This window comes from Carettochelys insculpta, chromosome 4 (assembly GCF_033958435.1).
Source record: "Carettochelys insculpta isolate YL-2023 chromosome 4, ASM3395843v1, whole genome shotgun sequence".
Taxonomy (NCBI): domain Eukaryota; kingdom Metazoa; phylum Chordata; order Testudines; family Carettochelyidae; genus Carettochelys; species Carettochelys insculpta.
The window spans coordinates 106868175-106940263 of NC_134140.1; the positions used below are offsets into that span (position 1 = coordinate 106868175).

Sequence of the window (72089 nt, forward strand, 5' to 3'; positions counted from 1 at the left end):
CCCCTTCCAGTGTGATGGTGTCGTTGGACTGGTTGATCCTCATTGTTTTGGTCTTTCCCTTGTTAATGCTCAGTCCAATCTTGAGGCAGTTTTGTCTAGTGTTGCAAACGTTTCTTCCATGCTTTCATGTTGGTGTGAGAGGAAGGGAGACAGTTAGCAAAATCATCCCCCTCTGGTTGTTTGAACAGTGCCCACTGAAGGCCCTGTTGATAGTCATTTATTGTCCTGATCACAATCCAGTCTACTGTGATCAAGAACAGGAAAGGTGACAGTAGGCACCCCTGTCGCACTCCCGAGAGTATGCTGAAGGATTCTGTCAAGACATCATTGTGAACAACTTGGCAAGTCGAGGATTTAGGAAGACATCTTGAGAGACATACTCTGTAATGATAATGCCACACTTGGCATTTATGCCGAACCTGACAGTGCTCTTGGAGGTTGTTTTGCCATTTCCATAAGGAAACAGTGAAGTCTTGCTGCTCTATGCAGTTTAGAACAAGGCTAAAAACCTCTCAGAATGGGATGTCTCTAATGTGGAATACCCACTGACATTTTGAGCAGCTGAAATGTGGATCACTAATTGGTAGGAGTCTCTCACACACAACTGGCAGGATTTGAGCCACAGGAAAGAGGCGTGGCTCTGGTCCCAGCCCTAAGAATCCAATATGGCTCAAAACATAACACTAATTATACACTAGCTAATTAACAATTAAAGGTGAAACTGATTAAACAAAAAGTGAGGGACAAACTTATGATACCAAGACTGGAAGTACTCCAACAGCTGTCACTTGCAGCAAGAGGATCTAAGGGGGTTGGGGACAGGTGTCATGATGGCGCCGTTCTCTAATACCAGCATACAGTGACACATGGCAACAAAAAGTGCTCAAGCTCTCCTGACAGGTACTGCTGAGGGAAAAAGTTTTCCGATACCTATACACATGGGAATGTGCAATCACAAAAACAGAAGTGTTCAGAATGCTCCAACAAGGGTCCAAAAGTAGCAGAGAAATAATTAAGTAGGTTACACCCATATAATCCTGGCAAGTCAGGTGCACCCAAGTTACAGAGTAAGGCAAAAAAACCCAACCCACCCTGTGGTCACTACCTATCTGAGCTGGGGGAAATCCTTTCCTAATCCCACATATAATGATCAATTAACTCTTGAGCTTGTGAACAAGAACCAGCCAGACAAGAATTACTTTTTCAATGTAAGTGCAACCCAGGATCTACCCAAACACCTTAGTCCTGTCTCCATTTCTGCCCCTCCTCTGCTCGCTCCATTCCCCCTCCCCCATCATCAATCATTTTCACCAGGCAGGGATGGGGGTGGGATAAGGTGCAGGCTCTGGTCTTAGGCCAAGAGGTATGGAGTGTGGAAGGGGCTGGGAGGGAGTATGGGTCCAGGAGGGCTCAGGGCTGGGGTTCAGGATGCAGGCTCTGCCTGGGCACTGCTTACCTCAAGCGGCTTCTGGGCATTGGCACAATGGGACTAAGGAAGGCTCATGCTTGCCCTGGCCCTGTGCCACTCCCCAGAGTATTCAGCATGTTCAGCAGCAGCTCCTACGTAGGGGTGGGGAGGGAAGCGGTAGGTGGCTTTGCATTGGGCACCCAGTCTGCAGGCTCTGCCTTCACACCTACCAGTGGCCATGCAGGTCCAACCTTAGTGCAAGGCAAGCAAGGCAGTTGCCTTAGGCTTTGCACCATCAGGGTTCCCTGTGCCAATAGCCTATAGGATTCACTGCCCACAATCTGGGCTCCGCTCAATATGCCACCTGGGGTCCTGCTCACCATCCAGGCCCCACTGGGCTGGCTCTATGGCCATGGTTCCTTGTTCCTGCAGCATGTGGAGGGAATAAATTTATCATCTTCATCAATATTGAGGTAATTTATATATGTGCACCATCAGTAGAAATAAAACATATTTAAAAAAAATTATCATAGGGATAATTACTCTGGCCATGAGAGGTTAGGCATTTTAGAATTCACTAATCAAAGAATTAAATTTAAGCACGAGAGAAAGAAAACTTATGAAACGCAGAGACCAGTCAAAAACCTAAAACAACACTTTGAAGGATGGAACAAGAAATATGCATTGGGTTATTAGACTGTGGCCTTGTCTATCTAATTTAAACAACTTCAGCTACTGGAATAACGTAGCTGAAGTTGTCATATTTAGGTCTACTTATGTGGTAGCTTCACTGCAGTAAACGGACTCGCTCCCCATCAACTTCACCTACAATTCTCATTCTGGTGGTGTAACGAGTCAATGGGAGACCATCCAGCCGTCAGTTTTTCACTTCTATGCTCGACATGATAAATCAGCTTGTGCGGGATCAATGGCTGCCTGTTGATTGAGCAGGTAGCGAAGACATGCCCAGAAAGACAAACTGTGTTTGTGTGAGTGATGGAGATTCGCATTGCCTCTCTAAATATGCTGAGCATATGCCAGCAAGCTCCTCCCATTCTGAGTGTGGTCATGTCTCCTCATGGAGATGGGGTACATTGGTTGGGGAACACCCTGAAATCAGAGAACCATCTTTCCCCTACATCCTGCACAGCAAGCAGGAGGCTCCTGGGTGTGGGGAGAAGCTACCTTGGCAGGAGAAGAATGGCAGTGAGTGGAGGGGCAGCTGAAGTGCCAGGACTTGATAGCTTCCCAGTGGCTCCAAGATCTAACAGTAGATCCTGATCTAACGGTTGGCGACCACTGGTGAAATCCAAATTCAGGTAGAACCTCTATGGTTTGGCAACATTTGTGGTTCAGTAAGATCATGAATGTTGTTAGACCAGAGAGCCTTTCTGTCTGGGACTGGGGGCCGTCCAGGAGTCAGGTGATTGGGGGACTGTGGCCTAGAAGTGGAGCCATGCTGAGAGGTTGGCAGATCAGGCCAGCAGTGTGGTTGAGAATATGGAAACCTGCCCTCCCTACCCCCAGGTCCATGGATGCTGGACCAAGGAGGTCTGACCTGCACAAACTTTCATGGAGAGCAGAAGTTCTCAAACCCGTTCTCACAACATTCAGTTTCCCACCATGACTTTCCTGTTATTTCCGACTTAAAACAACTTATCACCCACTTCCAGAATACACTGGGGGAGGGGAGGACTTCCTTCCTCATTTCTGCCAGGGCTGGCTGACACCCTGAAGCAAGAGCATTTAGAACAAGACAAACTAGGAATCAGCTTCAGAACTATTGTGCCCTGGTCCCTACCATTACAAACAACCCTTTTGCAAAATTGCACTCAAAAATTGGCCCAGCTCCTGCTTAAAACTAATTGTCCTGTTCCCCGCCCCACCCCACAACTACTATTATGAGGCTCTTTCACAACTTCACTCAACCCTTCAAAGGCCTGGATTTGTGTTCATCTTGCACTCTTTGTAGTACCTGGCTCAGGCAGCCAGTGATTCAACCACTGGACTAAATTCACTTATGAAGCCTCAAGTGCCCCCTGAATCAGATTGTACATAAGAACCCTCATCTCTGTCAGATAGTTTGCTAATTTCCAGTCTGAATTTATTTCCATGCCAACATTGTCCTTTTAAACTGCTATTCACTTTTCCTGGTATTTTACACGCTCACACCATGTTTTCAGAGTGATTATGCCCTTCTTTGATAGGCTAAACAACCCAAGCTCCTCCTGTCTCCTCTTAGAAGATAGGATGACTAGAGGACTGGAAGGCTTAGTAGTTCTCTGTACTACTACTTTAAACTCATGTTCCTCATCTGTAAAGAATGTAATTACCTCATTTACCTCACAGGAATCTTGTGAAGATAAATGCTTTAAAGATTGTGGCACAGTCACAGAAGTGCCTCAACTAAGATTAAGGACTTCTTTCTAGTAAAACCAGGGCCTAAAGCAAGAAAAGATGTTGAGACCACAAAAGCACCTATGTAACAAGATCAACACTTTTTTGTTCTCAAGGATCTCTGCAATCTTTTGTCCTGGGAGAATGTGGCTGTTTTAAAGATACTTTGTTTTTTGAAAAAACCACACACACTATCCTCCCACCACACCCCCAACCCAGAGCAAAATAGTGGAAGCAAAATAGTCACAATGTCCATTACAAAAACTTTGTTAGAGCTCTGAAAGACTAATGCAACTTCCCCTTTCCTTGCCTCTGAGGACTGCCAGGAACTCCTTGAAAGAAAACTTTGCCCTTTTTTGGGCTTAATTATGCAGACACATACAGGTCTTATGTGACAGTTTCCTAAAGTGTATCTTGATTTGGCCACACTAATGTTTGGCAACGAAGGGTTGCTCTACAGATCCAGACTAACACGGCTACCCCTCTGATACTAATGTTTGGAACACTAAGAATGCCAATATTCCAACACTCGAGTGCTAGCAGCCTTTTTACATCAAAACAAACAACTTTGCTCATACAAATTCTAGTTGATCGTGCTGAATATGTCCAGCCTACATAATCAGCAGTTTAATGGAAGTTGTGGGATTTTTTTAAGCCCCTAATACAAATCTTTAAGATGGAAAGTTTGTTTTACTGGTAGAGGTGCTTGAATCAGGTAGTGGAGCTACTTGACCACAAAGTGACATAACTGACTCAGTCATGAGGAGGCTGCCTGGATAGTGCTACAGATGAAAAAAAGAAAAAAGCTACCACTGCTAAACTACAGCTTAAAATTATCCTCAAAACCCGTGATGGTGGTGATCATCTACAAACCCCTGCCCTTTAGGAACATACTGATACAAAACTCCTCTGCCTAGAGCACTCATCTCTGAACAAAGTCTTTCAGGCAGCCACCCAAGTCAGTGAATTTGACATCCTACTGAGAGAAGACAATGGCAATGTGACATTTCCATCTTGAGATCAGAATTATGCACTCATTTTGGACACTGGTAATCCCCTGTAATAGCAGAGGACAGCTGCTGGCAGAATTTAGACCAAACATATGGTAATGGGTCAACAGTAAATTTTAGCAATTATGAGACATGGTTTAACATCAGCTGGAAGGCACATTGCAAGCTAAGACTGGGCATGTTCCCCTACTGCTCTACTACTGCATCTTAGACTTTCCTTTCAGAAACAGATCTCTCACTCTAACTGCCGTCCAGTAGGTACATAAGGAAACAGCAAATCAAGGTGACTCTAACTCATCATTGTGCTACTGCTGTGAAATTTTGGACCACACAATTGAGTGTCTTTGCTTTTTTAATCTGTAGAGTTGATTTACCTACAATGCCTATAAGTACATCTTGAAGACTAGTTCAAATTTGACTCCATGTTGAGAATTTCTATTAGAAATGTTCCCATTACAATAAACAGTCATGGGCAATTTAAAAACAGGGTGGGGTGGGGGACAAACATTCATTGTAACCTTAAAATTACAATTGGCTGATCTTTCAGTTGTACAGTAACCAGCATGAATTGCCTTAAAATAACCCATAAAAAATGTTGAAAAAAACTAATTTTCATTTTCTATACTAAGTGCAGGCTGCCCAACCCCCCTGTTTTTTTTTTGTTTTTTTTTTAAACAAAAGACCACATAATAAAGGCTACTGTAAACTTACTTGAACAAAAAGAAGACTTCTCTAAAAGAGCAGAAATATATCACCTCATCAGTTTCTTTCAGCAAACAGACAAAAAGAGGAAGAGGGTAGCAGAGCATAATGTAGCCCACAGGTCAGCAACCTTTCTAAGGCGGTGTGCCAAAATTTGTCCTTTTGAACTCTATGTATAGTCCGAGTGCTGGAGATACTTTTAAGTCCTACTTACAACAGCTTCATTAATAAATTTAGGTAGAGAGCTTTGCTGTTTAGGTGGTGATTGGTAGCGTTAGCTGGTCTTTTGTTAAGCCACAGGTGGCATGGCTGTGAGCAAGCTTCCAGCTGCATGGGGGAGGAGGGGAGCTGAGCTCCCACAGTGTGCTGATGAAAATCAGCTCATGCAACACTCTTGGCACCTGTTCTGGTGGTTGCTGACCTACAATGTACCTCTTGAAGTAAAGATATTTCCATCCTTCAAAAGTCATTTTACTTGTGTACATTTATACAGTTTCCAAAGGTGTGCGCATATATAGTGCGGAGCTGTTCCCATGGCTGTTTAGCTTAAAAGACGTTTGTCCCATTTAGCAATTTTTCCCTACTTGTTCTTTTAAGAAAAATATAGACTAGGCATTTAAGTCAAAATGATGAATCATCATCATCATCATCAATAACCGTGAGCTCAGCGCCCGTTGGTGTCTGATGCCTCTCTCACTATTTCCTTCCATCTTTCCCTGTCTAGTGCGGAGTGGCTTAGTTTCTGTAGACTAGCTCCGCACCAATCTACTACATCATCTATCCATACTCTGTGGGGTCTGCCTACCCTATTCGAACCATCCATCATGCTGAATACCAGGGTCTTGATTTTTCATTCGTTGTGCATTCTGCAAATATGCCCAAAGAGTTGTAGCTTCTGCTTTATAGCCTTCTGCGGCAGGTTCTCTTTTGGCTGTATCTTTCTATATAATTCCTCAATGGTGACCTTTTGCATCCATCCTATTCTCAGAATCTTTCTATAACAACTCCTTTTGAACGCCAATATTCTTCTTTTCGAATCTTTCATTATCACCCATGTCTCACATCCGTACAACATGCTGCTGAATACACACATTTTCAAGATGCTCAGCTTCATTCCTAGGCTAATTGCGTTGCTTTTCCAGATCCTATCCATTGCCTTCAAACTCGCTCTTGCTTTCGCTATTCTAGTTGCTATTTCCTTCTTACAGTCTAGATCATACATTATGTTGCTCCCCAGGTATGTGAACTTCTCTACATTTTCTAGTTCAATACCATCTACAATGATCTTCCTTCCTATTTTCTTATCTCCAAATACCATTGTTTTTGTTTTATTGATGTTCATAATCAGTCTATACCACTTCCCTTCTTTGTTTAGTATCTGCACTATTCTCACTAACTTCTCCTCATCTTCCTCAATGATAACATCTGTGAACCTCAAGTTGTTAATTCTTTTCCCGTGCACAGATATCCCTTCTACCTCTTCCTTGATCTTGTCCATTGCTCTCTCCAGATGTTCAATGAAAATACTTGGCAATATTGGATCTCCTTGTCTCGTACCTCTATTTGTTTTAAACCAACTTCCCAACTCCCCGCATGTTCTCACCGCTGCCTCTGCATTGTCATTGATATCCTTCAACAACTGTATCAGTCTGCTATCCACTCTGTAGGACTCCAACACCACCCAAGTCACTTTCTGATCTATATTGTCAAATGCCTTTTGAAAATCAACAAAGCAAGTGTACATGTTCTTTCATCAAGCTTTCTCTGCTATCAGTCTCAGTGCCAATATCTGCTGTATGGTAATTCTATCTTTTCTGAACCCCGCTTGCTTGTCTGCTATATGTTCTTCTATCTGTAATCTTAGTCCCTCCGTCAGTATCATCATCAGCAGCCTGCCTAGATGACTCATTAGGGCAATCCTTTCGTAGTTTTTGCACTCCAATGTACTTCCTGTCTTCTGTATTGTCACTATCATGGATCTTGTCCATTCCATAGGTGCCTTCCCTTCTTTCTGCACTATATTACATAGTTGGTGAATTTCCTGAATCGTGCTTTCTCCACTGTATTTGATCATCTCTCCTGTGATCTTAGTTCTAGGGCTCTTGTTGCTTTTTGGTTGTTTCACTGCTTTTTCTATTGCCTCCTTCGAAATATTGCTCTCGCTCTCGATGCTCAGTGGAGATATCTCTTTCAGTTCTTCAATCAGTCTCTCTGAGACGCTCGGGTCCAACTCTGCTTTGTATAGACTGGTGCAATATCTTGTCCGTTGCTGCACAATCTTCTCCCTGTTCATGAGCACTTCTTTGATTGCCATTTGCTTCTGTTGCCATTTCCTATTAATATTCCTAATAGTCTTATACACCTCCCTGGTCTTACATTTGCCGTAATACCTCTCTATATCTTCACATTGCTCCTCTAACCATTTCTCCTTATCGTTTCTGGCTGCTTTCCTTACCTCATTGCATTTCACCCAATACTGCTGTTCTGCCATCTCAGAAACATCTCTTCTGATCGTCAACGCTCTCTTCTCTTGAACCAACTTTAGTGTCTCCTGAGTAATCCACTTCTTATTGATCTTTTCTTCTGGAACAGTCTGCTCAATTGCCTCTTCTACAGCGGTGGCTATCCCTGCGACTCTCTTACCTAGGTCTTTCTCTGTGACGATTTTCTTCATCTTCTCTTTGAGCACTGCTCTGTATGCATTCCCTGTTTCTTCCTTACGTAGCCTCGCCACATCTCTTCTTTTTCACTGTGCCTTACATTTTCTTTTGAGTTTTTATCTTAATGTTTGCAATCACTAGACTGTGGTCTGAGTCTATATCCACTCCTTGGAAAGTTCGGCACTGCCGTACTGATGTTATCATCTTCTTATCAAATCATATCTATCATGTTCTTGGACTTCCCGTCATTCGATTGCCATGTCCACTTCTTACAGTCCTTTTATTGGAATCTCGTGTTGCAGATCACCGTCTCGTGCTCTGTAGCAAACTCTAGTAGTTTCTTGCCCCATTTGGTTCTTTCTCCATATCCAAACCTTCCCATGACTCTCTGCTACCTTCGTTCTCTGTTCCAACCTTTGCATTCCAATCCCCTCTGATTATCAAAACATCTTTCTTCGGTATCTTCTCTTCCATCTTTGTCAAATTTTTATAGAATAGCCCAATGTCTTCCTCCTTACTGTCTGACGTGGGTGCATACACCTGAATGACTGAGATGTTGAATGGTTTTGCTTTAAATCTTGCTATCATCATTCTTGCACTCACTGGTTTGTATCCTAATAATGCTCTTCTAGCTGTTTCACTAAGAAGCAATCTGACTCACGGGAGCCTGGAAACTGATCAGTGCTGCTGTTTCCCCAGAGCTGGGTTCCCAGCTCCTGTTGGGGTGGCAGCCTGACTCTTGGCTGCTGCCACTGACAGAAGCAGGGAAATTACCAGATTCATGCTTCGTTTAGTTTCCTGACCAAATGGCTTTGCAACTGCATCGCTCTCCTGATGCCGTCCAACACATCTCTGCCAGTCCAAGTATATCACACCATTATCTCTCCATCTCCTTCTGAAGCAGCTCTAATTTTCCAGGTGCCCACAGTGTTTGGACATTCCATGTTTCAATAGATAGCTATGTGTTAGTTGTAATTTTCTTTCGGTAGCTAACTTATTGACCCAACCCCGATCGCTCGATTGGTATCGAGGACCTTGTTTATCCGGGCAACATCCAAGCCGGCATCTTTTATCATTTAATCGTGCTGGCATCAAATTTCATTTGTATTGTTGTTTGATGGTCAGTGCATCGACACTCATCTGACCAATCCTCCTCCTTCATCCAGGGTTGGGACTGGCATGGAGCTTGTAGAGGCTTCATGGCGGAGTTTCAAAATGATAGGATTCATTTAACTGTGAATGTGGAATACTTCTAATAACCATGATTAAATGTGTGTCACTATCTATGACCCAAATTTACAGTAAAGTCTCTTAACGAGTGGAGTTGAACCCTGAGATACATACACTGAAGTTGCATGTAAAGCAACTGTGAGTGGTGGGGAGCTGGCACCTGGCTCTGGGCTGCCTGTGACGCAGGGGAGCCCGGAAACTGACCAGTGCTGCTGTTTCCCCGGAGCTGGGTTCCCAGCTCCCCTTGGGGTGGCAGCCTGACTCTTGGCTGCTGCCACTGACAGAAGCAGGGAAATTACCAGCGCAGCAGTGCTGGTCAGTTTCCTCTCTACTGTGAGTGAGGGCAGCCCAGAGCCAAGCTCCAGGCTGCCTGCCACTCACAGGAGACAGGAAACTGACCAGCTGTACTGTGCTGGTCAGTTTCCTAGCTCCCCCAAGTTACACTAAATTTCACTTACATGTGGTTGTGCAAGAATGCTACCTCTGCACAAGTCAGGAGTCTTCTGCAGTCAATTGACGTGTACTCTCCGATAACCCGCACTGCAACCAGGCTACTCCTGGCACCTGGGTTTCCTCTTTTCAGGGAGTTGTGCCACTCACAGGTGATGAAGGGAATCCTGTCCAGCTGTGCACCAGCCCTGTCCCCGCAGCAGCCTGGGACCTGAACCACTGGGAGCTGCTGAACCCTTGGAAGAGGGCAGCAAGACAGGTGGCCAGAGCACAGGGACCCAGCCCCACCCCCAACAGCAGCACAGTGCCAGGCTGTTGAGGGCTTCAGGGAGAGGAGTGCTGCTGTAGTGCAGACCCCAGCCCATAGCATAAGGCCCTTAAAGCAGGGTCTTGAGAGGGCTGACCTGTGCAAGGCTGAGGGGGTACACAGGCACCCAACCCCTCTTCACCCATGACCAAGTGGGGTTGATGGTGAAACCCGCTGCCAGAAACTCTGGTGTGACAAGCGCAATTCTTGCAGGGCCAGAGGCACTGCTCTTGTTGAGCAGCAGAGGCCTGGAGCTCATTGAGAGATGCCGCCGCATTCTGGAAGGTTCTGCTGTTGCCTGGCAACAGCATATAAACAGAAGGGATGTGGTGGGGAGCCTGCCTGGATTTCTCTGTGCCCATGGCCAGCAGAAAGTGGGTTTGCCACAGCCCTGCCTGTAACTGTGCCCAGCAGCAGCCCCCCAGACTGGGAAAGAGAAAAATTGGACAAGCTGATAGGAGCCTTACACCACTTGGGCCTGGCCCCGGAGTGCTAGTCGGTAATAGCAAAGGGATCCTCTCAGTTATCTGTAATATTTTAACATCCAGCAATAGTCCTGAGGCTGCTGGATATGGAAGAGTTTACTGTCTATCTTCCCCTTTGATTTCTGCTTGCTTAACATAAGAGACCCTTTGTCATCAACAGTTGTGCACCATGTGACCATGGTTCTCAGAACAATTACTCATTTATTAAGCAGGTAAAAAAAGCAAGGTTGTGCAGGTTAGATTTTTTTTTAAAAACGTTTATTTACAGCTTGAGAAAGTTGCCTCTCGTTAAGAGTTTAGCATATGAATATATGTCAAGAAAAAATTACACGGTAGTTCTTACACCAAAACAAAAAAAAATATATATACATTTGATGTGTACAAACTTTTTAAAAATCTTGTTACAGGCATTGCAAATGTAGATATGATACCGAGATATTTCCAACAACATAGCTACAACTTAAAGTAAGAAATGGAATGTTAAGTACATTAAAAGATTTTGCAGTTTCTTAATGTGTCATTGTATGTACATATTTAGTCAGTGTCTGGTACAGTATTTTTAGACAAAAGGCATGAAGAAAATTAAACTACCCTGACTCTGCCATAGTATAGGGGCCCAGATGTCTAAATGCATTACACAATTTATATAATATGTACTTGTTATTTCTGATGTAGCTTTTTTTAAACTTTGAGGAACTGCATTGCCTTTATTCTAAAAATAAAGAGCCACACAAAACTCCTTATTCAGAAAGACGCTGTAGAGCAGAGGTTCCCAACCTTTTCGACATGGGGACCCATTTTGACAATTCAGGAAGACCTTATGACCCAAGGCAATTCAAAACTGGAGGGGGCAGAGTAGGTTCTCCCCTTGGAAAAATGCACCCCTCCGCCTCTCAGTATAAACCCCTCTCAGCCCCAAAATGCCCCCAACCTCCCAGCTGAAACCCCTCTCTGCTATAGTTGCCAGATTTTTGGAACACTTATGTGGGACAGGCAGCCCCACCCGTGGGATCCCCAGTCAGGGCTGTCTGTTCTGCGTAAGATTTCCCAAAAACTGGGGCAGGGACTCTGGCAGCCCTGCAGTTGGGAGCCAGCTGGGGCACTGAGCCCTGACTGGCAGCGCCAGCCGTGGGATCCCTGGCCGGGGTGGGGGGAACCCCTGCAGCCCCATGTCTTGAAGTCAGCTGGGGCACAGAGCCCTGGATGGCAGTGCCAGCCGAAGGATCCCTGCCTGGGGTGCAGGTGATCCCACAGCAGCACAGTGAGAGTGGGCTGGGGTGTAGAGCCCTGACCAGCTTTCAGCCCCCTTTGCCACCCCCACAATCCACAGACCTAAACCTATCTTAGCCACCCCAGCCTCCCACCTCTCTCACAGGGGAGTTCCAAGCTGCTGATGCTGACCCTCACCTTCTTCTCTACCCAGGTCCCCCCAGCCCTGATAATCCCTTGCCCCACCTGTAGCAGGTCAGTTGCCTGCCCTGCAGGCTTAAATGGGACTCAGTTTAATTGGTTTCAGGGCAGGATCCTTCCCGCCACTGTTAAACCAATTCAACTGAGTTCCATTTCAGCACTGCAGACCAGGGACAGGGAGCCAAGGAGGAGTCAAGAGGCTGCAAATGGCTCCTTAAGAGCCCAGCCAGCGACCCTTAGAAAATGTAATGGCGACCCATATTTGGTTCCCAACCTGTAGGCTGGGAATCACTGCTATAGAGGAAGATAATTTACATTAGGAGAGCACAGCTTTAACGCAAGTTCAAGAAAAACACATACAGCAGTGTTTTACAGTCCCGCCAGAGTTATTGTTTTATATAATTCAATCAAAATGTAAGAAGAAAATAGGCATCAGATTTCAAAATGTCACTGCTAACTGAAGACCTGCTTAAGTTTCAGCTCACATCAGTGGTGGTAAGTATCCAGTTACAAAGCATAAGAAAGTTCGAAAAGTTCAATGTACTGTTTCATAACTGAAAAAGATGAATATTCCTGTTTGTGTTACCATACATTCTGTGGCTTTCTTCCAAACTACCAAGAAGTAATTTTGTTCTATATATTGTAAGACTCTTCACAATGCTGCATTTAAGAATGATTCATACAAATATCATTCATACAAAGTATAAGTATTCCACAAGTGAAAAGTTTCCAAAGACTTTTGTTCTAGCAGCACTTGAGTTTTAAGTGAAAAAACTGAACCTTTGGTCCTTTGAACTTCCCTTTGAGTAACTTTCAAATTTCCTGACCTACAGAAAGGCAAACATAAACATAAAACATAAAACAAAACCCTTTATATAGTGTACTTTATATAGCATACTTTCAGTAAACATACAACACCTCATTTTAAATGACAAATCTTGTCTTTTTTTTCTATTGGATATGATACTGAATCATTATGCTTGGCACAAGAAAATAATTCATTCAACCAAAGGGAGTAAGAAATAAGGTAGGGATAATAACCCAATTGTAAATAGACAATTTCACATGTGATAAACTGCTGACTGCACCTCCCCATGTTAAACAAATCAGAAAGTAGATTATGAAAAAAGGCAATTTATAAAAGTAACCTCTCTATGCTTTCACATTCTTACACTTAAGAACAGAAGGGATCATCATGATCGTCTAGTCTGATCTCCTACACATTGCAGGCCACAGACCTTTACCCGCTACTTAATACATTCAAGTATTAAGGTAATTTAGGTTATTTATTTTCAAGATAAATATTAGGCCAATGATAATATATAAAAACAAATCAGTAGAAATACATCAAAACAAAGCAGCTAGTTAAATTATAGATATGTCAAGCTGTGACTCTTCTATTAGTGCAGATAATTTTATCTGAATCCCACATTTCAAGAAATATACAAGCTAAAACCACCCCTTATTTTCACAAACATTTATCAGGTAGATGATAAAATTGCACTTAATCCTAAAGCAACTCAGAAAACAAATCATTCCCATTCCTTGCTAATGAGCATCGATATGATTTCCCTCTTTTTCTGATGCAAAGGACTCAAATTTCTGTACATTCCATTTAACTTTAATTATTTTGTCACTGCCAGTCACAACTTCACTATCTGTCTTGCTGATCAGCATCAGATTTATTTATATCTGAAACAGACAGATCTATTACAGGATTCACAAATCCAGCATATTCTGAATTGCCATTATCATCCATCTCAGCACTAACAAAATCATTTTCCCATTCCAAACCATTTGAGTCATCAGAGGCTGAGGTTGGATTACTTCCTGTTTTCCTGTTGTTAAATTTCAGTGCTGCCCGGAGTATATCTTCTTCTGTTTTAGAGCGCTCTCTCATTGGAATCATTCTGTTCATGCCTGCAATTTAAGAGAACATTTTAAAAGCCACAGAAAACTTTGTGGGCACAAGGGACACCATAGGAAGGGGAGAATGTCACCACATTTTTGCTAAAATATTAAATGCTAACAAAAACACATTTACAGACAGATTTCTATTTTTGCTCTAGTTGACTAGTACCTCACTCTTCAAGCGCCTTGCTCATATCAAAGCAAGCAAGTGCATTAATACCTTCTTTAGTCATTAACAGGCCAAGGAAATTGGATTAGCTATTTGAGAATGAAACTATTTTATGGCATTCTTTTTTGAAAGGCAAGCAGGCTAAACAGGATCCGGTTTGGATGATCATCTATTCCACCTAATCAATCTGCTACCCTTTCTAAAGGATAGGCATGTATTTATTCTGAACACCTATAGAAATAGAAACACTTTCTGGTTCCATGAGAGCTACTAACTCCTGTTAAAAATACTCTTATGATCTGTAGTAATACATCTCTTCAGACTCTTGATGATTTCTGAAGTCATCCTCACAAAGTGAAACAGATTCAAAAATTCAGAAATTGTTTCCCTAAACATGCTATGTTCTGTTGCACAAAGGGCATTCAAGATAGACACAAAATAAACCAAGGTGATCATAATTTTGTATAGAGATTTTTTTCAAAAGAAAGGGTTGTTAGCAATACTCCTAATACTGCATCATGTCCAGAGATGTGTAAACTGTCTCCTTTGTCAATGAAGAAAAATGAAAAATTGCAGAGGCAAAGATTTACTGTGCGTTTAATCTCACTGGCTACATGTACACTAGCCCCAAACTTTGAAATGGCCATTTCGAAGTTTACTAATGAAGAGTTGAAATACATATTCAGCACCTCATTAAAATGCCAGCAGCCGCGGCACTTTGAAATTGAGCCGGCTCACTGCTGCACGGCTCGTCCAGATGGGGCTCCTTTTCGAAAGGACCCCGGCAACTTCGAAATCCCCTTATTCCTATCTGCTCATAGGAATAAGGGGATTTTGAAGTTGGTGGGGTCCTTTAGAAAAGAAGCCCCGTCTGGACGAACCGCACGCAGCAAGCCGCATCAATTTCAAAGTGCCACGGCTGCCGGCATTCTAATGAGGCGCTGAATATGTATTTCAGTGCCTCATTAGTAAACTTCGAAATGGCCATTTGCATGGCCATTTTGAAGTTTTGGGCTAGTGCAGACAGCCATTATGGGCAGGTTTCTTCTACTCTCCTAAGTAGATTTCTCTCAGTTTACACTTGGATTACTGCAATGATTCTGCTTCACTTGCAATATGCTGTCTATTTAGTTAACCTCCTTTATCACTTGACAGGAAAAGCTTACATCCATTTTATTGAACTTGTGAAGTGCGGCAGTACTGTGTTCCCTCAGCTGGGAGGGACAGCACCAGTGCATGGAGTTGCTTTCTGTGTCCTGCCCCAATGTGCCAGATCCAGGGCACAGGGCCAAGGGCTGGCCTCTTCTCCTTCCCACCCCTCCCCTGCAGTGCAAATGCTGGGCAACAACTTTTCAGGGGGAAGGCTGCCGCAGCGTTAGAGGGAGCACCCCAAGCCTAGGACTGCAGTTTGAGAACTAGTGTCTTACACCCTTTTCTGCTAGACTGAACATGCCATTATTAAAGCTGTTCCCTATTTAGGTACTAAAAGACTAGTCAAGTCACCCCTCAGTCTTGCCTTCTGTTAAGCCAAATATATTGAGCTCCTTGAATCTATCCCTATAAAGGCATGTTTTTATATCCATCATTTTCACAGGGTTTCTCTGAACCCGCTCCAATTTACCAACATTCTTCTTCAATTATGGACTCCAGAACTGGGCACAGTATTTCAGCGGAACCAAATACAGAGGTTATTTTATGTCTATGTCCCTACCTGAGATTTCTCCATTTATGGATCTCAGGACTGCGTTAGCTCTTTTGCCAAAGCGTCACACTGGAAAATTATCCTCAGCTGAGCACCCACCAAACCTTTTCCAAAGCTCTTGCTTCCCAGAATAGAGTCCCCCATCCTGTAAGCATGGACTACATTCTTTGTTCCCAGATGTATACATTAACATGTATCCCTATCAAAAATGCATAGTATTTCCTTGGTAAACTGGCCTCCAGCAATCTAGATCACTCCTAATCAGTGACGTCACTTCTTCATTATTTATCATTCTTGCAATTTGTGTCATCTGCAAACTTTACTAGTGATGATTTCTATGTCTTCTTCCAGGTCACTGATGAAGGATGTCAAGACCCAATCCCTGGAGGAGCCATCTGAACATATAAATGATGAGCACCGCCATTTGTACGCTTACATTTTGAGACTTATCATTTAGCCAGTTTGCAATCATTTAATATGTGACAGGTTAAATTTAAATAATTCCAGGTTTTTTCAAGCTAAAAAGGGGTACTAAGTAAAATGCCTTGAAGAAGTCTAAGTATATTACATCAACATTACTGTAAGGTCGCCACATTGCCAAATTTAATATTTGCAAAATCAATTATTTGTGAGCCGCCGCCCCTTCCCTGAGGCTGCAAGTGCCGGCGGCTGCCACTTGCCCAGGCCTCCTAGAAAGGAGTGCCAGTGGCTGCTTGCCTCGGGCTCTGAGATCTAGCCAGGGGCATGGCACGGCCATTGACTGGTTCCCCAGGCCCCAACACTGCCTCCCCCGATGCTGCCCAAAGCTGCCCAGGAGCACAGCCAGGGCAAAATGATATTCGCAAAACGATATTGACAATATTCACCATTTGCGAGGGTTCTCAATACCGAATGTCGTGAATGTTGCGCCCCCTACTGTATTATCTTTATCAAAGACACTGTGTAATAACCTCAAAAACGAAAAAAAAAAAAAGTTTTAGATTATCTTGAGAAAGTCTGTTTCTCATAAACTTAAGCTGATTTGGATTAATTACACTATCATCCTTTAGGTTTTTATTTACAGAGTCCTGTATCAACTACTCTAACTCACCTGGAACTGATGACAGACTTATGGGCCTATGAATACATAGGTCATCCTGTTTACCCTTTTACAAATGAGGGATTTCCAGAGCTTGCCCAGTGTTCCACAACTCACTGAAAATCAACACTAACAACCTAGTGAGCACCTCAGCATGCTCTTTTAGAGCTCTTGGATGCAAGTTATCTAGTCCCACTGATCTTAAAATGTCCAACTTTGGTATCTTCTGTTTAACTACTTCCAGAGTTACCAGTAAACTGGAAATGCTCTCATCATCATACACACCTGTGAGAATTCTAAGTCACGGCATACATACAAAATTCATGTGCCCTGTGGACTTTTAATTCCTATAGAGAAAATAAATCCCACTGGAGAGGCAGCACATCAGGGGCTACTACAACACCAAAATAGAGGGCAGCTGGCACACTGCTCAAAGCAGCCAGAAGTGGATAAGGAGGCAGAAAAGCTGTGTTCCTCAGAATGCCATGTCTTTGAGGCTAGATGAGGAGGCATGGGATGGGAGTGGGGAACATCGGGCTGCTGGGGCATTACAGAGTGAGGTTCAGACAGGTAGTGAAGACCGGCTGGGTTGGGGCTGAATGGAAGAGTGAGGTAGCAGCACATGGGGAAGGGGATGGCAAACGGGGGATCCAGGGACAAATGGGGACAAAGGCATATGTGCCTGACTGAATGGCAGACATGAGGGGTCAGCCAGGGTCTGGAGAGGGGAGGATGGTAAGTCCCTAACATCCCCCCCACAACCTCTAAAACCCAGAGCTTTCATGAAGTCTTAGTTCAGAGCTCCTTAACACGTCAACTTCTTTGGGTCAAGCCAAATTAATTCCTTCACAAGATTTATTCTAATTAGGTGGCCACTAGGCAGACAATTGTTTAAAAATTGGCATACTTTTGGTCTACAATCTTCTGTTCATTTGCAGCAAATAATCAGATCATATACAAGAATTTCAGCATGCACCTTTTCCCCATATCCTCCCTTCTGGCATTTTGTGGCAATGAAATCTAGCCTCTCATTTACACAATTTTTGATATTCCATATCAACACACTATCTAAACCAGGGATGCCCAACCTTTTCTCATCGGGACCCACATGGCAATTTTTTCCACGTTCTGGGGGCCAAATTCAAAATAGCTCCAAACCGCCTGCTCTCCCACCCCCAGGCTTAACTCGCTCTCAACCCAAAACTGCACCCCTCCTTCCCACCCCCAGCCCCAAATGTTGTCCCACACCCAAGATTAAAACCCTCCCAGCCCCATCTCACACAGGAGCTCTGTGTGCTCCCAGCTGGATTCCACTGCTCCCACAACTGATCTCCCTCCTAGCAGCAGCAGAGAAGAGACCAGTGCTGCAGGCTCCACTCCATGGTGGGTGGTGCTGCTCCCAGGGACTGCCAGAGGCAGCAGAAGGACTTCAGATGAGCAGCTGCTGGGGGGCGGGGTTAGTGCCAAAGGCGGTAGAAGGACTTCAGATGGTTGGCTGCTGGGGGGCAGGGTCAGTGCCAGAGCCCAAGCGGCCATGGGGAGCTGTCAGCACAGAGAGCGGGGCCGCAGCTTGGCCCATCTTGCAGGCACTGTAAGGGGGGCATAGAAGTGCCACTCTGGGTGCCTGAGTGCCCCAGGGCAGCCAGCGTGGGGCTGGCTTCCAAAATGGCATCTCACCCCGCTCCATGGGCTGGATGAAAAGGATTTGTGGGCTGGCCCGCAGGCGACATGTTGAACGCCACTGATCTAAACTGTCTCTGTTGATTATTCAGACATTCACTGGTGTTCTACACTGCCTTATGGGGGTTAACAACAGATATCTGGCAAGGGCGAATTCATCTCCTTCACACAGTCCTACTCATCCTTGCCAGAACAGTGAAGAGTGTATCTTCACTACATAATTTCTCAAGGATTCAGCTTGCCACTTTTTCTGTGCAAGATTTAAAGTGATGGGAGATCAAGTGATGATATGTATTTTGGTGTCAGCCATGAAAACAATTTCAAATGTATACTCCCCCTTCATATGGCCCAGATACCACCATTGGCAGGATCATTCAGTGATGGACAGAAAGTGGTATCTCAGATTAGAACAAACTTGAATACTTGTTTCAGACAATAGCAATTTTCCCCCTCACCTGTGGCTGGTGAGGATTGCATCTCTCCTTCAGATGTAGCTTACTTTGTTCATCTATGCTTTTGTAATTACTTTATTGCACTACAGCAGTGGGCTTTACCAAAGACTGAGAAAGGAACACAGACACTTAAGAAAGTGCCAAATGCAATTTTCTCCTGCCTTCTCTGTGGGGCAAACCACCAATAAGAACACAAAACTCACTCTCTGCACTGGCTACTAATTCATTAGTAGATAAAGTTCAAGGTACTTAACTCTCTACAAAAAAAAAGATCACTATCTAGGCTCAAATTATTTTAGCAGGAATTCACCCCCTACAGACATTTGCTCAAATGTGAACCTGGACACTTTCTAAAAAGTGTTAAAAGAAAATTCTGCTTTCAAAGGTGAATTTTTCAAGACCAAGATGTAGATCTTCTCCATATTGCTTCACTTTTCAGTCATGTGGGAAAAATGGAAACCCACATGTAAACCGTAAGGAAAATATTTCTCTTAAATTAATCTGTGTATACTCATTAAATTGTTGGTACATCCTAGGCTATATTGTGCAACAAAAGCAAGCAAAAGTTATCGGTTCCTTATGCTACTTGCTCACAAGGGGGCAGTATTTGTTTACGGTTATATTTTGTTGCAGGTTTACGACCAGTGAGGTTACAATCCAATGTTAAAACCTGATGCATATTTGCTAAAGGCTCTAAGGAGCTTGGTTTTCATTGTTCAAACAGATGAAAATATTAGTTATTCTGACAAATTTGTTTAGTCTTCCAGTGACAAAGTAATCATAATCTTCAACAGCGTAATCTTAAAAGAGAAAGAAGCACACATTTAAAAAAGCATGTTCAGTGTTTTAAGCCATTTTCCTCTTTAGAAGAAACAGCATTTTTGAGAGAGCGTCAAGCTACATACAATGAATAAACCATTGAAATGGTTAATATATTTGATGCATACAAGGCTTATATGCCAAACAGTATTATATGACAGAATAAGTACCTTCTTCATCTTCCCACTCGAGATCTAGTGAAGTGCTATCATCATTTCCACTTGTTGATTTTGTTTTGGTCATTAAGTCACAGCTGCTCTCTGTGTTTGGCGTCAGAATGGTAGCATCAGAAGAAAGTCCTACATCAAGAAGGTATTTTTAATTCATACGCATGTTAAAAGTTCAAGATTTACTGGCCAAAACTATCACATACCTACAGCACCTTTTTCACAGAATCCAAGCACCTTATAAACTAACTAAAGCCTCAGCATCACTATTGGATGAATCACCAATTTAATTAAATGTATTGTCTGTTGGGAGAGCATACATCAGCTTTTTAACAATTCATAACATTAAACAATTAAGGTAGGACAGTGAAGCATATTGTACCCAATTAAAACTACACAGGGATTTAGACATAAAATGCAATTATTCAGGTTGGAATCTGGCCAGGCTTAACACAAGAGTCCTACATAATCCTTAATTACAAGATACCAGATATTCTTTTTACACTTCAGAGACTGCTTCCAACAATGCAGAGCTCATTAATAAGATAATAGGGTGCTGGGTCAGAACTAATTTGAGGGTCAGTATATACAGCAGTAGCTTTCAACGTTTTTTTTTTAGTTTGCGGATCCCTCAAAAACCATAAAAATAAACTTAGAATGGAGGTGTAGAGGTACTGACCCCTTTGGAAGCCATTCTATGGGCCAGCCCAGAACCTATGGGCCACAGGTTAAAAGCCACTGATATACAATATCTTCTCATGTAATACCTAGGTATTTCCTGGATGCGTCTGTGGGACACTGCCACTTCAGTTGCTGGGAAACCCTAGAAAACCAGTTGGGGAGCTCAGTTTGGGTGCTAGCTTAAAATTAATTTGTCTTAAGGTGAAACAACTTTGAGTGCTGTGTACAGTACAGGTTCCTGTCTGAAGGATACATGATATACATCTCCAGATGTCTCACGGTTCACAAATACCAGAGGAACAGAAATTCTTACTTTGTCTTATAAAGAAGTAGAGAATCAAACAGGGAAACTAAGGAGATTTTTCTTTGGTGAATGACATTAAACACATTTTGCTCTGCAGCTATTTACAGACCATCTAATTTTAAAATGTATTTTGAAAAAAATCACTTACTGCTACTTCGAAAAGCTTCATATTGGAGCTTTGTATTTCTCAAGTAAGAATCAAAATCCTCCTCTGCCACGGCGCTGTAAAATATTTTGCTTATTACACCCAGAAGAATTAATGATAAAGCTCAGCATTTTCCGGTTTATTTTAAGCATATTTATAAGTTCACAATTTTAAAATGTCTGAATGAATTCTCTTTCCCTTTTCCTGGGGACCTCACAGAGCACTGTACAAGGCACTACTTGTTCAACTTGCTTACAGTTTCAGTTACTATGTTTATGCAGATGACTTGCTTGATGAAAAGGAATGGAAATATAATTTACATCTCTGCTTTCCAGTATCACCTTTGATAACTTACAAGGGAACTTAGTATGGATAAAACTGGACTCCTTTAACCTTAGTCCCAAATCCACTTCTCTTCCCTCATTCTCTGTCAACACTGACACCCTATCCTTCATCTCTGTCACTCAGACCCATAACCTGGGAGTTTATCTTTGACTTCTCCCTCCTTCATTTACATTAAGCATCCATTATCCAAAACCTCATTTCCTTCCCCCATGCTATTTCCAAAATGTCTCTGACAACCCCGCACGCACACAGCTAAAAGTAGCGAAGATTCCCTTCATCTCCCATTGCAATTACTTCTTTCTGGTCTCCCTAACAAGTACGTAATCCCCCTCTGATACATTCAAAATGTGGCTGCCTGGCTCACTCTCTTTCCTGTTTGCTCCACTTACTTATCTATGATTCCCTCCACTGACATGTATCCCTATATTAGCATTAATAGAATTCATGAGTTTAGTTTCACAAACAAAATGTTTTGTGACAGAGCACAAATCTTTGATGACATTCTACTGAACAGCTGATTAACTTACTTATAATGTAGATTTCAAACTTGAATCATGAAAGACAGCACATGAAAGGGTAACTCAGGTAATTCTGGATTGGAATTGCATTTTATATGCATTATTCCTGTAATTCCTGAGGAATACAATCTATCCTGGTCATATGCTACTTTATAGTAGAGAGGGGAAAACGGAATGTTGCAAATAAAAAAATATTCTTTACTTGAAACACTCTGACATCTTGAAGTTGGAAGAGTGCAAACAACATGTCTGAAACACTAGAAAGAGAACACACCTTCAGATGCCCAATATCACTCTCAACTGAGCACTAATAAAAAACCATAATACTTAGTTTCACATCTTACCTTTGATGTTCTCCATTATTAGGCTCTTGTGCTCGCTGCATAGTCCTCTGTAGTCTATGTGGCTACCAAACAAAGTGTAAGTTGTCATACATCGGGAAGTTTAAGATCAGTCAGTAGAAACAGACAATATACTTTCTATCATAGCTCAAACTACTAAGCAAGCTTCAACCTTCACGAGGTCAATCAACTCCCTGTTGTGAAGCCTAAAAATGTTATCTCAGCTATCCCAATTCAGAGCTAGTACAATTTCAGCTGGAAAAGAGACAGGACTTTGATTCTACTAATATAGCTCCTTAAGCAGGTGAAGTGTTCGTCAGATATTAATTTTTTCTTCCTAATCTCAGAGGATTAGGTCCAGGAATGTTGTAAATATATGTTCTCAGGTATATAAAGAAGAGAAAAAGGACTAAAGAAAAGTACAGGTTGAACCTCTCTCATCTGGCACCCTTGGGACCTGACCGGTGCCATATGAGAGAATTTGCTGGATGACAGGAAGTCGATAATTTCTATCGTAGTCTTCCTCTGCTTACTGGGCTCTGAGAAGACACTTAAGTGTAAATTACAGCTAAACAACAGCACAGAACTCAGAGCCAGGACTGGTGGCTGTAAGCAACTTTATGGGACCATGGACAACTTGGCCAGACCCATGATAAATGGTCATCTGGCTAATGAAAATCACGCCGTATTACAGAGTTTTCTGGATGAGAGAGGTCCAACCTGTTGGAGTAAAATGAAAGCTTAATTCAAGCATTGTAACATGGCTGTAATAGAGGTCCTGCTGGAGGCCTCAACAGGTCTAGTGAAATTTTTAATTGAATGTTATACTCTAAGAATCCAGTTGTACAAATACATTATGTGGCAAGTACTCCACAAAGGGAAAATGTTTTTGTGCCAAGAAAAGGCATTGTCATCTTAATGTAGCGAGGAACTGGAAAGTTACAGAGAAAGCAGAATGCATTTCTTACTGACACTTGGCTGATAAGTGAAGCTGGTTAGGAGGAAGGAAAAATATGTCTACCAACACCACATAAAAGCAAAGATGGGTATTTGGATTCTGCTGCATTAAGCAGATCCATCTTTAAACATACTCAAATTAGAGACCAGTTCCAGTAAATGCAAGTATTTCAGAATTACAGTTTTGCTTATGCACAACTTAATTTTGTCATCTCACTCACATACAGTACCTCTGACTTTATTTCTACTGGAAATAAATGAATGATACAAGATTTACTGAACAGAAGCAACACCGGTCAAATCAAGTTTGTATGTTTCCATATGTCCAATGATTCACTTGCGGCTTGTTGAATTAACAGGCTGATATCTGATACAAATATGGTGTTTCATGTGGATAGAGAACTGGGTTTTGAGTTTTATATAATGAATTCTAGTTTATCTGGACCATGTCAGAAGTGGAGGTCCTATCCTTGAAATGTACTTTAAAGATGATTACAACAGGATTAGAGCTGTACTGTTTTCTTTTAACTGTAGTCAAGCGATAACATATTTTACTAAAACCCAAGATTTTAGTCTCTTTTGGAAGAATATCCGATTGCTCCCTGTTGATTAATATCACTACCTCTTTTTCTACAAGGTAGTCTGCTTAAAAACCAAAAAGGTGTATTTTGTATGTCCTAAGACCTAGTTAAAAAAAAGATTAGTTTCAAAAACAGGACATTTGATAGGGTTTTTCCAAGAGAACTTTTACAGTGCTGTGCATAAAACCTATTACTGATAATGACACCCTAAAAGAGACAAATGAAAAAAGCAGAAAGGGAGATAAAGCCATTGAAAAAAAGAATTGAGAACACAGTAATAAGAAAGCAATGAGAAATACAGACTGGAAAGACATCTTGAAACTAATTGGGAACACCGGATTCTGGAAGAAAATAATCTTGTCTTTGCCTTGTCCCTTGTACTGTGAGCTGGCCACGATGGTCATATCAGACCTTCAAGTAAGGCAGAATACATTAGTCCTAATTGCTCTTACCTGCTACGGAAAAGTTAATACCGACGGTCAAGTTCTATTTTCTTCAGTAACTCTACCCATATGTTTTAAAACTGTCTGTAATGAACACGTACACTATATCGGAAGTTTTATTCTGTTGGGCATATTGTAACCGCTGCCACAAATGGCATTTAAATGGATGATGGAAAGAGGCAGGCATACAGTTCTATGTTTTTATACTTACGGACACTTCATAAAATAAGAAAATCTATAGTTGTTATCTTCTAGCTAATTAAATGAGATGACAAATAAGCACTTCCAGTGTTGGATTAATATGCCCTATGATTTTTTTTTTCCATACAATCACATTTGCATGAAAAAAATCAAAGTGGTAAGTACCATAGAAGACAGACCAGCAACTGTCTACTGGATAAATAGAAAACAAAAAGCCCATTTTTTAATGATAGAGGCTAAATGTTATCTGTTGACACCAATATCAACAGCAGCATGCACTAGGCATTTAACACTGCTACTATTCATAAGCGCAGATGTTTTTATGCAACACATGCTACTCTACTATAAAAATAGTTGACTTGGGGGATTGTGGATGAAAATAGATACTGCTACAAGGTAAACTGCATCTCAGAAATTAATTCTGAGAAAATAAATTAAACTATGATATAGTCTGTGCACGCAAAATAAATAAAATAAACAGCAGCTCTGATACGTATTGGGGTCTTTTTCCCCTCACCTCCAAGAGCTTTTTCTGCTTTGCTGCCCTGGCTGCTTCACGCTGTGCAGCATATAAAGCCTCTTCTTCTATTCTTAACTCCTCCTCTTGTAAGGCTAACTGCATATGAACAAAATAATAAGGGTTAACAAAAGCAGAACCTATCTATCTTCCTATTAACAAAAATATAAGTTTACTAAAATAAAAGAAAAAAGTTACTCATAAAAAGACAAACAAAAAGCCAACTACTATAGAACATACAATCAGAAACCATTTTCTTGATCATGCTATGCAAAGTATTTCAAGTTTGCTAGCTTCTTCTTTCAAAGAACCAATAACATTGAGTCAGCTATTATCCTGTTAATAATGGCTGTTAATGGGAAAGTAGTGAACTATTTTAAATACTATGGACCATATAAATTATAAAACTAGTTTTAAACATGAGCTGTATTTTCGTTACATTAAAAGATTTGTTTACCTGGAAGTAATCACAAATTTCCATCTCACAATACATTAACTGTCAATGGCATATGATATTAAAAGTAGTCTAAGAAGTCAGGTGCTTTCAAAAAAAAAAAAAAAAAGTTTTTGTCCTTCCCAACTAAGTCAAATACACAGGACATTTCTCCTTGCCTAAGGAAAACAGCTAATGTAGTTTGAATTTAATAGCTCTCTACGGAGTGCTGTCTGCCTCATTATATTTGCCCTTAAATTAAGCTATAAAAGAATTAAGTGGTCACTTTGGATACAAAGATAATTGCACAGCTACAGAACCTGGCCAACTAAAAATCCTGTTAACTGATAAATGCATGAATAATGATTCAGTTCTTGCCACAACTTAGAACTTGTTTTGTGTGAATTTTAGTAGGCTATAAATAAAATCTAGTAATCATAGAACTATCAAATCATACAAACCATCACAACTATCTACCTCTGACTGAAGTTTCATATCAACTGCTCTCTGCTTTTCAGCAATAGAATCATAATGCCTTTCCCTCAGATCAGCAATTTCTTCCTCTGTGAGAGGTCTGAAGGAGGAGAGAAAACAATGGCACTCTTTAGTAAATTATTAGAGATTTAGAACGAGTAAGACAAGCCAGCTAAATGGTAGTAAACTGAAGAGGTTCTGGAAGCAGTTAAGTTGTAACACTGAGTTGTTCAGCCAGCCTTCTGAAGTTCTAATTTGATTGGTCTTCTGCACAGGAAATCCACTTAATATAAGCATGCCATGCACTGTCATGTGGACCCTGGTACTGTGCATTAAAAGTACACTACAAAAATGGGAGTAAATCAAAGTACACCAAGAATGTGAGCTACATAGTTAATGAACAATAAGGTGGATTTACACCCAGATTGTTGTGCATTACCTGTTGACTTACAATAAGCCACCAGGGCACTGAAGACAAACCATTCATTTCCCTTTTCTCCCACCCCTGTGTGGGCCTTACTATTTATCTTTACATACACAGGTATATTACACATAAAAACATTTTGTTAAAGGCAGTATTAAACTTTATTTAAATAAAATGCCATTCTCCCCCCCAAAACTGAACTCATACTTTATAAAAACCCACCTCCCTTTTTTAAAAAACTTACAAACCTTGAAATTCGATTCCAGCTAATTACTCAGTGCTGTACAGCATTTCACTCAGTACTATGCCATCCTATTTAACTGTGTTCCCTTTATATAATCTCTAATAGAAGTAGGACATATTTATGACAGCTTATTATTAAATAAGCAGTAAAAATTTCAAAATACTCACTCAGAACAAAGCATCAGAGGAGCAGAACAAGGATTTTATTAAGAGAACAAGAAAGGAGGATCTGCTTCATGTTATCGAGTGTTGATTATATCATGTCCTAACATTATGTAACTATATCTGCATCTTGTATTTTCTAGCAACTATACAATATACATTGTTTCACATGTGCAAGGCCCTGGTCTTGAAGACAAGTTGCTGTGCCAACTCAAAGCCCACTGATGTTGCAGAATCAAAGATTAATGTATTAATGATATATGGCACAGGAAAATTTTATAATTTTAGTAATTTTAACTTTTGCATATATTTTTGCAAATTTTAGTGGACCAATTTAAGACTGAGTGGCAGAAGCCTGTGGAATTACACAGCAGCGGAAAATTGACTGGAATCTTGTCCATGTCCAGGTTTCCCTCCCAAAACTGATGCCAAGAAACTTTTGTGGGATGTTAGTAGGGAAGGCGTTTTTAAAAAAAAAAAACCCGAACCCACAATACAAAAAACAAGCCATAGATTTAAGAAGGCTAGCTGTTTAAGAAAGCCACAAATACAAAATGCATAAAAAGCTTCTGCATCATTTTCTTTCTATGCATAAATACATGCCACTTGTTTTAAACTTCACAACAGTAGCTTAAATAAAATAAATGTTGAGCAGGCTCAAACATCAGCAATTTTGATGTATATTATACAGATCCACCTTCAGTTAATTTACTAACATTCAGTTAAATTTAAAAATGCATTTATGCATCATAACTGAAATACACTTACATAACATCTACATTGTGAAGAAAACTGAAAACTTGTGAGGGAAAAATGTCAAGTGCCACAAACTTTTAAAGAACCTGAAACTTATAGTTTGGAATATACATCAAGAGATTTACTATTTTTCTGTTGTGGACTACTGAAAAAAATGTTGCTTTATTCTGATTTATTTAAATCTATTGACTCAGATGCCAACCTTATTCTGAATTTTTTTCATAGATGTCCCTAAAAATCTAAGAGTTTGTTTGGATCAGGCACCAATACCAAAGCTGCAAAGCTAAGTACAAGTAGGGGGTTAAGAGAAACATTCTGAATGCTTGTGGTGAATTTTACACACACTCCTATTTAGGTTAAGAGTAACAGCAACCTCCCACTACCAAAACCTATGACCTTTCCCTCTGTTCCCAGCTCTTCTCGAAACCAGTCCAAGACTTCTCTCCAACCTTCCTGACTCCCACCCTCAAGTATGGAAAAGGGGAGGATTAGCCCTGGGAAAGCTGCCTTAATTTCCTTCTCCAGATATGGTCTCTGGCCTTCTTCCTTTGATGATTCTTCCTTCATTGCATAACCTCTCTGTCCTCCTCTGTCACTGTGCCTCTGACTTTTCTGCCCCCACAGGCTGTGCGGCAAGGATTGGATAACAAGCAAGCTCTTCTCAGTGTCTCTGGAGTCTGGGCTGCTAGATTTAGCACCCAAGTAATACTACACATGAATAAAACCCCATGGCATAGTTGTGGATAACTCAGGTCAACTGATTTAGGCTTGAGGATTGGGGGGGGGGGGGGGGAAGAAGTATAATTGTTTTGTTAGTCTTTAAAGTGCTACTTGACTGCTTTTTTATTGTTTGAGCTGGAGTTGAAGCCCGAACTCTGGGCCCCTTCACCCTCACACATTCAAAATATTGCTTTCAATAGCCTCACTTCATAGTCTATGTATGGAGGAGGGCTGTCATTACTATTGCCGAAACTTCATTAAAAAGTATTTTAAACTACATTAAAATAAATCTGTGCTACACATACTGAAGTCTTGTAAGTGCACAGTTACCCACTGTAGTTGGATGACTGTCTACTGCTAGAATTCTCAGGCATCGGTTAAGTGAGAAGTCAGCATTGAGTTCTTCTGGTCACATGCTGAACATGATGGACACTCACTGCTAAAAAGTTCTTGAAACAGAATATCTTACCTCTGACTGCTTCCTGGGCTCTCTCCCTGTAAAATATAAAATCAGCATGATTGAGATAATCCATTATATACTTTTAAAAATACAAACTATGAACTTACATTTATTAAAAAGCTCTACACTTTCACACACAACTTAAGCTCAAAATACCCACATTTAATTACAATGAAGAGTCCTGTAGTATCTTAAAGAGTAACATTTATTTGGGTAGAAGCTTTCATGGGAGCTTTTGTATAAATAAAATCTGTTAGTTTTTAAGGTGCCACAGGACTCCTCATTGTTTTTGCAAATACAAACTCATGTGGCTCTGTCTCTGAGGTACAAGTAACCCCTAGTGGGAATGAGGTACAAGTATCCCCTTTTTCCATCTCCTCCTTTCTAAGTAAAAGGGAGCTAGGCTCAGCCTGTCAGTTCTGTGAAAAAACTGTGATACCTTGAGAAAGGAGGGTTTTTCGTATACAGCTAGATCATACAGTAGATCCTCTGCTAAGCACCCCAGCTTGTTTTGGCCCTGAAATAGCCTCTGAGATTAGGGTTTTATCCCCAACCCTCTCCTCCCTTTCTGCATATCACTGGCTATCAGACACAGCTATATGGGACTTATAGAACAGGCTGTTAGGCTACACATTGAATAGCCTAACTTGTTGCCATTATCATCTTGTTATCAACTTATTGTCATTATTTAGCAGTAGAACCTGGGCAACTGTGGTAGTGTCCACGGATGAAGAAAGCTCCACGGTTGGTGCCTGAAAAACTGCAGATTCTGGAAGACTTCACGGCAAAGTCTCCACACTTCCTAGTTTGTCCACTTAGCTAGTTTTCCCTTACAGCATGCTTCTCCCAGATGTGACTTGCTGGAATTTTCACATGGGCTGAAAAAAATACACCTCTGGTTGTGAGGGACAGAGAAAAGTGCGGGACTGCAAAAGAATATGCTGGATTATTATTATGGCGGGAATTATGAAAAACAGTGAATCAGGTGTAAATCAGCAGGGGTAGCCTATGTAACTAAAAAGAGTATAAATCCTTGGTTAGCTAGAATTTTTTTTTGGTAAAGCACAAATGCTGCTTGTAACAGTGAGTGTTGGAAGCCCAGCATGTTTTTATACAGAGAACCTGAACTATTGAAAGCTCTAACTTGAATTGACAGAAGCTCTGGACTTAGTGTCCTTAGTCTCATCTAGGAATTGCGTGGGTAGGAGTTACTCTGATAATGTATCCACTAAATTTCTGAAGCCTAGCATAGGGAGGGGGAGTTCACTAATGGTACAGAGAGTTGTTTTAGTCCATCATGTACCGCAATTTAGAATTTTTGAAGAAAAGTAGTAAATGGGATTTCTGTATCAATAAGCCTCTTTTCCCTACTATCTGGCAACTGATTTTCCCCACCCACCCACAAAATAAATGCCATTCATGAGGTACACTTTATAAAACTTCAGCGACCGGAAGGAAATTGGACTTTGTCCATGTGACCCATAATGCATTCAAAGACACACAGTAACCTGGCATAACAGTAAAATTACTGCCTATATGCTGTACATACTAGACTTGCTCTGTCAGTATTTTGCTATCTAAGATGAACTTGTTTAAATTTTGGTACCACAAAATTGATCTATGTTACACCTTCAATAAACGGGATTGGCGTCCCTTGTAATTCAAATGTTTGAACCTGAGCAGTAATCTACGAAGTGTGGGTTTATGATGGATACTAACACAGTTCAAGCATACACTAGGTAAAAAGTAGCATTTTCAACCACTTGTGACGTGGGACTAGTTCTGTGACTGCTGTGGAGAAGTGTCCTTGTACAACAGTTTTAAATAAGCTTATACAGTCTGTTCACAACATTGGTAGCACACATCAGTCACTGGCTTCTCTTGAATAGCCCACCAGTTTTCTCAAATGGAACACGGACTGTTTCTGGCATAGCTTAGTCTTTTCTCTTGTCAAGTTTACAAAAAAAAAAGACCCTTTAAAATTAACCTAGTAAGTTTTTGAGACTCTCTTGTGCCTTAGAACTTGGCCAATCTTGTACACCATTTTGACTGGAACAAATCTCTCTGGAGGTACCACAGTGGTTGGTTTTACCGCCCAGAATCAGTAAAGGGACTATAATGGACAAAATCGGTTCTAGAGACAAGACATTCCACAGGTCCAAAATAGGCCTCATCTCAACAGTTCCAAACAAATACACATTGATGATAATGGACAATATTTGGCTAGTCATGTTAACAAACACAGAGGTCTCTAAGTCCAAAATGTTTCAGAGATAAATTAGTATTAATTACTACCGCCTTAGAGGAGTGAAATCAAGCCCCACTAGTGTCAAAGAAATACCAACAAAGTCTCCAGGAAAAAGACCAATGAACAAGTCAGCTGCAGCCAGAAGGGTGAGGAAAAGCTGTATTTTAGTACTACAGATTTTTTACAAGTGTGAAAGTTAGCTGAATTACAGAGTATCGTAAAACTCAAGTACTTACCTCATCACTTTCCACTAGATTCTCAAACTGCGAAGAAAAACAAAGTATACAAGGTTACTGACAAGCAGTCATTGCAATACAAACACCACACTGCAATGAACACAAATAAAATCAGCATATTACCTATGAGGCATATTTTATGGCAATGCTACAGCAATTAAAACAACTGAAGACAATGATATTCAATTAGCAAAAGTTCTACTTTGTGAAAAGCTATTACTTTTGGAGTGTGATCAGTTTCTCCACCACTCACAAGCAACACTTGTTGTATTCTACGCTGAAGGTAATGATTGAGTTAGAATTACAAACTTTGTTTCCTTTCATTGTATTATACAGTGTCCTGAGCAAATTGGCTGGGAGGGTAAATTATGGTTTTATTACTTAATGACTGATGAATTTGCTGAAGTTCATGTGTTCTAATATAAGAGCCATAAAACTATCACTTATAGACACAGAAGTACTGTGTATTATTATAAAAGTGCACCAAAGCCAAAAGCTGCAGTGCAAGCTACATCAAACAATAAAATTCATGACCTTTTTTCTAAAAATATTCATAGGGCAAAAATAATTACATTTTAATTTATAAAAAAAAATGAGTTGCCTATACAAAATCTGTAGGTACTTTTGTCATCACTGAAGAAATAAATACAGTAGGCCCTTGATTTACACAAGGGTTGTGTTCCCACACACCCTCACATAACTCGAATTTCGGGCAAGTCGGGGGCAGTTGGGGAAGGTTAAGCCTGGTGGTAGGTTGAGGCCTTGGGAGGGGGCAGAGTGGCTAAGCCTGGGGTGGGTTAGGGCTGCAAGGGGGGCAGGAGGGTAGAGCTGAGCCAGAGCTGCATGAGGTATGTGTGTTGTCATGTGTGAAAGAGCCGGAGCCATGTGTGGGGGTGGTGGTGAGCTGGAGCTGTGCACAGATGGTGAGCTGGGCTGCGGGGGGTTAGAACCAGGGCCGGGGGTTGTGAGCCAAAGCCGCATGCGAACAGGGTGGTTAAACCAATGCTGGGTGTGTGTGTGCGCGCGCTGAATTGAGGGGGTTGAGCCAGGGTTGAGGGGAGCAGGATTTTGAGTTGCACTTCATATGCATTAATGCAAGTTAAACGCAACTTGAAACTGTGCATTTTGAGGGTTTACTGTACTAGCACGGATGGGCAGCATGAGCTCCAGTAAGGTCAAAATTACTACAGGTTGAATGTCTCTAGTCCAGCACCCTTGAAACATGACTGGTGCCGAGCTAGATAAACTGTTGGACCATGGGAAGTCCATAGTGTTTAGCAACACTAACAATAATTCCACCCCTTCCTGGACTCTTACAAGACATTTAAGGGTAAATCACACCTATGTAAAAGCACAGAACACAGAAAGCCAGAACTGGTGGCTATAAACAAACTTTATGGGACTATGGGAAACTAAGCCATTCCCATAATAAGTGGTTGTTCAGCTTACTAAAGCCATGCCAGATTACATGTTTCCAGATGAGAGTACAGGACTAGAGAGGTTTAACCTGTACATGAAATGGCCCACTGAAGGGACAAACAGGTCTAAGCCACATAGGAGGTTTAGAAAAGGACAGAACTTTCCTTTCCCAATTAGTCTGCTGCTGCAGGCAACAGCCTCACACTGACAGATTTATGCTTCAGAAGGGGAGATTTTTATGTACACAATAACCTGTTTCCCTTGCTGGAAAAAAAAAAAAGTAAAGTAGTAATTGTAGCTACTACAAATTTATTTTCAAAAAAAAGTGCTATCTTTTCGCAAAGAGCTGTCCTTGAGTTCTTGGAACAAGAGCATGTGTGCTGTGTCAGGATTTTTAACACCTTTGGACATAATCGTCCCCGTGGGCTAGGGAAAACATGCCTTTGGCTGTGTAAAATCAATGCAGACACATGAAATTCTAAAGTGTCACAGGCTGCCATTTGGCAGCATTACCAAGTCACTTTTTGTCAGTTGGTTTCCCCGGTAACCTGAACTCATAAACAGGTATGTGAATCAAAGGCCTCTGATTGGGTGACACCTGGAGTTTCCAGAACCTTCCCTGAATCAGAAGACCTTGTTGAAAACTGTGCAAATATGATAATCATGTCATGAATGATTCATGAGACTGCTCTATATAAGTAGAGCTCAGAGCTCACTCAGGGCTCTCTCTCTCTCACTCACTCCAGTAGGGGGCTGACAGCAGAAAGGTGTGGCTGCACAGAGCTGAGCTGAATCACTCTTGGCGTGGCTGCACAGCAGCGTCCACCTGACTGAAGTCACTTCTGGTGTGGCTGCACAGCAGTGTCCAGCTAGCTGAATCACGGAGCGAATCACTCTGTGTGGCTGCCTAGGCAGCGTCCACCAGAGCTAAAATCACTAACGGCACTGCCACACCACTGCTGTGTCAGCCGCCCAGAGTGCCGCCTTTACCATCTGAGGCACAAGATTTCTCACTGCCACCGCTCCCTAGCAGCAGCTCTCCCTCAGCGCTCTCAAAAAATCATCTCTTCACAGCGCTACCAGGCAGCAGCAAGCAGCCTCACAGGGAAGTGACCAGGTGGCGAACTGGCCCACCTCACGGTGGGTACTGCGCACCCGGTCACGGAACCTGGGGCCACCATCTTGTCTTCACCAGCTGCTACCTACAACTCCACCAGATTGGACCTCAACTTACCTGATTGTGACTACTACTATCGGACTTGACACGTAAACTCTACCCTCTAACACTGAACAGGACACTAGCCTGGGACACTGGGACCCTCTGTGAGGGAGCGGGGGGTTGCTCCTCCATTGTTCACCCTCCCTGACGGAGGAGCGGAAATACCTGGGGGCCTGACAGCCCAGGCTGGGATGTTACTTTGACTATTTTAAAACCCCATTTAATTAATAGCTCATTGTTGTTATTATTCATTTATACAGTATTGTTAGCATTTATTATAGTAGTAGTGTTATCATAATTGTTGTTTCTAATAAGGCAAAGGCTTGACCTTCCTCCCCCCTCTTACCTAACCCATATCTATATATAAATATAAATAAATATTGCAGGTGTAGGCATAGCCACCCTGCCTCCCCAATCGCTGTTCACCCTAAGGGACCTGAGGAAGAGCCTATTGCCTCCCAGGTATCCTCTAGTTAGGCTTACTGGAGTAGCGCCCCCCCCCAAGAAGAGGGACAGCCCTGACAGCCTCCTAGCCCTAACCCCTTGGGGCAGGCTAGCACCCTGCCCCCGGTAGGGGGTGAGGCCAGCAACTTCACCCCTCCTTTCTAAAGGGAACAGTGGAGATCTAAAACCCCTTATTCCTGATTATACTTACCCATACTCACTATCCTAATTTACCTTTTTTGCCTTCCGGTAAAATAAAATCTAAAGACATCTGACAGGAATCAGCAAGGGCACAATGTTTATCGTAAGTTTATAAGTTAGCCATTTAGATTTGATACATTTTAAATTTGATGGTGTTCCTCAAATAAAAATTTTAGTTACTTTGTTTTAACTTTAACCCTTGTCCTGGTCTCCTTGTCTCTGCCAGCCACTTCCTTCCAGGAGGCCTTAGCGGGAACCAGAGCGTACCGGGGTGGCACTCTCCTGTCTTGGGGTTGCAGCAGGATTCTGGTTCAGGTCCTGGGACCTGTGAACAGGAGGTTCACGCCCTCCTTGTTCAGGGACTCATTTAGATACCCATATTAATAACCTGTCCGTCAAGAGAGTCCTGTCATGCTGTAGCACCATGCTCTACGAACATACTCAACCTTTGTATGTCCCTGAACTTGAGAAGCTAGGCAAGAGACATACACACTGCCTTTAGCTAAAGAGATAGCCTTTGATAGTGCAATTCCTTGCCTTGCTTGAAATTCAGGATTTTCTTCTCAACACTGGACAGTTTCTGGATCTTGGGAGAAGGCTTCTGCGATCCAGCAATGGAAGATTAAATTGGGATGAATTTACAATGGTAAAATTGTGATAAGTTTCACTCCCAGCATAAGTGTGATGGAAGCTATAGTATAGAAAGCACTTTAGAATTTTTGCTACTCTCTTATCTGCTGCGGATAGGGCATTTGGTTCCTACAGGCATTACAGCTTAGAATACTGATGTGTTTAATTCTTTTTACTTGGACAACGGAAGTGGCAAGACAACTGCTATTTCATTATTTACTTATTGTTTTAGTCTGGCATAATGTTAAGAAGTTCCACTTTGTGCAAACGAAAACAAGCACCAGAAAGTCTGGTTAGGATATAACTTTTTAAGAAGTTTTTAAGGCTGGGGGGACGACGACGAGGGACGACGGACTTACCTCTATAGTGAAGTGTTCTCCAGTTGAATGTGTTCTAAAATACTTTGATCTGGAAAATAAAGCCATGATTTCGCCGCAGGTTAGTAGCCCTCAATATCTTCTTAAAATAGTCTAAAAATTATTTATGAAAGAATGGCCATGTCTACACTAGCCAAAAACTTCAAAATGGCCATGCAAATGGCCATTTCGAAGTTTACTAATGAAGCGATGAAATACATATTCAGCGCCTCATTAGCATGAGGGCGGCCGCGGCACTTCGAAATTGATGTGGCTTGCCGCTGCGTGGCTCGTCCAGACAGGGCTCCTTTTCAAAAGGACCCTGGCTACTTCGAAGTCCCCTTATTCCTATGAAGAGATAGCAATAAGGGAACTTCGAAGTAGCTGGTGTCCTTTCAAAAAGGAGCTCCGTCTGGACGAGTCACGTCAATTTCGAAGTGCTGCAGCTGCCCACATGCTAATGAGGCGCTGAATATGTATTTCAGCGCTTCATGAGTAAACTTTGAAATGGCCATTTGTATGGCGATTTCGAAGTTTCTGGCTAGTGTAGACACGGCCAATGAAACAAGGTCTGATAGTTACACTGGTACCATTTTTAAGCAGTTCAAGAGCAAAATACTTCAAAAGAAATGAGTTAATCTTAATGTTAAGCCAATTTACCACCATTATTAACAGAATTATATTAACTGATGCACTCAGTTACAGGGGAGACAAACTGGATTATGAAAATACTTGTGTGCAGACAGAATTTTTTTTTTAAATGGAAAGAGGGTGTAAACAGAATTATTCCTTCACTGGGAAAGGAATTTATATCTATAACGATGTCCAGTTTATGTATCAGGACCACTTCACATTTATCTGTGCTCTTCAAGGCAGGCCATTTTGGCTAGCCTCTCAAAAACTCATTGCTCACAGTCTGACTCATTATGCCTACTACTACCAGTACGTAACAAAGGCCTGTTTGGCGAATGGTGCAGTAAACCGTCAAGTTACACAGGGGTTGTGTCCCATGTAACTCAATTTTTTGTGTAAGTTGAGGGGAGATGGGAACCAGGCTGCTGCCCAATTCCCAGGTCCCCTGGGCTTGCAGGAGCCAGGAACCAGGGTCTGCCTGGTTTCTGTCTCCCCACCACTTGCAGGATCTGTGAAACTGACCAGCACATGGCTGGTCAGTTTCCCAGGTCCCCAACCAAGCTGCAGCCTGGCTCTCATCTCCCCTCCCCTTGCAGAGCCCGGAAACTAACCAGGGCAGCAGCCTAGGTCAGTTTTGGGGCTCCAGTCAGTGGACGGGTGCCAGGAATCGTGGGCAGCTTCAATCCCAGCTCCCCATCGCTCTGGGGACTGGGAAACTGCTCCAGTCAGGGGCAGCAGCCTGACTAGCAGCTGCCACCCTGACAGGAGCAGGAAACTGCTCCTTTTAGGCACAGCAAGAGTTAGGCTGCTATCCCTAAGAGAAGCAGTTTCCCCATTCCTGTCAGGGTCGGCAGTAACGTTAACCCAAGACACATGCAACATGGTTGTGTGTATCTTGAGGGTCTACTGAAGCTGTGTCTACACTAGGAAATAAAGTCATATTTATTGAAGTAGACTTTATTCCACTGGATTTTATTAAGTTGATGGTGAGTGTCCACATGTTTAGAATCGGAGGGGTAGCTGTGTTAGTCTGGATCTGTAACAGCAACGAAGGGTCCTGTGGCACCTTATAGACTAACAGAAAAGTTTTGAGCATGAGCTTTCGTGAGCACAGACTCTCAGCATCTGATGAAGTGAGTCTGTGCTCACGAAAGCTCATGCTCAAAACTTTTCTGTTAGTCTATAAGGTGCCCCAGGACACTTTGTTGCTGTCACATGTTTAGAAAGTCTGTCGCCATTACCTTTGCTAACTTTGACTGTCAGCAGTGCATTGTGGTTACAGAAGACATAAGGACATTGGGCACCTCTCAAGGTATGGAATAGAGTGAATAAGAAAAGAATGGTGAAAATGTAGCTTTCACCACCCTTTCCATTCCTATCTACTTGACCTGAAAAGATGAAAACAATACTCGTGTGCACACATTTGTTACTTTCTGATATTCTCTATTTAAATACCGATAATTTAATTATTTTCTTGAAGGAACATTTACAAGAAAAGGCTACAGTATTACTTTGTTTCTCTATTTCTTGCATCTCACAACAAGAACTTTATAGCTGTTCACATTTACACCTCCCTGGAAGGTGTAAATAAGCTAAATAAAATCTTGTTGCATATTCATACTGGTGGATTTTTATGTTAAAATCTTGTTAATATACATGCAAGAACAGAGGAACATGAAAAAAATTAACCTTATTTTGATTTTTTACATCAGTGACAAAAATGTCTGCACTTTAAACTTATTATGGAAAGGACAGCCAAACAGTGCCAGGGGCACTAATTATACTTATTCACCCCCAGCTGCCTTTTATGAACGATGTGATCACTCTAGGAGCAAACAGAAAAGGACTTATGATTGAGGACAGGAACGTATTAAACCTGACCTACTTTTTAATTATGGCTCCAGGTCACAGACATCAAGTTTTACTTGAAAAGCAATATTAACAGAATACAGAATTGTTTCAGGATACAATTAAAAATGATACAAATGGTAAAAAGCAAAACAAAAAAAGACCAAATTCTGTAGATTACCAGGCAACTCTGACAACCTTGTTGTTTCCACTGAGAACTCAATTACTACAGTAATTCAAAAGTTATTTTAAAATCTCAATTTCACACAAAGACAAGTGAAATTTATACAAGTAGCTATGAAGTACTTGGAGAGCATCATATATAAGTACACTAATGTGCAAAATAAATAATAAGGAATTCTTTCAGTTATCCTGAGCATTTACAAAACCTCTCCAATTTTACAGTTAAAAAGACTTCACTCAATACAGTGAAAGTGAAATGCTGATTTTCTCAAGAGGCTAATCCTTCTACCACTGAGTTACTATTACCTTTATGGGAAAAACATCAGATTCCACAAGTATGGATCTGTGTACATTAATAGTATGGTTTGTAACCAGGGATTTTCACCAATTTTATCAGTAAAATTCACTTCACAAGGCACGTACTACAGAGGTTTTCAGAATTCTTTAAGCCTCTCAATTAATACCATAATAGTCTCTCCCAACTGATCTGTGAAACATTTACAAGATTCCATTACCATAAAGTGATACTATTGGTTGAACCTCTCTAGTCCAGCACCCTTGGCACCAGACTGATGTTGAATGAGAGAATTTGCCAGATCACGAGAAGTCAATAAGCAGCATTACTCACACTTGCACTGCTTACTGCTCTTAGACCACATCTGGGGGTAAATTAGCATTAAACAGCATCCCTGAATACTGAGAGCCAGGTGTGGTGGCATATTTTATGGGGTCACAGCTAACTTGGCCACACATATAAGAAATAGTCATACAACTAATTAAAATCATGCCAGATTATGGATGCTGCTGGACAGGTGTGTGCCAGATTAGAGAGGTTTAACCTGTAGCGGCAAAGAAGCTAACCAATATGTATTTGCTAGTTATCCAGATAACATATGCAAAGGCATAACCTGATCTCTCTGCATAACATGGCAACTTCAAGATTTAGGCTCAGTCAACACAAATCCAAATGAAAGCAAGTTCCCAGGAACTATTTTTTCCCCCAATTCCTCATTTACTAGTTTTCTCGAAACTCTCACTTCCTGCTTTCAGATAACTACCTCAAAGAATGATCAATAATGGACATTTACATTTTAGCAATAAAGGAACTCCACTAAACATACCTGAGTAGAGATAGGTCTGAACTCACAAGGGTGTCACCAACATAATCCCAGCACACAATATCAACTGACTCAAGTTTAGCTTGGATGGCAGTATCCTTCAAAACATTTTATATGATTTCTGTGGGACTTACTGGAATCTCTCCGATATCTCTACAAAGTACTGGAGACACTCCCTATGTCTCTTTAGTACTCAGAATGATTATCTGGCACTGGTGGACATTATGACAGTCAGATAATCAGTGTTAGGTACCAAGGCATCTATTAAACTTGGGTGTTGCAGCCCTAAGTAGTGTAGACATAATCTGAGTCTATTTATGGTAGTATAACTTATATTGCTCAGGAGCGTGAATGACAAAAGTTCTGCTGAAAAAGGGGTGTCCATACCGGTGCTTATGTTAGAGGGAGAGCTTATATGGCTTTTATTGCAGGGGTTATAAATTCCCATTGGAGAATAAAGGATTTACTTTGTAAAAGTAACAAATTCTCTACTCCCAGCAGCAAGTTTTCAGTAACATTAGCAATAGAATCGTAGGGCTCATTTCCACTAGAAATGAAGATCAACCCACACACCCTGCTCAAGAGCATGGAAAATGCACAACCCTGAATGGCATAAGTAAAATAATCTAAATCCATGTATGGACAGCACTAGCATGATAGATGCTACCTTTGGTCAACCTATCATCTTGGGAAAACTGGATTATCTACACTAATGGGGAAAGTCCTCCTGTGGGTTTAAGTAATGTCCACAACAGTGGTGGGGAACCCCTGGCCTGCAGTCTGGATCTGGACCATGACTTGTCCAGATCTAGACCCTGAGGCTCAGGGGAGCTCCCCTCCATGGTACCTGGCCCATGACAGATGGAAAGTGTGGAGCCCTGAGCCTCGTGGGCAGGATCAGGCAAGCTGCATTCTGGATCCAAATCACATCCAGACCCCCCACACCCCTAACCCCCACCTGCCCGGAGCCCACTTCCCCCTCCCAGCCAGATTCCCCATCGGCACCCTGCTTCTGAACCCTCCCTCCCAGACCATTAACCCCACCCTGACCTTTCCCTTCCAGACCCTACACTCTCCTGCACCCTTCCTCTCACCTAAACCACACACCCAGCCTCCTCCTGCATCCCCTCCCATGCAGACCCTCCACTCCTCTCCTAAAACTCCCTGCACCCACAGCCCACTCCTGCACCCTCCCTTCCGCCTCGAGCCCTGGCCTCACACAGACGGGACCCATAGCAGCGAGGGTGCTTCTGGCTTTGCACTACTGTGGCTCCTGACTGGCCTGCCTACGGCCGGTGGCCCCCGACCCAAAAGAGTTTCCCCACCCCGATCTACCCGGAAGCACTGCAAGCGCGAGGGACCACCCAGCCGCTGTGTCACACAACGGGATTCTGTCCAGGCCCGAGCTGGGTCACCTCCCAGAGCGTCCTCCAGGCCACAGCACCACCTCCCCCTGCCGCCGTAAGCCACCCCGGACCCGCCGCCCGGCCCGTGGCCCCGCAGCTCCCTTCACATCTGTGCCAGCCGCTCCGGCTCATGGCGGGGGCGGGGTCCGTCTCCCGGGGGAAGAGAGACCAGCCCGCCTCAAGTACCACTGGGGACCGCCGCCGTGCAGTAGCCAGGCCCGTCCGCCTCCCGGGGGTGGGAGCGCGGGGTAACGGCCGATGCCGGCCAGCAAGGTCGGCGAGGAGCCGGTAGGAGCTCCCGCACCCCAGCGGTCACCGGGCGGAGCCAGCCCGGCCCGGCACCTCCCCGCCCCAGGGGGCCGCTCCTTCCGCCTTACCCTCCGCCACGCTGGATCCGCCCCGCTTCTCTCCGCCAGAAGAGGCCGCAGCACCACTGCGCCCAGCAGTTCCCCATCGCATAGTGGGGGCGGCCCCCAGCCTCGGCCCGACCGCGGCCGTTACCAGCCGCCGCCAGCAATCAAACGGCCTCTCCGCGGCGCGCGCCACCGCCGCCCAACGGCAGCGGCATCAACGGCGGAGAGGGAGGGACGGCTCTGCTCGAGGCGGCGGCGGCGGCGCCTGCGCTAGCTGCGGAGGGGGAAGAAGCGCCCGGCTGGAGCGCCCCTCATGGCCCCATCGCTTCTCCCGCGGCTAGCACAGCCGCCGGCCCGCTGCCCCCGAGTGCCGCATGCGGCCCACGCCGGCCCCGCCCCCACGGCGAGAGGAGGGGGCAGGTGCGAGCATGCGTGGTAGGGCAGAGTCCTTCCTGCGCCCCCGCGCCCCTCTCCCCACGCAAGGTTCGTTCCGCCCTAGGGACCGTTGCACTCGCTCCCTGTTGGCTCCGTGCCGAAGGGGCCCCCCCGCCTCCAGTCCCTGGACCCACTCCTGCTCTGCCCCCTTCCCGGGCAGGGCTGGCGACCCCCCCAGCTGTGTGCTGGCAATGAAGGGTAGCCTTTAATGCAGGCGCACGTGCTGACCCCCGGGCCCTGCTAGGCGCCTGGCCTACATGGCTTAGGAAGGGGGCCTTGGGAGAAGAGGTGGGATGGGGGAAGAGGCGAGGTGGGGTCCTGAGGCAAAGGAGTGTCCTGGCCCTTCCGTGGGCTGGGGGTACTCATGTGGCTAATGTCCCCCATTTTCTCCCTCACCCATTGTCCCTGCTTTAATTAGAGCCTGGTGGCAACGCTAGACAAAACTTGCATCAATTACTGGACTGAGCATTAACAAGGGAGAGGCTAAGACAATGAGGATCGACCAGTCTAACACCACCATCACACAGGGAGGGGGTGACCTGGAGAAAGTGGAGCAGTTCACCAACTTGGGAAGTATTATGGGCAGAGATGGAGGAACAGACAAGGATACTAATGCTAGGCTAGGGAAAGCAACAGCTTCATTCAAGACTCATCATCCCATGTAGAGTTCACAAATAATATCTGTGAAGATGAAACTATGGATCTTCAACACAAATGTGAACGGTGTAGTCTTGTATGGATGCAAGATCTGGTGCACTACTAAAAAGTCTTCAGATCGCAAGCTACAGACATTCATAAACAGTTGCCTGACGTACATCCTTCACATCACATAACAAGACTTGGTCACAAATGAGAAGCTTTGGAACAGAGCAGGACAAGAACTACCGTATGTTCAAATCAAGGGACAAAAGTAGGAATGTCTAGGCCAAACTCTCAGAGAACAATTGTCCAGCATAGTTCGTCTAGCTCTCACATGGAACCCACAAGGAAAATGCAAAAGAGGAAGACCTTGGGCAATGTGGAGAAGATCTGCTGTGATTGAAGGACAACTGGGGTACTCCTGGAGTCCCAAGATTTGTCTCGAGCCAGAGAGAAATGGAGAAGACTTGTAGAAGACGTATGCTCCACTTGGAGTACAAGGGTTTAAATCAGTCATGTAATGAAATCCCTATGAGAATATCCCACCACAACTGGCATCTTTACCTCAAGTTTTCAAAAAAACCCATGAGGCATGGTCTGTAAAAAGCATGAGAAGGGCCTGAAAACACCATGATACTTAAAATAAATAAATAAATAAATAAAAAGGTGCAGGTTGCCTTCCTTCAGGCTTGTTATGTTCTTGGTATCAAGCTTTTTGTCTTCAAAGCTTAAGGTCCTTTTTAAATTAAAAAAGGAAGAATCTCAAAGGCCACTTTGTGAGATACACACTAAAGCTACGAGAACTGACAGTGTAAGGTGGCCTTACTAGGTTTTCAAAGAACTAGAGATTCACATTAAAGAGGAACGTGTGCAGAGTGGTGCACAAAAGAGGGAAATTTGGTCTCAGACTGAAGGCTTCACAGATCATGACCACCACCAGGGGCATGATACAAATATGGAAAAGGATCCACTGTATGGTGCAGAACACCAGAACTTTCTTTGGAGTTAGGAGTCTGGCTTTTCTGTTGTGTATAAACTGCAGCTTGTTTACCTGTACATTTTGATCTGAGGTATATGATACTGAAGCACTTCTAGCTAGATGTAACTGGCTGACTAATACACTGCTTCAGCAGATGCTATTCTCTAGCTCAGAGAAGCTGGAAGAAGGCAATCCTGATGATGCAAATAAGCATCCAGAAATAATGAAGAATCCAATTCCACCCCAAGACCATGTGCCACTTTGAGCTTCGGTGGGCAAATGCCATTAACTATAAAACCAAAATTAAAGTAGTTGTGCATGTTTGTCATCCTCATCTGCACTCTATGTTACTTATCTTCTTAGATTCTAAATTCTTCAGGTGACAGGCCATGTTTCTTAATTATTCAGAGTACTTAGCAAGATGGTACCCCATTCTGATTATGGCTTTTTTAGTATGAGGCTCCATCCCTGACCCCTGTCATTGGAGATGGAGCTAAATAGGAGGATCAGAAAAGCAGTCACAACTCTGTCCAGACTCAGCAAGAGAGTGCAGAATAACATCAAGTTGTACACCCACACCAAAATGCAAGTCTACAGAGCCTGCGTCCTCAGCACCCTCCTTTACGGCAGTGAGTCTTGGACCCTGTACACCTGCTAGGAAAAGAGGCTGAATGTCTTCCACTTGCACTGCCTCAGGCGCATCCTTGGAATGTCACGGAAGGACAGAGTGTCCAACACCGCCATCCTAGAGCAAGCTGGAATCCCAGCCATGTACACCCTCCTGAGGCAGCAGCAGCTCTGCTGGCTTGGCCACATCCACAGGATGAATGATGGAAGGATCCCAAAAGACAGCCTGTATGGCGAGCTAGCCTCTGGCAAAAGACCTCCCGGATGCCCCCAGTTGCGCTACAAAGATGTTTGCAAGAGGGACCTCAGGGAGGTAGACATTGAGCCGGAAAGCTGGGAGGAGCTGGCAGACAATCGCAGCAGATGGAGGCAGGAACTACACAAGGGGCTTAAGAAGGGTGAGATGAGGATCAGACAGCTAGCAGAGGAGAAGCGAGCCCACAGAAAGCACAGTAAGGACCTGCCAGACACCCATTACACATGCAACAGATTCAGCAAGGACTGTCACTCTCGTGTGGGCCTTCACAGTCACAGCCGACGCTGCAAATGATGATCCCAAATGGAACTACGAAGGGCACGATCCATAGTCTACGTAGACTGAAGGATGCCTACTACTGGTATGAGGCTACGATACATATTAGTTCTTCAGCATGCTTTCTCCTTCACAGTAGCATCACATATATCTTTCTCAGATTTGACTTCAACTGATTCATTAATTGAGGTACTAGTACTACCCAGGTGACCAGATGTCCCAACTGTAGGGGCTTTGTTTTAAACAAATAAAACTGTGTTCTCCCCCTTGCTGATTTTTCACAGGTGGGATTTTTGGCATCTGTCAGAAAGGAAAAAAGAAAACCAATTTACTAGACTGGCAAGACCTACAGGGTCCTGGATACAGTGCAGGAACACCACATTCAGGGGTGTGGCCATTTTTTTTAAAAGGGCCATGATTTTGGAGTTTAAGTACCCAGCCTGGACACCCCACCACATCATTTATCATTTGAAAGCTCATTTTATTTACATGTAGATAAGATAGACTATGGCACTGTTGAGGGGAGCTGTAAGCCTGTAGGCAGGGGAATTAATGGTACCCAAAATGAAAAATATCATATTTGCAAAGGTCCAGACACACTGCAGCATAATGAAGGCTATAGTTTTACTGTATGAGTTAATTTCAATGTCTAACTGGTATTCATGGGCTGAAGCTATCAAACAACAACAAATTAGAAGATTTCATCTTGGTTATACATGGGCATGTTTGTTTTTTTTCAGAAGTGATGAAGCTGCTTAGCAAGTGGCAAAAATGGCAAATACCAATATTTTGCAATACACTAATGAAAAGTTTTCACATGGTATATTTTTAACTGTCAAAAATTTCAGAAAACTGTTAACATTGCCTCTATAGTTTCAGTTGACTGGTATCACACTGAAGAGAGTGCACAATAAGCAACAGATTACATGCCCATAATTTGAGCTATATACTGGGTACATAAATGTGCATACATGTCTAATGTAATGTTTCTCCAATTGCAAGCTTTAGTGCATACCTTCTAGTCTGCATAGTAGTAGGTTTTATTTGTAACTGTCTATGCATGCTGTAATAACATATGCATGTGTAAGGCTGACAAACCCAGGGACATTGTCAGAAGGGAAGAAACCTGCCACCTTATGGCTGTGTCTACACGTGCCCCAAACTTCGAAATGGCCATGCAAATGGCCATTTCGAAGTTTACTAATGAAGCGCTGAAATGCATATTCAGCGCTTCATTAGCATGCGGGCGGCAGCCGCGCTTTGAAATTGATGCTCCTTGCCGCCGCGCGTCGCGTCCAGACGGGGCTCCTTTTCGAAAGGATGCCGCCTACTTCGAAGTCCCCTTATTCCCATGAGCTCATGAGCGTCCCATGAGCGTCAATTTCGAAGTGCGGCTGCCGCCCGCATGCTAATGAAGCGCTGAATATGCATTTCAGCGCTTCATTAGTAAACTTCGAAATGGCCATTTGCATGGCCATTTCGAAGTTTGGGGCACGTGTAGACACAGCCTTAGAGGCTAAAGCTATGTGCTCTACATGAGCTAAAAGCCAGCTGGCTGTCAGCCAGGTCTGTAGAGCAGAGACTTCACACCTGTAACCCTGGAGGCACTGAGACCACTGACAAGGGAAACCGAAGTCTGCTCTACAGCCTTAGCTGAGGGGACACTGACTTTTAGCTTATGCTGCAAGGGCACACGGCTTTAGCCCTTAAGGACAGCGATTCAATCCTTCCTGTTGATGATCAGGCTCTGTCAGCCTTACACATGCAGTAAATAGCATATGAAATAGTCTAGAGACTAGATTTTTAATTTAGTGACTTATGAATGGTGGTGATAATGCTAACTACATTTTGGGAATTAAACTCTATCTGGAAGTTATAATGTATGAAGATGTGAAGGATTCAAGTCCTAAAACTTACATCAAATGACAAGGACAGGAAAAAAGAAAGGTTATTTTTCAAGAAAATGAAAGAATGCAATTTTCAAAAGTCACTAATACTAGGCAGAATTTTATCAAAACAAAAAAGTAGTTATGTAGCACTTTAAAGCCTAACAAAATAATTTATTAGGGGATGAGCTTTTGTGGGACAGACCCACTTCTTCAGATCAGCACAAAAGCTCATCACCTAATTAATTATTTTGTTAGTCTTTAAAGTGCTTCATGCTGCTTTTTTGTTTTGATAGAATACAGACTAACATGGCTCGCTCTCTGTCACTAGACAGAATTTTGTGAGGCTGGAAGCAGATGCCACGACAGATTCATTGTGCTGGTAGGCATTGGGTAAGTTGTCTGGTTTATGTAGTGGCTCCTAATACCGTAACACAGCAGTTCCTTTCAGAAATACAAGTTGAATTTGGCACATCTCAGTCTTGTATGGAACCCAGAAGAGAGACTCAGTCTGATCAGAGAGCATCATATTCACCTGACTCTCTAGCTATCAGAGCAAGCACATCATCCAGTGCTTGGGCCTTTTGCATTGTTTGCTGGGGGTGGGGAGTAGGGTGTAGGAAGCGGATTAAAAATAGCACACACATGATAAAAAGCATAACTTAGAAATCTTTGGAGAGCAGCTAATCAAAGGGAGGAAGCACTCAGAGAGGAGATAATGAGCTGAACATCTGTGAAAGACTTGATTGCTAAGTATGCAATTTATAACTCATCTTTCTTCCCCCTTGAGTATACTAACCCTGAGGAAAACCATCTATATACACTGCATCAGTACAGTCAACTTATGACATTGAATTTTATCACCTGACTGACGAGACAGAAAATGACCTCATATACACACTTTTTTCTGTCCAAGAAAATAGATAATGAAGTCCTACTTCCTTCAGCTGCAGAAACTTCAAGTTATTCCAGTAGCAAGTTAAGAACATAAGAATGTCCATACGGGTCACATCAAAGGTCCATCTAGCCCAGTATCCTGTCTTCCAACAGTAGCCAATGCCAGATGCCCTAGAGGGATAGGCGGAACAGATAATCATCAAGTGATCCTTCCCTGGTCACCCTTTCCCAGCCCTGACAAACAGGCCAGGGACACCATATCATCCCATGGAGGACAGGTCTATCGATGGCTATGAAGTTCTTCTTAAACCTGTTAAAAGTCTTGGTCTTCACGAATCCCTGGGCAGGGAGTTCCACAGATTTACTGGGTATAGAAATACTTGCTTTCATTTTCACAAAACAAAAAAGCAGTCCTGTCGCACTTCAGAGACTTAACAGTATAATTTATTAGGTGATGAGCTTTCATGGGACAGACCCACTTCAGATCTGGAAATTCCTTTTGTTTGTTTTAAACCTATTGTCTATTAATTTCATATGGTGGTTCCTTGTTCTTCTGTTCTGGGAAGGAGTAAATAACTTTTCACTATTTACTTTCACCATACCAATTAGAGGCAAGATTACAAAACAAAACAAAAACAAAACAAAACAAAAAAACAAAACAAAAACCCTGTGGTGTTTCATTCCATGTACAGTGTAGACAAAGCAAAACTACCATGATTCTATACAATGCAATAACAGCAGCAGCTTGGATAGCATCACCTAGTGATTGGACAGAGGAATTTAGTCATACACAAATGTTTTATGGAGGTTCTTCTGGCAAGTGAGCCTGATGAATAGCTTTCAAATGAACAAGCAGTTTTGTATAATGCCACTTCAATACTCCAGTCTGAAATAGTCATAAAAGAAAGCCTTAGAATTGTATCCAAAGGCAGTCATTGTTTACAGAGATCAGCTACTTTTGTTCTCTTATTGGTGCAGGAATTTGTCCTTTGGTTGATAAAGAAACATATTATTCAGTCAGAAATGAATATCATCCACCAGAAGGCAAAAGAACTGCCTTCCAGTTCCAGAGAACATGGCATTTTAACAATTCCAAAATTACCACACCACTGCACATTAGCGTTGCTGCACCTTTCTCATGAACTTGGGTCTTGGTTGCAATTTAGTTAATGTATTACAACTTCATAGATTCTGCTTCAGTTATGATGAGGTGAGGCAAGTTGAACACTAGGGCACCAAAAACAGAAGTAGGAAGACTCCAGTTAGGTATATTTATTCCAATACAACAGTACCACTTCATGCAGGTGAAAATCATGAAAGAGAACAATCTTTCCCACACAGAACTGTGTACAATGCAAGGCAAAGAAGACTATGTTATCCCCCGCACTCTTGGCAGTGATCATAATGATGAACAAGATGATGATGACAATGATGGCAATGTTATTGGCTAGAAATATCACCAGAGCTTTACATTGCCACTTACCAGTACAAATTTATTATTAGATTTTGTTTTACCCTTTCATTTGTTATGATGCTGTGAGATCACAAAGAAATCCAATTTTATGTCTAGAAATAACATATTCCTATTAAACTAACAAAAGAATGCAACTATTTCCAAGTAGTCATTTTAACATGTTGAAGGTGTAATTTGTGTCACTGTTTCTATGGTAACAGCACCACTCTTCAGTCTACATCATAGCTCATTATAAAGTACACACACCCTTTTTATGTATGTTGTGCATTTGTGGTGCATACGTTATGTCAATCAAATTGGTGGTACAGTAAATGCTTGATTCACTGGACCCCAATTTAGCAGACTTCTGAAATAACAGACTGTCCAGCAGCCTCCGCTCCATCCCAAAGCAAGTAGATGCCAGCGACTCACCAAAGCCGCTGGAACCAGTGCTGGAGCTGCTGTGGCTGGGGCTGCCATGCACTTCTCCCACCAGAGGTGAGGCATGTGTGTGAGTGATGCCTGCCCACGTACATGTCCCCACCCTGGTGGGAGGTTTCTGTGGTGGCTCCAGCAGCAGTGGCAGTCCCAGCCACAATTGTGGCAGCCCTTCCAGACACAGCGGCTCCTCCAGCCACTCCAGTGGCTCTGGTGAGTCATTGGCATTTATTTGTGGGGGAGGCACTATGGCATATACAAGGAGAACCTTGGATTTAATGGACTTTCAGCATTAATGAACTCTCCTCCCTGCCATTAGTTCATTACTTCAAGGGTTTTCTGTATCTGCCACTTAATGATTAGCTGTGTCAGCTGGTTTAAACATTTCACCTCTGTCCTTGAAAAAGTTAATGGTTCCACTCTGTAATATATATATTTTGGTACATATAGGCTACATCTACACGAGCCCCAAACTTCGAAATGGCCACGCAAATAGCCATTTTGAAGTTTAATAATGAAGCACCGAAATGCATATTCAGTGCTTCATTAGCATGCAGGTGGCCGTGGCGCTTCGAAATTGACGCGGCTTGTCCCGACGGGGCTCCTTTTTGATAGGACCCCGCCTACTTCGAAGTCCCCTTATTCCCATTAGCAGATGGAATAAGCAGAAAGGGCCAGCGGGGAGTTACAGGGAGTCAGTGGGAACTGGCAGAGAGCTGTGGGGAGCCATTGGGGGACTGTCGGAGAGCTGCAGGGAGCCAGGGTGGGTCCAGCAAGGAGCTGTGAGGAGCCAGGAGAAGCCAGCAATCTGGTTATCATAAAAGTGCAATTTGTAAATGTAGATTTTTGTTGTTACTCAACTATACTCAAACACAATATAATCTTAAACTTTAATGCCTACAAATCCACTCAGTCCTAGCTCTTGTTTAGTCAATTACTAAAAGAAAAAAGTGTGTTTAAATTTATGGGAGATAATGACTTGACTTAAACCCTTATGCTCCCAGTGGAGCATAGGTCATCTACAAGTCTCCTCCACTTCACTCAGTCTTGGGACAATACTTCTAGCTGACTCCAGGAGTTTTCCAGTTGTTGTCTCAGTAGACCTTCTCCATGTTATCTGAGGTCTTCCTTTTTTGTATTTTCCTTGTGGGTTCCATGTGAGAACTCAACGCACAATGCTGGATGATGGTTTTCTGAGAGCGTGGCTTAGCCAGCTTCACTTTCATCTCTTGATTGGAATGTCAAGTGGTACCTCAGGCATCTGCTTATGAATGTCTCTAGCTTGTAAGTTGAAGACTTTTTAGTATGCCAGGTCTTGCATCCATACAAGAGCACACACTTCACATTTTTGTTGAAGATCCACAGTTTCATCATCACATATTATTTGAGAACTCTATATGGGGTGAAGAATCTGGGGTGAATGCATCTGTTGCTTTCCCTATCCTAGCATCCTCATTGTCTTGGCCTTTCCCTATTAATGCTCAGTGCAGTCATTGAGGCAGTTCTGTCTAGTGTTGCAACCTTTTCTTCCATTCTTTTATATTAGTGTTAAAAGGAGGGCAACATTGTCAGCAACGTCAACGTCCCCAAGCTGTTCCAAAAGTGTTCACAGCTATCTGTTGTTCTGCTCATAATCAAGCCTATTGGGAGGTAACTCTATATTCTTATTTACAGTGTGAAATCAAATTGAGAACATGCATACTCATCCCTCCTTTGCAGGGGGCATTGCAAGGCCAATTATGCTAAACATTGATATCTACATTCATGCTTTGGCCATCATTCCAGAAGACATGCTTTCATGCTGATGATGCTCATTAAAAGACTTCTTTAATTAAATGTGTCAGATTATCTGTTTCCTGCTCTCACCAGCATTCTGCTATATATTTTGTGCTATAGCAGTCTGAGATGATGACCCAGCACATGCTTGTTTTGAGACCTCTTCTGCTGAAGTTTTGAGAAAGCACAAAAAGGTATCAATGTGAGATTTCTAAAGCTAGTTCTAATAATTAATAAGAATGAGAATGGAGATGCAGGCTTTCTAATCCTTCTCTGCTCATATTGCTGACAATCATGTCAAATACCACCAGGTGTGCTAATTATTATGTTAGATATCCATCTGTTCACTGAGAATGGGATTTAGGCCATCCAGTTCATTCATAATTACTACTATAATTAAGACTATAATTCTTCCCTGCTTTACGACATCAAATGTGACATTTCTGCAGGGACGCAGACATTCTCTTCAGTAGTGTGTGGGGTGGTGCTTCCGCATTCCCAAAAGGTGTGGGGCCAAGAGCAGAGGGGGTGTGGCTGGGGACAACCAGCCCTGCAGGGCTGCCTAGAGCACACCATGCCATTCCTGTGCCTCAGTTCTTGGTACTGCCTGAAGCATGCAGTTTGTCTTCCAAATAAAACAGGCATGTTTTTTTTCCATTCTGATACCATTGTGCAACTAAAATGCTGTGGAGCTTATGGCAACCTCATAAAACAAAGATCAAGTTTCCACATGTTCCCCTTCTTAAGGAAGAAAAATGAAAATCAAAAACTTCATAGCTCATGGGGCTGCTAAAAATGACTTCAGTGGCACCTTGGATGCACATGGTGCACTAATGGCATGGAGCAGTCATGAGGCATGGCATGGAAACTAATATCAGTCCAAGACTGTTTCATAAACCCCATGACTTTTGGGCCAAACATAGGCAGTTGCACAGGCTGTGTTCAGTCCCAGCTTTTCACTGATAGTATTGCTGGCTCCAGTCCCATGATACCATTGGCTCCACTTATGATAAAGGCAGCAGAGTTCACACGGCCTATGGTTCTTCTTTGATCAGATCTAGCTTATATTTTTAACATATGCTGGAAACTGAAGGCAACACATCCAACAAAGCTTGTGTTCACCCACTGCTCCCACCATCCAGCAGCCCTCACTTCTCCTAGTTCACGTACTACCCCAATAATGTACTGTTGTCAAAGCAGGCCTCTTAGCACTTCTCATTGATTCTATAATCACTTTTCTTTTCTGTGGTCCCTGCTTCTTTTTTCCAGATAATCTCAGCCCCATTTTCCTGTTTATGCAATGAACATTCAGGGCTGACAGTGCAAGTACAAATAACTAGAGTTAAATAGCAAAATGAAAGTAATCATATGAGAAAACTGATGTGTTCCTGTTTATACTCTGGTGTCCAGTTGCCACTATATACATTAAGGACTGGAACCGAAGCCACAACTCAATTTCCTGATGATGTCAGGTTGTGGTTTTTGAATGTAGCTGTACATATTTAGTCCCTTGAAACCATCAGGTCAGGAGTTCCTGCCATTAGCACAACTGTAAAATGCATTAGAACATCCTTCTGGAAAAATCTAAATTTCTGCTGACTAAGGGTTAATCATGTTTCAAGGGTAGTTTGCTCTCTGCTATTTATTCTGATGATTAGCTTTGCACACTTATTCTTTGTTCAATAATGTTTATCATCAGTTCAGGTGTGTAAAATTCCAGTTCTACAATTTAACTTACAGATGTATAATAGCACTGTTTTTGCTGTGACTAGAAAATTAAAATACTTATGACAAGTCCCTTGTTGGCCCCCTAGAGGTTCTGTGTTTTGTGGCAGATTTTTATTGCATGCCTCACTCACGGTGGGCCTTCCACTGCCTGGGGTCCTTCCAGCAGCAAGGGTCTCCACTTACAGCATCACTCTCATCATAGGCAAGTCATAAGGGGGGAGGCAGACCCCTTCAGATGTTTCTGATGTCCCCCTCCTTCTGCTAGGACATCTGTCAAGGGGAAGGGTGGGGGAAACCCAGGCCCACCCACTACTCTGGGCTTTGGCTCAGGAGCTCTAGATGGGATGCATCTGATGGGACGTTCCCTGTGCTCCACACACAGCAGCTTTTCCCTGGGCCACTTCTCCCACTGCTTCTTTCTTGCACCTTTTCCCTTGTACCTGGCTGAGCCTCTTCTGTATTTCAAACCTCAATTCTCCAGCTTCTCTTCCTGGCTCTCTCCTCTTCTCCTCTCACCCCTCTGCCAGAGGGGAAACCTTTTGTAGCTAGCCAGAAGGCCTTAAATGGGAGCTGGTGCCTGATTAGCCTTTTTGCTGCACACTGATTCTTAATGATCCCCAGCTGCCTGCCTTGGCTGCTGGGTCACACTTTGTGAGCCTAGGTAGGGAACAACAAGGCATTGACACAGCTTAACTATATTTTGCTTCCACTGCTTGTGGTCTGTCACATACTTTTTTCATGGACACAAAATTTGGGTTAAAGTTTACCAGTGCCTCTCTATGAGCACTAACTTGGTGATTTTCCTTTCTCTGGATTCCCAAACTCACTTATAAAAACTGAGGCCACTGTGTTATTTGACATGTTCACTCATTAGTACTCAGTTTGGAATGTCTCTGACTTGCCTACCAAGACTTAAAATTAAATACCATTTCTGTGAAATATTTGTAAAGTTCATGCAGGATCTTACTTCTTGCTTCATGTGTGCCATTCCAAAACTGAAAACAGTACCAGTAATCCCCCTAAATGCATGATTTTGAGTTGTACTTAATTCTGATTAACTCAAGTTAAGTGCAACTCAAAATTCCGCTCCCCCAGGCCCTGGCTAAAACTTCCCCCGTTCCCATGTGGCCCCAGTTCAACCCCCCCCCCCCATGGTCCTGGCTCACCACCCACCTCCCTGCACAGTTGTGTGGCCCTGGTTCAACTCCACCCCCTCCCCCAACTTTCCTTGCAGCCCTAATCCACCCCAATAAATATAACTCCTTTATTTGAGAAACAAAAATGCCTTAAAGAAGAAAAAAAACTTTTTACATGCTTCTTTTGAGTAAAAGTTCAGGTTCTCTTCTATTTTAATCCATGTACTTGGCAAAGGATTTATCCCAAATCATGAGCAAGAAATCCACAGAGAAGTTTTATAGTTCAGTAACACTCAATCTAAAGCTACATTCATTGTGTTGAAGTGCCAGCACCAGGACAGATGGAGGGCAGTTTGTGCTCCCTATTCAAGGTCATGGAGGCTGGATGTGGCCCTTGGCAAAGACTGGGGCAACCCTGAAAACAGCTCTCATGTGCTCTCCTGACCCAATAACCCCGCCGTGGGTCTTTGTAGGAGTAGAGAATAGCCAGGGTATAAGTCTGTCCCAGACCCACTGCTTCTCTCCTGCAGTCCACCCATGGCTTCTGTTCTGCTCATCACAGAATGCATTCATCCAGGGCTATTTTGGAGCCTGCATGAAGGTCCCTTGCTCTAGTTTTCCTGAGGACCTTTACCCCATTCTAAGGGTCTGGTTCAAAGGGGCCAAAATATCATTTTCACTCCGAGTTAGAATGGGATTACATATTAAAGCAAGCTCTGAAATGCAAATTCACAGCAAAAAATGGAGTATGGGGGAAAAAAATGCCTATCAGACAGCAATCAGCAGCACATCTCAAACTTGTCCCCTATGAACACAAAATACCAGGAATATAGTAATGAAAGCAAAAGTAGTGCCAAGTGAGGTGAAAGTGGAAATTTCCATCACAGAATGGAAACAATTATAAAACATTGTTTAGGCTTAGGAGCCTGGTTTCTTATCAGCTGCCATGGCAGCCTACAGTCATACTGCTGTGCTCGTCACTGCATAGATGTTTGCTGCAGGGAGGGTTATAAATGTAACAAAGTACTGGATATAGCTCTGCAGTTCTGATGCTAAATTCCTATTCCAGGATAAAAACAAAAAGCAGTCAAGCAGCACTTTAAAGACTAGCAAAATAGTTTATTAGGTGAGCTTTCATGGGACAGACCCACTTCTTGAGACCATAGCCATACCAGAACAGACTGTCTGGTCTAGGTATGGTCTGAAGAAATGGGTCTGTCCCATGAAAGCTCACCTAATAAACTATTTTGCTAGTCTTTAAAGTGCTACTTGACTGCTTTTTGTTTTGATAGTGTATAGATTAGCACGGCTCCCTCTCTGTTACTATTCCAGGATAAGTTTAGATCCAGTGAGAGTTTAAGTATCGGCAGCTCCATTAAAGGCAATAGACAGAATTATGCCATTTCTATTAAGGACTGAATGTGGCTCTGGGAGTTTTACCTCAGAAAGAGCTGCAGGATCAGACAAATTCCTTTTGGGTAGAAAATTCTATAGGCCTCTGTGGAGTTCCATCAGGGATGATTTTAGTCCTATTACTTTACATTGGAAGTAAGTAGAAACAGATCAACTCAAACATACGTAGATACTGTTCATACAAAGTCCCGATTCTAAGTGACATGCTTTCTGAGTTTTCTTATGAGACAGCTGGGGCTCTTGCATCTGAGAATGTGATGAGCACTATCTGAAGCCTGCGGAGAAACTGATTGCTGCTTGTCAAAGGAGAACTGAAGTGATTTTCCTTTACAGTCTGCAGTCCAAGTGAATAATGGGAAATGAGATAAGGAAGCATAAAGACATTTTTAGAGAAAGTATCATCCTACGTGTGAGATGAGGGTAACCTTATTTAACACTAGAGAGATAGTATTACCAACTTTGAAATCCAAATGACAGCTCTAATAACAAATAACTATGTTCCCCGCAAGTAATTTAAGACTAAAACAGCAGCCTGAACTGATCAGTGAAGGATTATTTTTACCTGAAAGTATTTTTAGCTTATTGGCTGCTGATTTCTGCCAAACATTGCCATTATGGTACATTGCTCAGTTCTGTGGGAAACTGCAGATGGCATTCAACACACAAATAAGTTCTTGCTGTTTTAAAGTCTTATTTACACTGTAATACCCACATGCTTACAAAACAGAATTCATGCAAGACTGGCAGAACCTAGGGCTTGCATTACAGCCAGGAGAGAACAATGACTAGGTCCCATGCTACAGCACAGCTTAAATTATAACACAATCCTACCTCCCTGCTACCTTATTCAACTGTGTTATAACCTCCTATGGAAACTGAATTATCTGACTGTAGGTATTACAAGCATAGACAAGGAAAAATATGCCATTTACAATGTTAAATTAACAAAGTAATCAGCAAGTAACTTGTATTTGCTTTTTGATTACCTAGAATAAGAATCAATGAAGCATGAGGCATCAGGGAACGCTTCATTGAAAATGCAACAGAACCAAAAAGTTTCTTTTGGCTGCTGGCAAATGAGAAACTAGGAATCAGGATTAAACGGCCTACAAACCACTTTGAATAATATTAAATTATGTTGGGTTACACTAAACAGTAGCATAAATAATATGAGGGCTAGAAATCAGAGATAGGTAATAGAATCAAGGCAATTAAATCTTTTTTCCCCCCCAGCAACACTGGAACGTTAGAAGACACTTATTGAAGTAAGCTCAAGCTTTAGGCAGAGAAAGGTTTGTTCTCCGTGAAAATTAACAGCATATGCTTTTACTAATTGTATTAAGACCAGGAAAAGAATGCAGTTTATATAGTTGCACTCTCTTTAAACAAAAGCACTGCAAAATTTGTCACATTCAGCAAGCTACAATAAAATAAGATCAGATGGGAAGCCAAGGCAGTCAGTCCAAAGCATAAAGCACTTAAATGCCTCAGAAAAGCAGGTACTTGCTGATGTCAGTGCTAGAGAGACTACTTACAAGATGCATGAATACACAAAGTGACCATAAAGGGAATGCTGGAGAACTAGTTTTAATGTTTGACATAAGCAAGATAGTATTTAGATAGGTATGCCAGAATGCTTCACTTGTAATGTGTTCCTTAAATGCTGCCTTTTTTTCCCCCACTGATTGAGAAACAGTAATTTGGAAGGGGAAATGGTGTTCTTTTAAGATTGCAATTACACACATTTTAAAAGAGATATTAATCTATTGATTTAGCGTCACTCATACCCATTTGCAGAAACCTAAGTGATTTAGGATCTTAAAGATCCATTTTCAAGGGTAACTTGGGCACTTCAGAGATGAGCTCAACTACTGATAATTTTTTAAACTAGATAAACAGTGTCCTCAAGAACGGACACAGCCAGACAGGTGCTCGTTCTGGGCACAAACTAGGAAGCAAGGACAAGCAATAAAACAATGGGGTCACACTCACCTTCCGCATTCAGTCCTGTATCAGTTCTTCTCTCACCCCCTTTAATGTCATTAGACCAATTTCTGATCAACAGAGTGGTAATCTTCCCTCTTCCATGCCCCCTCCACTCCACACTACAATTAGTACCTTGCTAACACAGACCTTACAGGTTCCTTGGGCCTTGTGGAGGGAGGCATATTCCTTTTGCTCCTTCAGCTTTGGCAGCTAATGGAGGACTGGAAAGCAGATAATTCATCTCCAGATGACCATAGACAGACCAGCAATTGCCTCACCAGAAAGGTATTCTCCAATTGGTCCAAAATGTTTAACTTTTAAACAACCTTCCCTCAGACAGATGGCTGTATTCTTTCACTTTCTTCAGATTATTTACTCTCAGAAAATATTTTGCGAGCAGTTACTAGTAAAACTTTTTAAACACAACAGCTGACAGCATTCATTTGCTGAGCACCAAGAATATAATCAGTCCTGGGCAAGACACAAATGAATTTGGCTCCTGCTTCATGGAATTTGCACCCTAGAAGTCAGACACAGACAAGATACATACACTCAGAAATGAGGCCTTCAATTCTTTTTGTAAGAAGTCCTCTCCTCCATACAGCTCTCTGGTAATAAAGCCAGAGCAGAAAATACAAACAAAACAGCAAGATTAGTAGCTGTGGAACATGCATCAGGATGTCCTATGCATAAAAGGTAGCATGGAGAAGAAACAAAGGTGGGAACAGGTGAAGGAAAGACAGTAGTGATACGGTTGTCATTGCTGATGGAACAAAGCTGCTAATAAATTAGATTCAAGAGGTAGGCGGAGGCATGCAAGGAAACTGAAGTTTGAAAGTGGTAGGCAAGAAGTAGTTAGTGATATTGCCTGCCACGAGTGAGGAACAGAAGCTTTGGAGAAACTGTCCAAATAGGAAACAAGGCGGCCAGATAAGAGAAGTTGCAATAATCAAGATGGTAAATTAGTGGGGTGTGAACAAGCGCTTTCACCATTGGGATGGAAAGGAAGGGCTGGATTTTCAGTGTGCTGTGGCAAAACATGAACCTTTTCCACCTTTGTTACCTTACCATAGACACCAAGTATGTAAGTGGATTAAAAATAACCAGCCACAGTAGAGTATTCCTAAGCTTATATTTTGAATCTATTGTTTCCATTGTAAGAAAGAACTTTCTAAGAACACAATTTAGGTACAACTTGAATACATAAGCCATAGAATATAAAAAAAATTAAATTACTCTTTAAACTATATAGTACCAAAAATACTTACATAGAGAAGTTAACCCTGCTGCTTGGGAAATGGGCAGCATCCCCACAAGGAATTTTACTGGAAAATAATGATGTAGGCCTGCAAGTCTATTACTCATACAAGCAGTCCCATATTCTTCAAGTTTGCAGAAACAGACCTAAGGCCTTCTACACAATTGCTCTAAAGCAGATTGATCCCAAATGTGTTTTAGCAGCTCTGGCTTTTTGTATGGTGCACATCAGGGGCTTTCAACCCTTCCAGACTATTACGCCCCTTTCAGGCGTCTGATTTGTCTTCTCTATTCCTAAATTTCACCTCACTTAATCTACTTGCTTTCAAAAACAGACTTAGGATATAGAAACATGTCACAGTGCATTCAACTGCTTACTTTCTCACTGTTACCAGGGACAACACATAGTGGGGTGGGCAGGGCAAGGGGCCAGCATCCAGCATCTCTGGTTGGCCCAGGGGACTAGTGGGAACACTTGGCACTGGCAGATGGTGGGACCCTGTTGTAGTCACCAGAGAGCTGACAGGGAAGCAGGGGGAGGGGATAGAAACCATGTGGCCCTAGCGTGCTCTGCTTTCCCACCATGTCACTCAGGAGAGGAGGCAGGACAACTAGTCCTCTCACACCCCCAGCCTGTATTGCTACAGGGAGGGGCTTGGGAAAGAGACTTCATGGGGTGGAACCAAGAGGGGAGAGGGAATATAAACATTGCACTTCAGTGTGTAGTATATAGCACAATATAAACAAGTCATTGTCTGCGTGAAATTTTAGTTTGTATGGACCTTTTGTGCTTTTTATGTAGCCTTTTGTAAACTAGGCAAATATCTAGTAAGTACCACCTGAAAGATTTCTGCACACCCATATCGGCACGTGTACCTCCTGCTTGAGAGCCTCTGGTGTTGGTGTGCATTTTTGGACTGTCCTGAAATGAAACAACTGAGAATCAACATTTTGAAGTGGATCTACTTTGGTAGATCTTGGGCTGTGTATCCCTCACAATGAATATAAACAAATGTGTCTTTTTCAAGGCCTAGAACTTATGGGCTTATAAAGTATCTTTCACACTTCTGAACAAATCTAGCTCCTCTACAACTTGCATGCAACCAGAAAAGCCTCTAGAATACATACTGAAGTTGTATATTCTGATATTTTAACTTTTAGTTATGCGATCCTGTACGCAGTTACCCACAGCTGCTGTAGTCCACTGACAAGCACCTGTATATTCTTCCACAGCTGACTGACAATTTTAAATTCAGTTGAAATCTGCAGATTATCAAGACATATTAGATGTTTTATCTATCAGTTAATCGCTTCCCAGTGAAGACAGAACAACACCGAGGGGAAAACAAATTCATGTGAGGACGGAATACATTTTATGAGAAAGGGTAACAAAAGTGCTTGCAATAAAAATTTATTTAACACAAATATTTACAGGAAACTTTTTCTCCATTATAGACAGTTTCAGTATGACAATTTTCAGTGCAAATGAAGTTCCATCAGCTTTGCTGTATGTACAGAGAGAGAGAGAGAATGACAGTTACATGCATTGTGTTCATGATTTTCAGCTTGAGACTATATCCCTTGTACCCAAACAACATTTACATTCATTCTTCATTTCTGGAGGAAGGACTCTATTCTGAATACTTTGCATACTCCAAACTCTCAAATGACTGCAAACTGTAGTCTGGGGATGGGGAGAAGCCGCCAGACAAAGGCTGTTGACATTTTCTCACTATATCTTTATCACAACATGATTTTACAATGTAATTTCTTTTGATACACGCCTTTGTTCAGTTATGTCGCTCATTTAAAACCACTTTCAAGAGAACAGAACATCTTCCCCAGTTCACCCTTAATTAAAAAAAACCCAACCAAACAACAAAATCAGTCAATCAATCGAACACACAAACAGTGCAAGGAAATGCTGTACCAAAAAGATATTAAAGGCAGACAATCCTGTATACTCTCTTTTTATGTGACAGTGATGGACTATAATGATGTAGGGAACATTACTTAAAAGGGGTAGCAAAGGGAGAAGTGTACAAATGGTAAGTTGACCTTTCAAAAAAAGATTTGTCCATCTCCCTATTCTCCATGTTGTTTCAGTAATAGAGGGAGATAGATTTCTTTTTTCTTTTTTAAGAGTATAAAATGTAGATATGAAAGACATGTAGGGCAGGATAGAGCCTCCTTCAAAAGAGGACAGACATAGCAGATGCTGCACTTGATTTTAGTTCAAAAGGAAAGAACCACCTTTTTATGAGTGTGTGTGAAGGATGTGGGAAGGAGAGCAGCAGGAGTGAATATGCCTATTGTTTGTGACCACTATTATACACAGACAACAAATTCTAAGACGACAACTGCATTATCTTCCCTACTTAATTTCTGTGCCCTGTGACCAAGTAACCCCGCTTTTGGCAAAACTATTCCTTAAGTTCCAAAACAAGGAAGTTTCCTTCCATTTCACAAAATTAGTGAGTTCTACATTACAATACCCTGTCTGTGCACACATACTTTTAGCAACAGGGAACATCTCATGAGACGTCGACTTCTCCCATAAGATGAAACACTTCGAACAGCAACTTGCATGGAAGGAAAAAAGGCATTAAATGTAAAAAATAAGCAATTTTTGTGTTACAACTCATGTATGCATATATAGATAATACATAACACCACAACTATGTATAAACAGTGCACAAATATACAGGGTATAGTATTTTTGAAAGGATTTTAAAATGTTTATCCTTAGGCACTTGAGGGTCGAGAGCTCCTGCCATTATACTCAAATTGCATTTGTACTTAGCTTTTGGAAATCCAGATTACCAGTGATATTTGAGTAAAGCATATCTATGATTATTTTGTTATGTACAGCATTCCCAGGTCACTGATATATTTATTTTACTCATGTTCATTCAAATACATTCTTTAACATGGGCCCAGTTGACACAAGCTTACAGTTGAATTTAACTTTCCACATGCAAATAGTCACACTGATGCAGTGGGGCTACTTACAGAGATAAACATATGCATAAAGTGATTGTAGGATTGGGGTCTTAGTGCTTAAAACCACAAATAGTGGATGATTTAATGGCTGCAAAAGTTTACAAGGAATGGCTCCGTAGGCCCTGCAACTGGATCAATGTGTGGACTCAAATGGAACTCCACGTGACACAAGAATCTTCCTAAGAACCAATGTATCTGAAGGACTGGGGCCACAGGGATCATTTTCATTGACTTGAATGGTTTTTGGAGAAAGCCCACAGTTTGTAAATAAAATTAGACATGGGTAAGGTTTGTCAATCCAAAAAATGTTTGCAAAACCAAAAATAAAATAGTCTTTCCAAAGCTCACATCTCAACTGTAAGCGGCTTTATTTAAACAAACGCAATAATGGGAAAATATGAATATGGAGTCAGTTCCATATATATGTTGGAGTGCTAAACTGTTAGGCTTTCAAAAGAGGCATGGTAATGAGGGAAATCAAAAATGCAAATGGATGCAGCTTTGCATATCTGGTACCTTATTTGCATATTATTTCCAAATAGCTTCTTTTGAAAGAAGAAAACCAGTGTAGACACTGCTCTTTCGAAAGTAAACCTCATCTTCGAAAGAATGCTATTTTGAAGGTATTTCAAAATAAATATGCAAACTCAGTGCCAGATATGCAAATCTGCATCTCATTTGCATTTTGATTTCCCTCATTTGCATACCCCTTGAAAGAGGAATGCAAGTGTAGACAGTCTTGGTGAAGATTTTCTCTGTTCTTCCTTCTGCTCAATACTACTTAAACGGTTTTTTACAGATTTTAAAACTATACAATATTTTTTCTCTGATATTTTAGCTTACCACATGCGTCTCTACAGACACAAATCAAACACAAAAAGTTACCCAATAAAGATGGGACATGAAATCTATTTATACTTCATTTGGACTGGGTCTGCTGTGCTCCTACAAGCAAAGCTTGTATGTAAGTTAGAATTGGGCCCAAACTGCGGTAAACATCAAAGTTGACAGATGCACATTTAAGCCTAATAATACAACCCATCCTGCATATGGGGGCACAGAGGGGCAGTGCTCAGTATTCTTGAACATTAGCTGAACAGTTGCAGGGACAGGGATTTATATTTATTTGCAAAGTCCTCAAATTATTTTCCCCCTAATATATCCATTTTGATATTAACAAAGGGCTGTGGCCTTTGCCCCTGCCCAACCCCTTCCATGGCATGCTTGCTTGGTGTTTGCTAGAAACTTTGCCAGCATAACAATGTCAGTCGGGGTGGGATTTTTTCCGACAACGCTATATTTGCAAAAGCCTGATGCTAGACACAATTATACTGGCAAAGTATTTTTTCCCCCCAGTATAACCTACGCTTACTGGAGAAGGATTTGTTGGCATAACTGTGTTGGTATAGCTAGACTGACAATGCTTTTCTAATGTAGGTCTGGCATTATAGTAACAAAGCAGCGTGTGCATGCACAAAAGTGCAAGCCAATGGAGGAACACATCTTTATGTAGCTAGTTAGCAGATTTTAGGCTCAAGCTTTCAAAAAGCTGACAGGAGAAGCAGGTAAAAACAACACAAAACTCATGTTTACATGTACTTTTCATAACAAAATTTCCACTACATGAGAGTCATTTCAAAATAACAGCCACACCACAAGACAGAGGCTGACTCCATTCAGTTGGATCTGCCCTTATGCCACATTTAATAAAAAATAAGCCAAAGACTGAGTCCTGAAGGTTACAGTGGCTCACACACTGTCACTTAGGGATAGTCCACACATAGAGTTAGTATCTGGCACACCAGTGTTTTGTAGATTCACTTTCTGGCTTGCCATGCACTAATATACTGTGTAGAAAACCTCTTCAAAACAATAAGTTATTTTGGAAAGTACCATTATTAAGAGCATACCCATTTCAGTCCCTCTGGAGAGGTGTTAGAACTGCTGACTTCCTTTAAAATGGATATGTCATTTAAGCTGAATGTAAAAACCTCACAAATTTAATGTGTAACATGGTTTGGAACATTGCCTCGTTTAATATGTCACTCTTTGATCCTTAAACATATACATCCATTGAAAGGTGACATGGTTGTAAAACGTTATCTGATAGGCCATTCAACATAGTCTACTGCTGCACGTAAATAATGACAAGGCACAGGACAGCAACTAGTCCAAGAGCTTGTAAGCCAAGGAACCAAAGCATAACCCAGAAGAATATGATTATTACAGGTTCCACAGTCCGTTCTCCAAAATACATCCTTGTGAAGCCTATGCTGATCAGGCTTTTGTTTAGTTCACCAAAAAGAGTTCCCATCTTTTTATAGTCATCTATAACAGGCTCTACAGCATGGTTTCTGTGATCTTGCTGGACCTGTAGACAAGAAAACAAAAGCAGTAAATAGCTTTGACACATAAAATATTTATGATACTGTTGTTACTGTCTGTTTTACGATTTACAAAAATCTCAGCTGCTTCTACTTTCAGGCATTAGAAAAAATACCCAATATATGTAAAAAGGATATCATTACATTTAGTACCTGATATGAGTCTCATATTTTAAACACAGAAAATATTGAATACAGTGAATTCGTTAAAAACTAGTTTTCACTAGGATTTCAGAGCCACTGAAAAGGCATGAATAAGCTCTGCAAGGGGACTATGAACCATTAATAATTTTGCACAAAACTAAAAGACAAGGAAGGGATTTTTATTATTGAAAGATAGCCCAGGGAACATAATGGGCTGAGCTATCAACAGGAAAGGCTGAAATTAGCCCTAATGTGAAGACATGGCACAACAAGTTTTGGAAACTATGCAGTATTTCCAAAGGTCGGGAAGGCAGCAGTAGTAATGACTGAGTAAAATCACAGGTAGAGTGACGGTATCGGGAAGCATTTGCACCATTAAAGGGGACTCTACACTAGTTCCAAATGAGGCAGCTTGGCAGTGAGTGAGTGATGTCCTCTTTTACAATGATGTTTATCTCTGAATTTGCAGAAGTGAAGGTCTGTATAGGAACCACATGGGTAGAACAGTGGGCTGCAGTGCTGGTGCAGCTCCATGAAACTCACTGCGCAAAACCTCAACACTTAGGATTTGAGTGGAGAGGGAGAATTTCATGTTTCATGAGTACACTTTGAAAATGATAAAGTACCTGCCAAGCACATGCCTTGTCTGATCCTTCCATTAGTAACGTAAAAAGAAGCAACTCATCAATACTTCCAATAATAGGCTGTCTGTACACCCTAATTATAGTTATTTAGTGTCTATCATAAAGCAAAGTTTCTGGAAGAAAGAGTTTTGTGTCAAGACTGGATCTATATTCAAAACCTAATTTCTAAAATGAGGCTTCAATTAAATCTGTAAGGGTAGAAGTCCTTAGGTTTCCTGTAGTTACATCTGACAGTAATTGCTTTTCTGATGGAGATAAGCAGGCTAACTGACTGTGGAATCCGGTCAGCATAACAGAATCTGATAAGCTACAATTTAAACAAGCTAATTCCCATTCTTGTAAAACACTAAACTTATCCCCTCAGAAAACAAAAGGGCAATCCAACAGTCTGAACATCTTTTTCCAAACTAGGCATTAGGTCACACCTTCACCAATCCTGCACATGGAATGCAAGCTTGACTGTAAGAATGCTGTAGCAAAAGTAGCAACAGCGATGAATAGGCACAGTGCATTTACATCAGGCTCTTGCAGGGTGTGTGTGTGTGTGTGTGTGTGTGTGTGTGTGTGTGTGTGTGTGTGTGTGTGTGTGTGTGTGTGTGTGTGTGTGTGTGTGTGTGTGTGTGTGTAAATTATTTTTTCCTACTTGAAAGTTCAAAGTTATTTGTTTTGAGCTTCAATACTTCATCTCAGAGAGAGACAGGCACAGAAAATATACCCATGGTTATATATTTTGTGTAGTTACTGCACAGGCATGCACATGGAAGGCAGACTGTTGCCTAAGGTTGGATCTCCACTAACTAGGCAAGTCACTTTTTTTTTTTTTTTTCCCTTCATTTTTCACCTAATTTCTCATACATGGGTCTGCTTTTCAGGGGGGCACAAAACCCACACCTGCAGATATCCTGGGTCCAATCCTGCTCCCAATGAAATCAATATTAAATCTCCCTTAACTTCTGCAGTACAGAAGTAATTTGAAGGGTGTTCTGAATCGTCTTCACGTACAATCCTTCGGATTCCATAGGCAATGTTGAGAATCTGTTTTCATCCCCTTCTGTCTTCTGGTGTAAGAGAGGGAGTTGCTTAAAAGACACATCACACTAATAAGGCAGCAAGTGTATTTATTGAGGAAAGAATATGTAGGGGGAAAAAGTTCAAAAAGTGATCTCAATCTGTTATCTACACATGACTCTTGCACTTACGAGCTATTCTGTAGTTATAGGGACCACAGTGAACATGCATGGAAAGCCACTACACATGGCCGCAGATACTTTCCATGTACAATGTTTATGCAAACAGGTATTTCTAGGAGTAGCTTCAGGAGTAACTCCTATACCCTTCTAGAGAAACATCATCCTCTATCTCAACACTGGTCTTGGACAGCTAGTCAGTGCATTACAGTGCTGTGTCACATTGCATGGGGTTTGTCCAATAACATAAGCAATGCAATGACTTCCCTAATACCTGCACTACGGAGAGGTAAGAGACAGCTGGGCTGACAGCCATGGCAGGTTCTGTGGCAAGGTCAGAGGAGGGCCTGGCTCTGCGCGCCTGGAAGAGGAAGGGTCAAGGGTGGAAGGGATGGCAATCAGCCATCAGCACCACTCAAATCATGGTACTGTCCTCCCCCTCACATGCTGCTTTGGCACTTCAAACAGCTTCAAAGAGCAGCCACAGCAGCTGGAGCTCTGGGCCCCTTTGAAATACCGGGCCACAGGGCAACTACTCCCTTCCCCTGCTTCCCATTGGTGGGCCTGGTAACTGCTAAGAACCTGGCTACAACATGCTCTTACACAAAGGTGAAATCTTCAGTCACCTTAAATTAGCAATCATAATCCTTAAATTAGTCATCACATCAACAATTCTGAACTATCTTCAGTCTCCATGAGGAGGATGGAATTGTTTTCTCCTGATAGTCTAGAGGGAACAATTGAAAATGCTAAATAGTTCATCCCTGAATTAACTGACTCAAATTCTCTCTCTCACACCATAGATTAATATTATAGAGCACTGTGGCTGTGCCTAGACTAGCCCCCAACTTCGAAGGGGCATGATAATTAGGGTGTTGGGAGATTACTAATGAAGTGCTGCGGTGCATATGCAGCACTTCATTAGGCTAAATCTCCCCCATAGTAACCTCGAAGTGCCAGCTGGCGTGGAGTAAAGGGATTTCCAAGTAGTGTGGGCACTTCAAAGTACCTGCGGCTACACGCAAACCGGCACTTTGAAGTCACCGCAGGGAGATTTAGCTTAATGAAAAGTTTTGCATATGCACCGCAGCACTTCATTAGTAATCTCTCGACACTTTAATTACCATGCCCCCTTCAAAGTTGGGGGCTAGTCTAGACACAGCCTGTCAGATATTTGGTGGAGAGGCACATCACACTTTTAAGGATAATCTGATGCTTTATTTTTGTCTTATCCATGTGACATAATTTAGTTCTAAGTGATTGTTGGGAAACCCTGGAGTCCTTGCCTTTTTTCATCTTACTTTACTCTGAAAAGTTGAAGCCAGCAACATCACATACATTTTACTACATCAGGACAATGAAGAAATACATTATTATTATTATTATTATTATTATTATTAAACATTATTCTGTAGTAGCCTCTCACAAAATTTAAAAAGCCTTTTTTAGACTTTCTTTTAAAAATAAGGCATTTACTTTATTCCCTACTTCTTAAGCACTGATGCAAACAAACAAATGATCAATCTTGTATTTCTGAATTTCTAAGGTAAAATAGAAACTAGTGCGTATTAGAACTAGAACAAAATTCTTCAGTGTATGGTATGTTTAATATGGTGGAATAAAGGTCAGCCATTTTCTGATCTGTGGGAAATTATAAAGCATATTACAATAACTTTCAAAGTGAGCTTCTTAATCTAGAGGAAAGCTGCTAAAGCAGCCAGTATATTAGTAATCTTTTCCTTGGACAGAAAATTTCTAATAAAGAGAAACAGCACAGGGCTCTCTTTAATAATTCAACATATTTCTAAACTAGTCTACACTGTATATTAAAATTTGAAAATGTGCTTCAAAAACTTTTGAGATGAACAATTCTTCTTCAAAAACAAGTGAAACTGAAAACACATTACCAGCCATAATATACAGATGGCATATTTTTCATCACCAACACTACATAATCATTCCATGTTCTTGACAAGTATTTTCTTTAGGGGTGAAGTACTGAGAGTACAGTCTATGTAAAACTCCAATAATTGGTTATGATACCTAAGGCTGCTAAAGAAACTTTACAACATAAAGTTTAAATTTATGCACAAGAAGTCCCTTTGAATTTAACTAAAATACTAGACAGCATAAAGTTATATAAATTGTCCATGTTTGTAGAACTGTGGCATTAGTGTACATTATTTTGTTTAAAAAAGTACTTTCAAACTCTCAGCAGCATGTCACTGTTTTAGACCCTTACTTGCTATTTCCATGAGATAGTTCACACAGTCAGTTAGGCGTATCTTTTATAATTTCAAAATTGTTGCTAGATAAATTAAGTCACCTTTAAAGAAATGCAACAAGTTGTTCAGTCATTGTACAACTCAGCCAATAGTTTCTGTAAAAAAAATAGACTCCTTCAGCACATCACCAGACAGAGCCTGTGCTCATGCCTGACTGGCTCCATCCCCTGTACTCCATCCTTACTGTCTCCTCAGCCCTGAATTCATGGATGCCTCAACATAGGCTCTGCTGGATTGTCACTTGCCATAAACCACAAGGAAAGCTGTATTAAGTGGCAGTAACTTTATTCCAGCTTCCCCAACTGTTTGAAATGCAACCTGTGAGGGCTGAAGAGGAGCACGGGCAAAAGCAACCAGGCACACTTCTAACAATACGGTGCCTGTATGAGACGTACAGTCCAGTGGCTACAAGATAAGGGAAAGGGGTGAACAACACGTAAATACAAAAAGTCTGCATCTTTGTAGATCTTAGGGAAATCAGGTAAGTGGGGGGAAAGAGATGGAACTCTTTCTTCTCTCCCTGTTTCACTGACTGAAAAATGACAAGGAAACACCATGATTTGAAACTTGCCAAGTTTACACCCCTACCAGACTGTTCCTACAGAACAGAGACGGGGGCCCCCTATTTTTTCTAAACATACAAGATCATAGATTTCTGGTTACCCATATTTTACAATAGGACACCTGTCTTCTCTATTATTTTTCACTGAATTGTCAACATGGATAGAGGATTATTCTTTACTGTATTTAAGAACAATCTTTTAAAAAAAAGATTTGTAGTAGTTCCATGCAGCTAACTTTAGTGATTAATATTCCTTTTACTGCATTTTACCACAAGCATTGCTATTGCTTGGTTTAAAGGGCCTGTGATGGCTCTGGTCAGCCTCTATAATTAAGCTTCCGGTTCATAAACACATATAAGGATCAATTCTACCAGTTATTCGAGAGGAGCTCAAACATCTTGAAAACCGTGACCAAAATAACAATCTCAGGCTAATGCTAGGCAAATAACAGATTTTTGAACCAATTATTATTGCATGTATTTTAGGGCTAACCTGCACACAAATTTGCACCTAAATAACTATATCATTTTTAATTTTTACCTTTTGTCATTTAAATAAGTGTGTATAAACACTCGAGTGCTTAATTGAAAAAAAAAATTGATTTGAAATGAAAGTGCCAACACAGTCTTGCACCAAAACAACAAATTAAAACTAATGTAGTTATTTTTATTCAGGTCTACCAACATAGTGATGTATTTAAGATGGGTTTTATTTTTTTTAATTTAAACAATGGTAGGTGTGCACATATGTATATTTCATATTTCAGACCTCATCTCCAAAATATTTAAACATTACTGGCTATGGAACCAAAGTAGAGGAATTTCCAGTATTTGACTGATCATTTCCTCAAAAAATCATTCTCAGTTTCCATCCAGGACAGTCCCTTGTTATTATACATCCATGTCCCACATATTGTAGAGATGACATGGTATTATAAAACTATGAAAATAAAATAAAATTCTAGGATTTTTCAGTATTCTTGCTTCCTTAGTACACTGGATTTTTTTACCACAGATTTTTATGACCAAAGAACACGAATAATTTTATTCAATATGAAAAAAAATAGAATCTTCCAAGAACAGGAAAGAATAGCATTAACAACTATTATCTGACATCATTTTAACTGCTTCTGCCTTTCTCAGGCCCAGATGAACAATTCTATTGCTATTTCCCTTATTATTTACAGGAATCACTCTCCATTTGCATATAAGAACTGTTGCCAAACTCTTAGACAAGAAAATTCTAAACAGTTAATCCACTCTAACAAATAACTGCACACCACTATCCTCAGCAGTTTTTCAAAGGGACATTATTAAGGGCCCAAAAGCATGCTACCCCGCTGCGTAGGAAAGATAGAAAACATGGCAAAAGACTGCCTTGGTTTAACCAGGAGATCTTGCATGATCTCAAAATAAAAAAGGAATCGTATAAGAAATGGAAACTACAACAAATTACAAAGGACGAATATAGGCAAACAACACGAGCATGCAAGAGCAAGATTAGAAAGGCTAAGGCACAAAATGAGCTCAAACTAGCTACAGGCATAAAGGGAAACAAGGCGGCTTTTTACAAATACATTGGTAACAAGAGGAAGACCAAGGAGAGGGTAGGGCCATTGGTCAGTGAGGAGGGAGAAACAGTAACAGGAAATTTGGAAACGGCAGAGATGTTTAATGATTTCTTTGTTTCGGTTTTCACTGAGAAATCTGAAGGAATGCCTCACAGAGAATGCTAGTGAAAAGGGGGTAGGTTTAGAAGCTGAAATAAGAAAAGAACAAATTAAAATTTACTCAGAAAAATTAGATGTCTGCAAATCACCAGGGCCTGATGAAATGCACCCTAGAATCCTCAAGGAGCTGATAGAAGAGGTATCTGAGCCTTTAGCAATCATTTTTGGAAAATCATGGGAGACGGGAGAGATTCCAGAAGACTGGAAAAAGGCAAATATAGTACCCATTTATAAAAAGGGGAACAAGAATAACCCAGGAAACTACAGACCAGTCAGCTTAACTTCTGTGCCAGGAAAGATAATGGAGCAGGTAATTAAAGAAATCATCTGCAAGCATTTGGAAGGTGGTAAGGTGATAGGGAACAGCCAGCATGGTTTTGTTAAAAACAGATCATGTCAAACCAATCTAATAGCTTTCTTTGATAGAATAACAAGCCTTGTGGATAAGGGAGAAGCGGTGGATGTGGTATGCCTAGACTTCAGTAAAGCATTTGACACGGTCTCACATAATATACTTATCAATAAACTACGCAAATACAACTTAGATGGGGCTACTATAAGGTGGGTGAACAACTGGCTGGATAACCGTACCCAGAGAGTAGTTATTAATGGTTTTCAATCCTGCTGGAAAAGTATAACTAGTGGGGTTCCGCAGGGGTCTGTTTTAGGACCGGTTCTGTTCAATATCTTCATTAACGATTTAGATATTGACATAGAAAGTACACTTATTAAGTTTGCAGATAATACCAAGCTGGGAGGGGTTGCAACTGCTTTGGAGGATAGGGTCATAAGTCAAAAGGATCTGAATAAACTGGAGAAATGGGCTGAGGTAAACAGGATGAAGTTTAATAAGGACAAATGCAAAGTGCTCCACTTAGGAAGGAACAATCAGTGTCACACATACAGAATGGGAAACGACTGCCTAGGAATGAGTACAGCAGAAAGGGATCTAGGGGTTATAGTGGACCACAAGCTAAATATGAGTCAACAGTGTGATGCTGTTGCAAAGAAAGCAAACATGATTCTAGGATGCATTAACAGGTGTGTTGTGAACAAGACACGAGAAGTCATTATCCCGCTCTACTCTGCGCTAGTTAGGCCTCAGCTGGAGTATTGTGTCCAGTTTTGGGCACCGCAGTTCAGGAAGGATGTGGAGAAATTGGAGAGGGTCCAGAGGAGAGCAATGAGAATGATCAAAGGTCTAGAGAACATGACCTATGAAGAAAGGCTGAAAGAATTGGGCTTGTTTAGTTTGGAAAAGAGAAGATTGCGGGAGGACATGATAGCAGTCTTCAGGTATCTAAAAGGGTGTCATAAGGCAGAGGGAGGGAACTTGTTCTTCCTTGCCTCTGAGGATAGAACAAGAGGCAATGGACTTACCTTGCAGCAGGGGAGGTTCAGGTTGGACATTAGGAAAAAGTTCCTAACTGTCAGGGTGATCAAACACTGGAAGGAATTGCCAAGGGAAGTGGTAGAATCTCCATCACTGGAGATATTTAAGAAGAGGTTAGATAGATGGCTTTCAGGGATGGTCTAGAAAGTGCTTGGTCCTGCCATGAGGGCAGGGGGCTGGACTCAATGGCCTCTCGAGGTCCCTTCCAGTCCTACTCTTCTATGATTAAAACATGATAAACTCCCAAATAAAACTGGGCATGTATAAAAATTCAGAACCTAGGCTGGATATTAGGAAAAACTACTTCACCAGAAGGATAGTGAAGCACTGGAATGTGCTGCCTAGAGAGATGGTGGATTCTCCATCCCTGTAGGTTTTTAAGTCCTGGCTTGACAAGGTCCTGGCAGGGATAACTTAGGTGGGGTTGACCCTGCTTGAAGCAGGAGGCTAGAGTAGATGATTCCTTCCAGCCCTATGATTCTTTGAAAAATACACAATGAAATGGTATGGTTCAAGCACTATTAAACAAGATTGAGGAA

At 41.9% G+C, this 72089-nt stretch overlaps 2 protein-coding genes across 2 annotated transcripts in view; both read right to left on the reverse strand.

Moving 5' to 3' along the window:
* Nucleotides 1-10901: 10901 nt before the first annotated feature.
* Nucleotides 10902-44496, reverse strand: AP1AR (adaptor related protein complex 1 associated regulatory protein). The gene is made up of 10 exons (XM_074993428.1): nucleotides 41061-44496; nucleotides 35499-35547; nucleotides 31227-31253; nucleotides 28752-28777; nucleotides 25981-26077; nucleotides 25071-25169; nucleotides 22375-22436; nucleotides 21171-21244; nucleotides 20041-20169; nucleotides 10902-13979 (listed from the first exon to the last, which is right to left on the reverse strand). The coding sequence occupies exons 1-10, from the start codon at nucleotides 41135-41137 to the stop codon at nucleotides 13714-13716; spliced, it is 906 nt and encodes a 301-aa protein (XP_074849529.1). The 5' UTR covers nucleotides 41138-44496; the 3' UTR covers nucleotides 10902-13713.
* A 15114-nt stretch (nucleotides 44497-59610) lies between these two features.
* FAM241A (family with sequence similarity 241 member A) overlaps nucleotides 59611-72089 on the reverse strand; it is a 27083-nt gene continuing 14604 nt past the window's right edge. Inside the window, exon 2 of the mRNA XM_074993429.1 lies at nucleotides 59611-63592. Coding sequence (XP_074849530.1) covers nucleotides 63347-63592 — 246 coding nt within the window. The 3' untranslated portion in view covers nucleotides 59611-63346. The remainder of the gene's footprint in view (nucleotides 63593-72089) is intronic.

Coding starts and splice junctions, on each gene's coding strand:
- AP1AR (XM_074993428.1), bottom strand. CDS start 41,137: ATGGGGAACTGCTGGGCGCAGTGGTGCTGCGGCCTCTTCTGGCGGAGA. Junction 31,254..35,498: donor GAGAACACTTCACTATAGAG/GTAAGTCCGTCG, acceptor TTTTCTTCGCAG/TTTGAGAATCTAGTGGAAAG. Junction 13,980..20,040: donor CGAGTGGGAAGATGAAGAAG/GTACTTATTCTG, acceptor CTTAAATTGCAG/GCATGAACAGAATGATTCCA.